Consider the following 72089-nt stretch of genomic DNA (forward strand, 5'->3'; position numbering starts at 1 on the left):
AAGAGGTAACATCAGCAACAACAACAGTAACAGCAAAAGGCAGTCCCAGCTATCCAAAACTTCCCGAACTACATTGACCTGATTCCCTATTAGCCAGGGATATGTAGGAAACCGTCGAAGCAAAGGTTCGGTTAAATCTTTCAAAAAATGCTTCACACGGAGTACTCGGATGGGCAAAAATCGCTCGTATCTGCTCACTTCATCTTTGCACGAAAACCCTTCATGTTTTCGGACAAAGAGGGGCAGCTGTGAGCACGTGATTTTTTCCCTATGTGAGAATTACTCCCAAAAATTCAAAATAAAATAATTTTCCTTTGTGTGCAATTTTGAGAATTTTCGTGGCATTTTTGGATAATTATTTGTATTTGTCCGTGCATGTTTATTTGTTAAATTAATAAAAAATACAAAAATATGTCGCATTTGCATTTAGGATTTAATTTTACAACTAGGAGCAATTAAGTTTGTTTTACAAGAACAAAAAATCATAAAAATAATGTACGTTGCATTTTTAGCATTTAATGTCCAAATTGTGTGATTTTATCGTAATTGCTATTTAATTGTGTGTTAATTGTTATTAAGAGTTAATTAGCATTTTTATAAATTAATTTAGTTTTATAGGCTAATTTAGGATTTTTAGAATTTTAGTTTTATTTAAAGAAAAATAAAAGAAGAAAAAGAAGCAATGGAAATAAGAAGAAAATCGGACTGGGCCACCTTTTAAATTAAATCAACCAGGCCCAAACCAAATAACCCCTTATCCAACCCAAAAACCCCACCGGGTCGACCCGACCCGGTCCGCCCCATAACCCCAAACAAACACCCCCCTTCTTCCATTTTTCATTTTTCTAAACCCCTAACCTAAAAAAACCCTAAACACCCTCCCCCCTTCTTCTCCTTCTCCAAACGACCACCCCTCTCACGGCTGCCCTTCTCCTCTCCATCTACCCCGAACGACCCCTCCAGATCCAGCTTCAAACGACCCCCCCCCATGGCTGCCCTCTCCTCGTCGCCAACCTACAGCCCCATGGCAGCCCTCTAGTCGCAAGCTCCAGCTCCCATGCCCATGGCTGCCCTCCTCCTCTCACCAATGAGCGTCCACAGCACGTCGACCTCCCAACCACCATCGCTTCTCCTTCTCCTTCTTCAAGCACACACGACGCAGCCATACACGAACGACCCAACTCACTGCCGTTGCGTCGTCTTCTTCAACACCCCAGCAGCCTCCACGTCCAGCAGCCACCGCCACTGTCACGTCCAGCTCCAAGCTCTCGTCGTTCACCTCCAGCCAAACCCAGAAACGTCGCACACACTCACGTCCACATTCATAAGATAGAGGAGGAACGGACTGAGAAAGCAACGAAAACAGCCACGAAATATATAGAGTTCGGTGTTTGTTGTTCTTTCAAAACGTTAACTTTAAGTCATTTCTAAGAAATAATCGAAATGGAGTAGCTCAAGCGTTTGGGTTCGATGCGAAGTTTTTTTTGGTGTCTAGTCGAAAATCGAGGTTGCCATTCGAACCCGGACTTCAAACTAGTAGGTTTTCGTTCTCTTTTCTTTTAGTTTTTCATTCAGCGAATTCATCTTCCGCTCCTTTTCTTCTTTCTATGATTGTGTTTGTGTTCCGATGGGTTGGTTTGAATTCGAACCCAGGTCTTTATTTGTATTAGAGATAATTCGTGTTCATTTTTGTTGGAAGTTCGTTAGTTTTTCATCAAGTGATTTAATGTCGAGTGTTTATGTGCTGGTCCTTAGTTTTTGATTTAGTTTGAATCATTCATCTTTGTTATGATGTTGTTTGATTTAGTTTGAGGTCAACTGATGATTGAGTTTAGTGATATGAATCTGACTATGATAAACAGAATTGGGAGTTAGTTTCATGTGTTTAATTTGTCAATTGTCAGGCTTGATTTGGTTATAGATGTTGTAGTTTGGTTAATTGATTAGAGGAATTGGTTATAGCTGATATGGTTTTGGTACAGGTTGAAAGGGGATGGGGGCAGAATGATAATTTCAGTAGTTTCAGGGGTAATATGGGAAATGAGCCTTAAAAATGATTAATTTGAGTGCTCCGTCCACTAGGCACTAATAATATTAAAATAAGACGTAGTGGGGGACAAGACATGATGGTGAGAATTAATACATTATTTAGTGCATAATGGGGGACAAGACATATGGTGGTGGGAATTAATGTATTTGTTTAATATAGTGGGAGACAAAGCATGCAGTAGTGGGGAACAAGGCATGCAAGTGTGGGGAGAATATTTCGGATTAGTTTAAGTCTTTCAAGGCAAGAGTTTTGTTATAAATAGAGTCATTTTAGGACAGAGGAGAGGGTTTTGGGAGGGAGGATAAGAGGATGGCTGATTTTTGACATCAGAAATTCAGAGTTTAAGAGTGAAATACAAGTTGAGTTTTTACGAAAAAGAGTTCAATAGGTTGAGACCTAAATACTGAAAAGTGAGGTCTTCTTTACTACTGAAAATCAAAATTAGTTTGTTTCCGTTTAATTGAGGTTTTCAAGTGGTTTCTTGAGTTGTTATTCCTGGTCTGCACTGGTTTGTGTTGATACTGTTTCATTGAGTGTGCTGGAATCGTGTTGGTTTTCAAATCTGTCACTGGGTGTTCCGTTTGCTGGTTGTTACTGGTTATTGTTGCTATTGCTGTGTTACATACTACTTTGCTGACCTTCCTCTTCTTGTATTGGCAATACCAGGTACACAACTGTAACTTTGGCATTTGTAAGCTGAAAACATGAAGTTTGAATATACGTGAAGAGTTGAAATTCTGCTTTGGTTTCAATATGACTTGTGTATTTAAATTCTTCAGTCGTTGATGATAGGTAGATCCCTGTTAGTATGTAGTAAGTGGACTGAAACGGAATTGTATAAGAGATTTTTTTTTATTAATACATGTTAGCATCTGGTAACTGATTCCTGTAGTTAAAAATGAGCTTGTTGGACTGTTAAATTAATCTGGACCGGGACTGTTTGGATCTTGGAATATGATTATGTAATAGTCGTATTAGTTTAGTTTTGTTTCGTAGTATAATTTGTGAGATTAGAGGCCAGCTGCAAGCTGAAACAGGAAAGTGTTTTGGAATTCTTGAATTTCACTTGTATTAAATAAATTGAGCTGAAATTAGTAAGGTGTGTCTAAAATTGGTAAAGAGTAATTAGTTTCGTTTTTTGATATTATTGTTCGTTAATTCTGTATTTCTATTTATAATTTCAATTTTTTTTGGTAATATTCACTTATAGAATAAGATACGAAATAATCTCCCTTTGTACAAGCTCGATTACAATTTCCCATTTGCCTTTGTCTTAGACTAATAACTAATAAGTCACGTCCTTATTTTAAGCATGTAATTAATTTGGAGATTTTCTTTTAGAGACAAACTTAATAAAAATGTAGTCACTTTAGGATTGTCCTTTTAAAATAAATGAGATGAGTCTCGCCTAACAAAACGCACAGATTGCGGGGCCCTCACAAATGTACGTATTAATTACTTAGAACTCGGGATCGGCCGTTTAGCGAACTTCACGGCCTTTTCCCAAAACAACCGCGCGTTAGTCTCTTTAGGCGCGTACTTTAATAATTTACCTCCTTAAACTCGGGTGCACATTTATGTGACCCAAATCAAAATCTCAACGGAGTCGAGATGTGTCAACAACCACGGGTGCATTGATGTGACGTGGTTCGAGATGTGTTTTCACGACGTTGCCATTCTCGTTAGAAAATAACAATAATAAAAGCGGTAAAAAGTTTAAATTTGCACATAGGTTCAATATGAATTAAAATCAGATAAATAAGCCGAATATGACAGTTGAGCGACCGTGCTAGAACCACGGAACTCGGGAATGCCTAACACCTTCTCCCGGGTTAACAGAATTCCTTATCCAGATTTCTAGTTCGCAGTCTGTAATACAAAGTCATTCTTTTCCTCGATTCGGGATTAAACTGGTGACTTGGGACACCATAAATCTCTCAAGTGGCGACTCTGAATTAAATAACAAATCTCGTTTCGATTGTACTTTAATTGGAAAAACTCCCTCTACGCCCCTCTGCGGGGCGCGGGTGAAAAAGGAGGTATGACAACCCCCAGCGTATCTTTAGTATCTCCCACCATTAACGTCTCTTTTCACTCTTCTTTCAAAAATTCCTCTACAGTTAAAATCTCTTCTTCAAAATTCCTCTCTATTTTTACATATTCCAGCCCTAAATACTCTACCAAAATTGTAATTGCTTAATTTTCAATGAAGAAGAAAACATTGTTGAAGATTAACCCAAAAAAATGTAAAGTAGGTGATATGCCTACTTTTGATTTGGGTGTTTCCTCACAGAATTCACCCAAAAAAGTTACAATATCGGCACATGCAAAAGCAGAGACCAAGCCCAGGCTTTCCCCTCGTGAAGCTAGGGCAGAAGCTAGAAAAAAAATAGAAGCATGATAGGGATGCTGGTGAAGCCTCGAGGTCTGTTAAATATGTTAAACGGAAGGGCAAAGAAATTGCTTCCGATGATAATTTTGTCGAAGAAGAAGAAATTGCTTCAGATGATGATTTTGTCGAAGAAGAAGAACTTTCTTCAGATGATGATTTTGTCGAAGAAGAAGTTATCACCAAAGTTATAAAAAGAAGCAGAGTTTCTCCTAATGTTAAACCTTTAAAAAGGAAGAAGGTTCAAAAATCAGCTAAAACTGTACCCCAACAGTCATTGGAGAAGGTACAATTTTAGTATTTTCATTTTTTTTTTTGTTTTTTGTAAAGCTAAAAAACTTGTTCTCCTTCTCGTGAACATACATAATTTTTATGTTTTTGTATTTGTAGATATTTTGTCTACATTGTGTAGATATGTTGTAGGTTAACAAATTTTCTTCATGTCACTATAAATTATTGTCTCTTGTGTATATTTTGTAGTATAAATGTAGTTATATTATTATCTAGTTTTGAAACAAGTTTATTAACTTGATGTTTCTTTTGCTGCAGAATCGAAAGTTTTTTGCACCATATAATTTTGATTATGGCATCACCAAGTTCCAGACATTATGTGACCCTACTATTCTTGGCCAAATCAAGGCATTACTTTCTGAAAAAGGGTTGAAGTTGTTCAAGAAGACATGTTTTGGGTATTTTCTTTCCTTGCCAAAAATATGTATCCAAAATTAAGCAATTCACCTTCTTATGAAGTATGAATTGAATGCATCTGGTTTCGACTTTTTTACAACAGAGATAAAGGGTGAGAGGTTGAATTTTGGGTTGAGAGAGTTTGCCCTGATTAGTGGCCGTAGATGTTTTACAAAAGTGACGAACTTTGGTTACACAACTACGTATGACAGTAAAATAATAAGGAGCTATTTCCCGAAAAAGAAAAAAGTTAAGAGGTCATACTTGAAACAAATTGTAACCAGCCGTAGTTGGGTGAACGATGAGGATGCAGTCAAGCTGTGTATTTTTTATCTCATCAAATTCTTCATATGTCCTTCAGACAAAGAGAATTTAGGTTTGATAGACGATTTTAGGTTCTACTTGGTGGACTCGAGGCAGTATTCGAATTACGCATGAGGTATCCAATCTTATACACATTTGCTTGAGTCCGTTAGGCACAAGCTTAACCCTTCTGTGCATTTTTATCTCATTCGAGGTTTTGCACTAGTTATGCAAATATAGTTGTATGAGTGTTGCTCTATGGTCAACACGGATATAGCTACAAGATTTGCTAATTCGATCCCCCGCGTACTTAACTAGACAGCTAGTAAGGACAAGATATAGTTATCTGCATTGGAAGATAGAATGATCAAACAATCATGGATCAAGGTAAATGTTTTTCACTTTTGTGCACACAATTTACAACAAATCATCTACAGAATTAATACATATTATGAGTAGGTCTCTCACATTTTTTTCCACTCAGTTCTCCAACATAACTGAAGCACCAAAAGAGCTTTCAAGAATGAATTTGCTAGATAAAGTTGAATACATCCTTGTAGAAGATGAAAAAAAGTCCGAACATCCGACAGATTCTCCATCTCCATCCGGTCATAAGAAGACAATTGGAAAAGATGACAAGAAAGACATTCTGAAAGAAATTAAAAAAAGATGTTGATAAGGTAACATCTATATATAATCCTAGATGGTTTTTTGTTTTTATGTTATGCAGATTATTTCCTTTAACTCTTTTTATTTTAATATGTAGGTTAGTTCAGACCTTGGAACTTTCAAGAAAGATGTTTTTAAAGAACTAGGTGGCATTCGACTGCTACTCAAAGATTCAATCAAGGCTATTGTAGAGGCGATAATCACTCAGAAGGATAATATTGATGCTAAGGTTTCATTCGAAATATAGTCATTTTAGACAATAATTTTTACAATTTCTAAGTATTTATTATCATTCATAAAAGTATATAGTCTAATAAATTATGCTTGCAGTTTACTGGGAGTTCTATGAAAAATGATGAGCATTGCAAAGAAAAGAACAATCAACACATTTCGGACAGTAGTGCTAAACCAGTGGTGGCCAGCTGTAGTAAAAAAGGTATCTACATTATTTCTACATTAAATCTACATATATCCCAACTTACTAACAACTAATCTACATTATATTTCCAATAATTTTCTTAGATACAGAATACCTGAATGACATTCAAATTGAGAAGAATGTTCTTGTAGGTGTTGATTTGTCTTCGAAATTTGAAGGAACATTTGATGAAGAAAATGCAGGTATGATTTAGTACATGTTATCATCATATTTGTTTTTCATATCAAATGCAGGACAACATTTCTACAAATTTACTATACTTTCACTATAATTTATCCACATTTTTGTTAATGCTTCCTACAAATTAATTAAGTTGCACACATTTATTGTAACAGAGAAGGAAACCATGCATGTGGACTCTCCAAAACAGGAAGCTAATATTGGCATTCCAGGAGAGCATTTAAATAAGGAGAAGGAGACAACAAAAATTCAATCTCCCATTCAACAAGAAAATGTTATACCACCAGTAGACGATTGCTGTGAATATTTCAGTGGTATTACATGTTACATTACAGTTATAGGGAAAAAAAGGTTTGACAATTTGTTTCAATTTTTGTTGAAGAACTGATGCAAGATTTCTTCTTATTCTTTTGTTTTAAATTTTGAAGGTGAACCAACTGAGTACATTAATGTAGGTAATTCAGATGACTGCAGATCTGAAAAAAAAAGGAAGTAACACTTGATGATTTTGAGCTTCCAGAGAACTTCTCTCAGATTGTTAAGTTTGGCGAGTCTATCCAAGATGACACAACCCCTGCTTTACAAGCAAGAACAAGGCAGCCTGGAAAGCATGCCAGATCCCCCTTTCTCCCTTTTTACAGTTCTGGGGGAGCACTTCAGAAGGACCTCCAATTTTCCTCATCAAGCATCCATTTACTGAGGTAATTGGCGACGATGTTGATCCTGACTTGTTGGAAGAATTCAATAACTGGTTATACTCTAGTGCCGATACGGGGTCAAAGAGGTTATATTATACAAGTTTTGATATTATAGAGTTCATATAATTTTTTGATTTCCAGTTGAATCTACATATTTATTGTAATTTCTATATTTTTATATAGGAAGAAGGTGCCTTATTCTATAAAAGATAACCATCTTAAGCCGTGGTATGAACTTGGAGTGGAGAAAGTTGATAAAAAAAGAGCAATTTTACACTTTAGCACATCCAGGACAAGTTCTCAACAACACGGTAAACACATACCCTAGCAGAATGAAATGACTAGCTGTAGTATTCTATTATTGGAGAATATTGTAGTTTTTTTTGTTTAAAAAGTGTAGTTAATTTGTTTGAAGCATTAAGAAATAATGAACTTTGTTTTTTTTTTGCAGCACATTGATGTTATTTTATACTATTTGAGGAAGAGAGGAAAGTATGGTCCTGTGAACAAAACACGATTTACAACCATTGACTGTATTTTCAAGACTAGAATTGAACAAATTTATGAAAAATACATTAATGCTCCTGACGATAAGAAGTTTGTTGTTGTCAAATCCCAGGACGTCATAGCAAAATACATATTGGGGTACAGACTACTTGCAAATGTTGCATGTGATCAAGTTGATTTTTTGATTATGCCCACAAACATTGTAGAAAAATTTCATTGGTTGTTGGCTATTTTTGACATTACCGAAAGGGTTCTATATATTTATGATTTTATGGTCTCTTCACACAATCACATCATTATTGAATCTGTTGTCAACAAATTTTCAACAATGATCCCCCTATACTTGTCATCCACTGGATTTTATGGCAAGCGTCCAAACATCAACTACAAGAACACAAAGGCATACATTGAAAAAGGTGTTACTGACCCTCTTGATATTCAGTGGTTGATCGGTGAGATACCCCAGCAAAAAGAGGGACCACTGTATGAAAAAGCTGCTTTTCCTTCTATTTATTTAACAGATTTTATTCAACCTCTGAACGCTAAATCTTTTCCCTTAATTTCTGTTTGCAGTGACTGTGGTGTATAAGTTGCGGCATTTGTTGAATATGTCAGCATTGGAGAGCTATTGATTTCAAAAGAAGACTTTTCTAATATTGATTAACATCGTAGACGCTATGGAGCTCTACTTTGAGATTATGCTAGGAAAAAGCAAGAGATTGGTGCAATTAGTGAGAGTGAGGTGACTGGAAGATTAGCAAGAAGAAAAGGTCCACCAGCTACAAATGAGAGAACAGAAGTCCGGAAGAAGAAGAAGAATTAGTTTCCCTAGAAAAATTGTAGTTAAAATGTGTAGGTGTAGTGGGCTTGTAGTAAAGTTGTAAACAAATTTTTAACTTAGAACAAGTCAGTTGAAACATATTTGTAGCAGATTTGTGCTAAAATTGTTTTACCTTTAGTTTTGTTATTTTTGTCCAGGAAATTACTACTTTAAATCGAAAACACTGTGAAGATCCTTTTTTGGTTCAAAATTGTTAGTACACTATGAAGTACTTTTTGTGTTGGTACCCTTTGTTTCATTATTTTTAACATATAATTTCTTTACAACTTAAATACATTTATAATGTTTCACTATGTATTAAGTCAGTAGGCTGGGGAGATATTGATGTCCCTAGGATGCGGATTTGCAGATGTTCCTTATCTGATTAGTCTGTCTAAGAGTGCTGCAACACTTGCTGATTTTATAGTTGAGTTTTGTGAAACTGGGAATTTCGTTCCCATTCTCTTACTGTTGATGTGATGAATCCACCCTAAGGATGTTGGCTCAAGAAATGTAGTTCAACAAAAAAAATAACAAACCAATTGCATTAAGAGTTGAAAACATTTCATTATAGGAGATGGTCTATATTCAATTTATCAACAAAATTGCAACTCAACTATAATTCTCCAGAACACCTCAATACAATCTATCAAAAAATTGTAGTTACTTAATCAATTTTTATTTCCTTTTGGGTGCATTCTTACAAGATCTTTTGTTATGCCCTTTTAGCCCACAGTTTTCACATGAAACCTTGTACTTCTTTGCTTTTACTTCATCAAATGGTTATATCTTTGTTTCTGAGGTCTCCCTGGCTTTCTTTTCCCAATTGGTAGCTTTACAACTTCTTCGGCTACATGTTATGGCACATTCCATTTGCTTTCGTCAGGCAGCGGGTCTACTGGTGTTTCATAAGTCTTCAAAAGACTCTCCCTCGTGTAATACGGAGAACAATAGTTTTCATAAGACTCATCCCTGTGCCTCAAGGCCGCCAAAGCATGTGGACAAGAAAGTTCGTCAAGCTGGAACTATCCACAACAACATCTCTTGTTTTGAAGGCAAACAATAAAGCGCTTCGCACCATCTAGCACTGTATGGATGTGGTCTGTTGAAGCCCTCACCTACAAATTCATTACAAGCACACAACTAATTGTCAGCAATATATACAAAATAACAACAATTTTACTACAAGTTATCTACAATTAGATCTGATGTTACTGGATATAGCTTACTCTCATCTTCTGCGATAATGTCCTGTTGTCCTCCAACTCTTTGTTGTATTTTTCCCCAAGGTATGTGAATGTACCCTTTGCTTTCAATAACTTTTCATTATTCCAACTTTCAAGAAAAGTCCTCATGTACTCTAATAGATCTAATATGGGCAGCTCTCTTGCATCTCTTGTTACCGCATTCAATGACTCTGCAATGTTTGACGTCATCGTCCATGTTCTGTTCACCGTAGCATGTACCCAAGACCATCTGTGGTAACCAATATCGTATAGGTATGCTTTAACGCGCACGTCGATCTCTTCAATCTTTGACATTCTTTCATTAAATTCATCAATTGTGTATGATCGTGTCGTGGCAAAATACAATTCGCTTAATTTTAGATGATCCTTCTTAAACTTTGACCTTATATTTGTCCAAATGTGCCACATGCAAGCATAATGTGGCATTCTGGTATAAACAATAGATGTTGCCTTCAAGATACTCTCATTCCTATCCGAAACAACACACATATTAGGTTTTTTACCATACGCATCTTTAAATTGCTCAAAAAGCGAATTCCATGCTGCGTCATCTTCTGAACCAACAACAACGTATGCTAGTGGTAATATGCTACCTATCACACATGTGGCAAAAAGAAAATCAATTTCTGTAAAAAAATTTGATAGTATAAAAACTAGATACTGAAAACAACTTTACAACAATATTTCTACAAAGAATCTACAATACCTGTTGCATCCATTGTGCTGACTGTTAACATTATTCCCCTGTATGCTCGAACACAGCGGATACATTCCTAAGCTTCTGTTTTCCTTTTTGGTTTCCATGTATACTCGAACTCCTATATCGTTCCTAATTTCCATTGGAGGACAACGTTCATTGACAATGTATTTGATTTTGATGATTTTCTCAGAAGTATTGATCATTAGATGCTCTGCAATTGCATAATTCAATTGATTGTAATTTGAATCCTCGCTGACTACAATTCCATCAACATTAAAATCGTTGTACCTACCAACACTATCCCAATGACCATTTAGTTGAAGCAAAATAGCTAAATTTGTCATTATATTGCCGAATTCAATACTATTGAAGACAATTGTTTGCAATTTTTTTTCGCCGATCTTCGTTTCTGATTTTGAAACCAGAGGAGATAGAGAAAATCAGAATATTGAACTTGATTGTGCGACGTTGATGAGAAAAAATTAAAGTATTGAGCTTTGATTGCGCGACGTTGATAAGAGTAAATCGACGTAATTAAATTGCGGAAATTGCGTCAGTAAATTCTCCGAAGAATCCTCTGTGATCCCAATTTTCCGCGTCTAAAATTGGAAGGCTAATGTAGAAAGGATTCTACTTTACAAAAATGTATATATTTTGTAGTCTAAACATGGGTAGGTCGGGTAATTAAGTAAACATAAATACTTTTAGTAATAAAATTTCTAATTCTAGGTATGAAAAAATGCCCATAAGTAAAAAGCCCAAATCAAAATGTTACATGGCCCATCTAAGCCCATGTTCATTTTCACTCTGTTACTCTTTTTCCACCGTTAGTTAGGAAGACGAAGAGATCTGTAACTCCGATCAGTTCACTTGAAGAGCTTCTGTCTCTATACATATACATACAAATTAATATATCTATAGCTTATCACCGGCAGCGGAAATCGACGGTGGTCGGCGATGGCATTGGCACCGGGGCTATCACGGAAGCTGAAGAAAGTGCTGGAAACTCGAACAGACACGCCGGATCTGCTCGCATCGCTGAATACTCTCTCCACATTCTACACCGAAAACACACCTCATTCTCGCCGTAACCTCCGATCCACTATTGAGAAGCGTTCTCTATCTATAAATGAAGAGTTCCTTCTTTCCTCCACTGCTGCTCAGAAGGTACCCTTTTTTGGATTTAATTATTCGAATAAGAACTTCTAGAGTTGAATTGAGTTTCCTTTTTTATTAGGCGTTGGATCGAGTTGAAGAAGAAGTCAATTCGATCGTTGAATGCTGTGACAAGTAAGCAATTGCTAAGTATTATACAACTTTTGGTCTTCTGATTAATATGTTTGGATTGAGTTTAACTTTAATGCTATCTGGTCACCTGTGATCAGTGGAACTAGTTACTTGGAAAATAAGGAGGAGAACATGCTACAGCTAGTTAAATTACCTTGTTTACACTGTCATTCAGTATTAAGTCTCCTTGCTGTTACATCAATTAAAGAAAAGTTGTTCTGACATGTGTTCTTGTAATGCCTGAATTTTCAGAATTGCACTGGCTTTAAGCAGTTGCAATGCCACGACAGGTGATATTATTAGTACCACAGAACGGCTGAAACAGGAATTTGAAAGTACTACACAGAGGCAAGAAATTGTATCATGCTTTCTTCGTGATTATCAGCTATCCCCAGAAGAGGTTTTAGTCATTCCTTTTGAGTTCGATCCTATTTCAGTAACAGATTATTTGTTTTAGTTGTGTTTGATTTGCAGCTTTTCGTTGATGTAGATAAATGCTCTTAGGGAAGAAGACCTTGATGAGAATTTTTTTAAGGCGCTTGCTCATGTTCAAGAAATTCATGCCAACTGCAAAGTGCTTCTCAGGACACACCACCAAGTAAACTTCTCTCTCTGTCTCTTTATACAGTGTATGAATATATCCCTAAATTTATCTCTGACCTTCTCAAATCACTAGCCAGCAAAGAAAAGGAGGTGGGGCAGGGAACATAGAAAGCAAACTTTAAGACTCGCCTTGACACAAATGCAACTGTTCAAGGTTTTTTGTTTTAAAAAGGAAATTTGACATATGACCTTTCTTCTATAGCAAACAAATAAATGCACATTTCGTTGTGGAATAGCTTCTTTTCACATTGCTTTTTGAGAATAACTCACTATGTTCAGCAGTTCTTTATTCCATTTGGTTGTGCATGAAAGGATATTTTGATTCAGGGAGGTTAAGATAATTATATTTTATGATTGAAGCCTCTAAATTTGAATGACATGTGCAGTGCGTATCTCCTTCCCTATCAATTGAACATAGCTTGTGACATTATCTGATCCAGACTACATGTCTCATCCAGCTTTTGGAATGGTGAATGGAAGATCCTCATCTTGATTGATGGATTTTATTTCCTCATGGAATAATGGGACTCGATGCTGGACATATTTTGATGTTCTTTTTAATTTTCTTATCCCACTAATTATAACAGATTAACCAATTGCAACAACAATAATTAGTCCTCAGTCCCAAACAAGTTAGAGTCGGGTATATTCATGTTTCCCCATTTAAATTCATCTCAGTCCAGATTAACCAACTTCACCGACCCCCAAAAAAAGTAGACAAATTAACCAGTTGCTTCTGAAATATCTGTTCATCAGTTGTAGAAACTTTTGTCATCTAATGTTTCGAATTACTTAAAGTTTATTTTTATCTAATGTTGTGTTAATCTGATAAAAATTATGTCCAACTTAGATATATGTGATCACTTTTTTGGAAAAAAAATTAGGTATGAAAATTTTGCGGACAAAAAGGGATGGACCTGTGTCCAAGAGCTATAGATCATTGAAATCTGAAAGTTAAAGTTCATATTAATAAATCACTGCCAATTGTCTATACAAGTGGCTACATGAGTGATCCAGGGATATCCAGGAAACTTCTGGAAAAAGAGTTATATTTCCTTCAAGAGCCCTTGTGTGATTGGTAATTGATAAGAGTTCAATCATCTAGTTTCAATTATATTTTCCTAATGATAGACTATATGACTCAAGTAGGGTTACACGCACATCTTGTACTTTGCAACACCTAGTTGGTGTTTATTAATGAAAATCTTTGACTTATATAAAAAGCAGAGGGTCTATCAGAAACAGCCTCTCTGCCCCATCGGGGTAGGGGTAAGGTCTGCGTACACACTACCCTCCACAGACCCCACCGTGTGAGATTTTACTGGGTCGTTGTTGTTGTTGTTTGACTTGTATAAAAAAGATCACAGCCTAAATTTTTTCCAGAGATTAAAATTCGATACAGGGCCAGGACAAACTTTATTTATTTTTGCTTAATTGACTCAAATACTCTTGGCAGCGCGCTGGTTTGGAGCTCATGGATATGATGGCCATGTATCAAGAAGGAGCATATGAACGCCTTTGCAGGTTACTCTTCTCTGGCTCAATGGACTCTTGAACATCGGACATTTCGTATGTCATACTCCATAGTCACAATATCCTCTCATTTAAGTGCCTACCGAAAAGATTTACCTTTTGTGCTGATGTCTGGAATGTCAAAACACTATAGCTATCTGGTAAAATGTATATTGTGTGGCACGGTATTCAGACACCTATCATTTGATGAACAATTTGTTTCTTGTATAATCTACTTTTGTCAATCTGCTCCTTGTACCATCTATTCTATGCCTCTTGCAACAATACCCATGCATGGTTACAAATTCAGTTTTCTGTAAATTTGTGCTCTATTTTGTTTGTGTGCCTCTGTGTTGTCAGTGATTGATGTCTGGTTTTCTTGAATTATTTCAAATTGGTCATTCTTTCTACTATTAGTAGGTCATAATCATATGATCTGTCTAATTTCTTATATGGATACTACCTTATCAAAGAGAATTTCTTATATGGATACTTAAAATTTAGAAGTGTTAACCAATAAACAGTCATCTGAGCCTTCCACTATGTTGACATTCTGCTGGTTTTCTTGCTAGGTGGGTTCAGACAGAGTGTAGGAGACTTGGTGATGTTGATAACCCTGAAGTCGGAGAACTTCTGAAAACAGCAGTCAGGTGTCTCAAGGAAAGACCAGTACTTTTTAAATATTGTGCGGAAGAGGTAACTTATCTTAACTAAGAGCTACAATGATTATTTAACAACTTTGCAATGTTGTCTACATTTCATATTCATGAAATCCTGAAATATTAGGTGGCAAACATGAGGCACAATGCGTTGTTTAGGAGATTTATAAGTGCTCTCACACGTGGAGGACCTGGTGGACTTCCCAGGCCAATTGAAGTGCATGCTCACGATCCTTTAAGATACGTCGGTGACATGCTGGGATGGTTGCATCAGGTGATAGATTTATCATAATGTTTAAGTTTTTCCTGTTATGAAACAAAAAAGGGTCTTCTGCGCATTGACTTGCTGCATCTGATCTCGTACATGTTTTTGCTTCATGACAGGCATTGGCGTCTGAAAGAGAGCTTGTCCTTGCATTGCTTGACCCTGATGCATCAGATACTAGATCAACTAGTCATAAATACCCCAAAGGCGTAGATAGTGAGTATGGAAAGACAGAAACCGACTTGACTTTTGTTCTAGACAGGATTTTTGAAGGAGTTTGCCGCCCTTTTAAAGTTAGAGTGGAACAAGTTTTGCACTCTCAACCTAATCTTATAATTTCTTACAAGCTTAGTAATACACTGGAGTTCTATTTATACACAGTGAGTAGAAATCTTTTGCTAGCGATCCAATCTTCTTGCACCCTCCTTTTTAAGTTATCCTTGCACTCAACTCTTTTTCCAATGCAGATATCGGATTTGCTGGGGGAAGAAACATCTCTATGTAATACCTTACTGGTGCTCAAGGACGCGGCCCAAAAAACTTTTTTTGACATACTAAAGAGTCGGGGCGAGAAGCTTTTGAGGTATCCTCCATTGGTCGCTGTTGATCTTTCTCCACCACCAGCTTTAAGGGAAGGAGTTTCAGTGCTGCTTGAAATTATTCAAACACATGATAGCATGATGTTCCCTGCATCTGGAAAGAAGCCTGACTTTGATCCAGCTATATCTGCTCTGCTAGATCCTATTATTCAGGTCAGTGTCCATCAAGTTACTTTAAATAAATGATTGCTACTTATGTATTAGTTCCTGATTTTTTGTGTTACAACAACATCTGCGCCTCAGTCCCAAACAAGTCGGGATCGGCTATATGAATCCTCACTGACCATGTTACTCCACTTAAGCTCATCTCATGCCAGTATTATGTAAATACAAATAAAAAAATATTAGAAGCTCTATATTTTGTAAACATATAAAATCTCTGAAAAGGCTAAACCATCCTAGAAATCATAGGACCTATGGCAAAAGTGCTAACATCTAGAACCATATTCTCAACTAATATGTATCGTCTATATAGATCTGCTTGTTCCGTTCTGCCCTATCTTTTGCTAAGTCTGCATGGATCCACATATGTAGTTCTTTCGAAACAACTTCCTTCCATGTGATTTTAAGTCTACCTCGTCCTCTTTTAACACCTTCATTCACCGTGGTTTCACACCTACAGACCGGTGCATCTGGAGGTCGATGCTGGACATGACTAAACCATCTCTAGCTACCTTCTCTAATTTAATCGTCGATGTGTACTACTTGAACCTTCTTGCAAATGTGACATTTCTTATCTTGTAAATTCTTATGTCACCACATATCTTTGCATCCGTTGTGTTAAATAAGTAAATATTGCATGACCCTCTTAATTCGGTTGGTGCACTTAATAGGAAAGACATGGAAGGATTCTGCTATCCAAGCTCACACTTTAGCCCTAATCTGGAATTTCCTATGTGCTTTCTTTAAGTGTTACTCGTTTAGGATTTTTCATTATACAATGTTGAATGCAAGTCTCAACTTCTCTCAAGAAATGCTTGGTCCTTCCGAAAAGATAATAATATATTGTTAATTACATATTTATCTTTGAATGAGCAAAGGTTGTTATTCATCAAATTCTATTATATATGCTTAAGCCTTAAGCACCTAGACACATGTTGATTATACATCTTGGTCTTGTTCAAACAAATTTTTAGCATTTTTCTAATGGAAGACCTTAGAGTTATACAGGCCAACTATCTGACCTTGGGGGATTGCTAGAGTACCGGAGAATCAGCTTTGCTTGAATTCGGTAGCATTAGTTTGTGCTTACCCCTGTTTCCAGTCTCTGAGTAGATTAGTCAAAACATGGTTGGCAAGTAGTTCTGTCTGACCCAAAAGAAATCCTATTTTGTTGTGTGCAGTAGAGCAGAGAACCCATGAAAAAGATTCATAAATATCTAGAAACAGGAATTTAACTCTAACAATTTGTTGTTGAATAATTAGCATGAATCATCTAGATTCTATTAATCTAACGCCAACTGTGCAGGACTAGTTTATTGCAACATGAGGTTCAAATGTCCTAAGATACTTATAGGTACCTGTGAAATATAAAGCAGTGTTAAAAATAGCGTGAAGCGAGGAAAAACGACAACCCCCATTTCGCTTAAAGCGAGAAGCGAAGCGCTCGCTTTTTTGAAGTGAAGCGGAATTTAAAAAAATATATATTAAAATAAATACTGCATCGACAACACATGTAACTGTAAGCAATGTTCAATACTTCAATGTATAAACTAAAGTGTAGCATCAATTAAAGCACAAAATGAGCATCCTATTCTTCTACAAGATTGTCAAGCGAGATGCGACAGTTGGATCACCATCGATTAGATGCGCTTTTTGACGATAGATTCCCCCATTTGAAATCTTGTCACAAAAAAGACGTCTAATTGTCATCTTGTTGGTCTCGCTAACTCTTGTAGAGTAATCCCAAGCAGGGTCTTTCCTATCTTCTTTTGGTTCCATTAAAAGAACAACTACATAACACATAAGAAAAGGCAGTAAAAACTAAGAAACTGTTCTTCTTTTGGTTCCATTAAAAGAACAACTACACAACACATAAGAAAAGGCAATAAAAACTAAGAAACTGTGAAAGAAGAACTGAAGGTAAAAAAAATTCTGTTGCTGGATTCTGGGAAAGAACTGAAGGTAAAAAAAAATTCGCCAGCAATTCGCTACTATTTGGACGTTGAAACAGTGAAAGAGGAGAAGAAGAAGAAGTCAGAAGAAAAAAAAGAAGAAGAAGAAGAAGAGAAGAAGTCAGAAGAAGAAGAGAAGAAATCAGAAGAAGAGAAAATCATCACATACCTGTTGCTGGAATCTCTGTTGAAGAACCCTAGTCGCAGAGACTCTCAGATGCTCTGCTGGTTGTGTTTGATAAAAGAACACTGAAAACCCTTCTTTTTTAATTAAATAGGCTGGCAGCTGTTTAAAACAAAGAAGCGCTCGCTTAGGTCGCTTCGCTTCCCTTGGTCGCTTCTCGCTTTTTAGTGGGAAGCGGTCGCTTTTTCCTACCTGAGTTGCTTCACATGGCAGAAGCGAGGAAGGGGTCGCTTCGCTTCTCGCTTTAAGCGAGGAAGCGACCGCTTTTTCTAACACTGATATAAAGTACCAGTTAAAATGACTATGATGTGAGTCGTGACTTCTAACAATTGACATCGGCTGTTTATGATTTCTTTTTATTTTATGGGAAGGATATTGTACTGTTATTACTTGCCATCAATACCCCCTTTAGTTTGCTATCACCATATATCTTGCATTGTTATTACTTGCTATCAGTACTTCTTTCATCTTCTCTTTTGCTATTTTGGGTTTTGTTTTCTAAATATCTTGTATTGTTATTACTTGCTATCAGTGCTTCTTCCATCTTTTATTTAGCTGGGGGTCTATCAGGAACCAATCTCTCTGCCCTTCCAGGGTAGGGGTAAGGCTGCGTACATCTTACCCTCCCCAGACCCCACTTATGTAAATACACTGGTCTGCTGTTGTTGTTATGGGAATGACATTGATTTTTTAAAAATAAAAATAAATAATTGTTAACAAAAATTTGGCGAAACAAAGAAAACTTATTCACATGTGATGGACTTGCCTTTCCATTAGAGTAAATACCAAATATAAAGTCATGTTAAATGCATGTCAACATCGTCTGATGTTGAAAGAAAAAAAATGAACATGTTCTCTTATTAGGACTATTCTTGTTTTTCTTGTGCAGTCTATCTGTTTCTCTTGAACTTTGTAACGCGGGGGTACTGGTTTGTTCCGAAATTGCAAGACCATATTACTAGTACAGATTATCTCTGGTTGTTAGCTGTGTTTAAAGTAAAAAGGAATAGGTCTGGGAAATTTAATTTGTTTGTTTATATGGAAAACTAGAGTACATCAACTATTTAGATCGTATAAAGTAGAATGCATTGTTGATTCCATTCTCCTGTTTGAGTGACATTTCAGAATTTTAAGATTGTTTGATTTGAGCTTCTTGACGTGAGAATGAGATAGGCTGAAAATGGCATCATTGCTGATTTTACTGCAGTATTGCCAAATCGGTTTTATTATGCTTCTCTATGTTTACTATCTTATCTTCCATGCAGATGTGTGAGCAAGCAGCAGAGGCGCACAAGTCAAAGGGTGCCATACACTCCTCCAGAAGGAATAGAATTACTTCTGATCCAAGTCAACACCGCAGGTCATCTATGGATGCTCTTTTGGATGGCAACAGTTCAGCATCTCTACCACAGGTATTTATGGTCTTGTTTCCCCTTGAATTCCAAAGTCCAATTAGGCCTTTTGTGTTGCAACCTTGGCTTGTGAAATTTCGTGCCCCTTCCCTCTCCCCCAATAAAAGGTAAGAAAGCAAGAAGAGAAACTACAAGAAATGGAAGAATCCTACCGACACTTTCCAAGCTGTGTTTGGTTGGATTTGGGACATTTTACTCAAACAATACTATTTTTCAGAGAGATTTGCTGGACCACCTTATACTAGGTGCATAGATCACCATGGATATATGTATTAGATAATTGACCGAAATGTTGATTTTGTGTTTATTCCATGTTCGCGATCATGAGTAAACTATTGATTGATATGTCGTTATAATATAGTGAAATTATATGAGATGGTGCATGTTATAATATAGTGATATTATATGAGATGGTGCAGTTATCTACTATCACTAGCGTTAACCTACTGTTTTGTTTTTGCAGACCAGTGAAACTCCGGCCAAAATTTTCCTCATCAACTGCTTATGTGCCATTCAGCAACCACTTTTAGGACATGAAGTTGCAAGTGGCTATGTGAAGAAGCTCGGAGTGATGATAGACAATCACATAAATGCTCTTGTGGAAAAAGAAGTCGATGCTATTCTAAGAAGATGTGGTTTATTGAATAAGATGTCACACTTCCGCAAGTCATTAGAAATTAATGAATCTGGTAACTCCATAGCTAGGCAAGCGTTAGCAGAAGAAGAGGATACAGCTCCGGTGTCTGTTGCTGAGAGTTTGAAGGCTTTCTTTGGGCTCATTTTGGGCAGTGAAACCGCCATTCCTGAATTTGAGCAGATGCAAGTTCCAAGATTGCGATCAGAAACTAGTGTTCAGGTAGCTAGGTCACTTGCTGAAGCCTACGAGCTTATTTACAGGGCTATCATGGACCCTGATAGTGGCTACCCAGATCCAAAATCACTGGCTAGACATCCACCTGATCAGATAAGAACAATTTTGGGAATTTGATATTGCAATGAGTGAGTCAAAAGTGTAATATGTAATACATCATTTTTGTATCAAAGGTACATCTAGTATTTGTATTTTTGACACTCTTTTTTCCAATTTTTGATTCATATTCTTCATTACTTCTTTTATTGTTAGGAAACACTACTTGCTAAATTTGTTATCTTTGTGTCAGCAAAAACTCGACTTTGAGTTTCACAGTGTAATTGATTCTCAGCCAGATAAAGGAGGAGAGTTATTGTAGGCTGACATACATCGTACTTATCGTTTGGTGAGATGAATATGATCGTTTCATGCTTAATCTCCTCGGGTTTGAGTTTTGAATTTGATAGGGAGTGCTATTTCTTTTAGTGAATTTGAGCTATTTCTTTTGGTGAATTTTATGCTATGCGAATTTGAACTAATCAGAACCCAATACGGGTACTAGATTAAAAAAACAAAAACAATGATATGACTCATACTAATGCAGTAGAAGTGATGCGTTTTAGAAATTTCTGAAGGATTAGAAAAAGTAACTCTAAACTCCATCAATTAATTTGCCATTTTTAGCCTTTTTACTTTCAGAAAAGGAGAAGACACAGACTGTTTATGTGGGAAAAGCTTAAACATCAAATTCGTCAGAAAGATCAACTCCAAAATACTGTCCAAAGCTTTCTCAGTTTCTTGTGACCGAAAAACCAAGAAAACACAAAAAACGTGAGGTTCCTGAAACAAAGTTAACTCCTTTTCTCATATATATTTTTTTAATCTCTATAATAATAATCAAGAATCACCTACTCCCCCATTATTACTCTTTATTGACTCTATTCATATAAGGGGTGGGTAGGTGTAGTGTGGATGAAATGAACAAGATGACAGTAGGAAATGGAGGTGAGATACGGAAAGCCCATGCTGCAATGGCTTTGGTACAGCTCGTCTATGGTGGATAAGACTTAAATATAATGAAGAACTCGTCGAAGATTCTTTTTAGGTAGACAATTAAATTGTTTGATGTACATATAAAACATGAGAATTCACAACATATATAGACCATTTCGCATAATTTATGGGTAAATTTGGCCATTTTTTCCGTTATTAAATTTGGACACGTGACAACAAATTGTACTAATCAATTCTGTTAGTCAATAAAGGCAAATATAATGCACTTTTGTAATGACAAGGGCACGATTAACTCCACTATTAATGGAGTACACATATACACCATATTGCATAGTCCAGGATAAATTTATCCTTTTATCCTTTCAAATCTAATACCAAAATCATATAAAACCAAAAGAAAATTTGATTTATCAAATAAGTTTGGTTCGATTTTCTATTTGGTGTGATTTTTCAGTATGAAACACCCGAGCCGTGGTTTGTATTGCTTGTTCTCCCAACAAGAAGAAAAATATGGCTTATCCCATATAGTTCTGGACCCATGCTAGACAAGTGACACATAAGGAGAAAACACACACATATGTGTATGTGAGAAAGCTTAAACCTCAAATTGGTTGAAAGATATTCCAAAAATTTGGTCCATAAGCTTCCTCAGTGTTTTGTGACCAAAAGACAAACTCAGTAGAACAACGTGAAGTTCCTGCAACAAGTTCTCTCCTTTTGTCCTATTGCCGTATTCTTTTAGTCTTTATAGTTAAGATACACCTACCCCATCACCACCTACCCAATATTACGTTTTGGTGACTAAATATATGGGGGGTGGGGGTGGGTGACTGTGGAGTGGATGAGAGGAACAAAATGGCAGCAGTTGCAGTAGGAAATGGGGCTGAGATATGGAAAGCCCATGGTACAATGGCTATGGTACAACTGTTCAATGCTGGGTACCATGTGATTACAAAGGTGGCTCTAAATGTGGGCATGAATGAAATTGTCTTCTGTTTGTATCGGGACCTTCTTGCTATTTCTCTTCTTGCCCCATTCGCCTATTTCCGTGAAAAGTTAGTTCCTTTTATCTCTTTCCCTATGTCCCCTTTTCATTGTTTCTCTTAATTCTGCCATCCAAGTAGTGTACTCTCTCTTGTTTGCAAACAGTAAGCATAGATCTAGTTACATTCAGCCTCTTTGTAGATAAATAATTGAACTGATGTAAATATAATGCATGGATTTTTGTGAATTGTGAGCGAATTACTGGCTCAAGCCCGTTTGGGTTAGCTTGTTGTAAATAGCTGATGAGTATTAAATGTTGATAAGCACTTTTAGCAGTTGGGGTATTTGGATAGGAATACTAAAACTGATAACAAACAATTGATATGTTTGGTAAAAAAGGTGCTGATAAGCTATTCTTTTGTTAAAATTGCTCAAATACCCTTCAACGTCTCAAAAAAATTATAAATTTGGTAGATCTTTGTGAAAAAGAGGAATGATGTATGTGGATTGGGGAGGCAGTTAAGGATTTTGTTTTGGGTATTTGAGAATTAAAAGGAATATCAAGGATAAAGCAGTAAAATCTTGATTAAACTAACGTTTACCAAATGCTTAGATAAGCCAAATGATGCTTATAAGCTTACCCAAAACACAACTCGGAAAATATTCGATAGTGATAACTTAATTGCTCCTCTGTGTAGGATTCTTTTTTTTTTTTAAGTCTTTTTTTTTGGGTGGTCAAACAACATGAAATAGGCACCCTCTAGCATACAATGTCAGGGAGAATACCAACATTAACACAAACCCCTACTTTCATGACATTCGAACCTGTCTCAGCACCACCATCAGAATCAATTTGCCAAGTCTTCATTGGCTTCTTTTTGGAATCCAATGTGGAAGTAGTTTACCTTGGCTTACTGTTGGATGCTTCCGATAAAGACCAAGCAACATGGAAAGTAGCTGGTTGGTAGAACATATACTTTTCAAAAGGTGGAAGGAAGTGTTAATTAAAAGCACACTTTTTAGCACTCTCACATACTCTTTTAATACCAGGGGCACCAGCTAGCTTACTGGAGAATTGGAAAGACTCCATTGGAAGTTCATATGGGACTCAACAAATGGGGATAGGAAGTTCCATTTAGTAAGTTGGGAGATCATCACGCCCCCCAAAGAGATGGGGAGGCCTTGGGGTGAAAATTTGCCTTGTTTCCACCATGCTTTATTAGGAAAGTGGATATGGAGGTTCGGGATTAAGGAGCACACTTTTCTGGATGGAGGTAATAACAGAAAAATATGGGACTGAGGAAGAGGGTTGGAGGTCTAAAAACACATTACGATTCCATTTTAAGTGCGATGCTGCAATAGTCTGGACCTGATGAAACTACTTGATGCTGCAATATCGGCTATTGTGTGTTTATGAGATAGTTATGAACTGCCCCCTGCAAGTTCCACCCAAAATAATGCCACACAGCATCTTGAAGATTTGTGGTAAGAGCTATTTTTTTTATTGGACAATAACTATTTTTTTGCTGTTGAAGTTTGGTTAGTCAACCTTGGCTAAAGTGGTGATGAACATATAGAGGCCATGTTTTCTACAATAATGGAGGCTTGTTGGGCTCATGAAGGTGCCAATGGATTTAGAGAATTGGGCCATGAATTTAAAATGCTTACACTAATTAGCCTTAGTCCAATTGAGGCCCAAGAATTTCAAGAAATTGAAGAAGTCTAAGAATCCAATCAAGATTAGGATTTCTTTTCCTTAAAGATTGGAATTTCTTATTTCTTGTTTCCTAGGAATTTAATTTTTGTTTTAGTAGGGTTATATTTGTAGTTCTAGTCAAACTAGGATTGTTAGTTGGTATCCCATTCCTACTAGAATTCTTTTTCCTATTTTAGTTAGGATAGGTTTTCTTAGCCTTATTCTTATTCTAGTCTAATTAGGATTAGTTTTCCTTAACCTTACCAATTTTACTCATTGTAAGGCCTATTTAAAGGGCTTAATATGCTGAAAATAAACATTGGTGATTAGTTTTTCTAAGCTATTGCTTCAAAAACGTGATTTATTTTATATTTCATTGTTCTTCTTTTATTCAATTCTTCTTGCAATCTTGCGGGATTGGAGAACGTGTGGGTGAGGTTTCTTTCCATCTTACATTCTTCTAACGTGAGTTTGAAGAACGCTTTCGCTAGTTTTGTGAAAAACTTTAGCGGGGTGCTTTTGTTTTTCTCTCTTCTTTGTACTTGAGAGGTGCAAAACCTTGAAAGTACATCAATTTGGTATCAGAGCTCAAGTTCCAAGTCCGAATTTTTAAATTGTTATCTTGTTCATCATGTCGCTAGACAAGCAAATAACAAGCTCGGGATCCTCTTCACTTGATGAACAACTTGAGAATGAAAGATCAAGAATTACAGCCCTTGAACGAGACAACGAAGAAATTAAAGTGCAACTAGATGACTTAAGGAAATCAATGCAGAATTTGACTAGATTGGTTAAAGGTTTAGCGGTTCAAAATCAGCCACCAAATCTTCCACAACGCCTACAACCTCCACCGCCACCAAGACACAACATACCAGTGCTACCGCGACGTCTTCCACTTCGAGATCCACCAATTCAACCGCGGAGAGCAGGACATATTGAGCAAGCGGAAGAAGTTATAGCTGACCAAGGCATGAAAATACTGAGGCGCCATGCTCACTATGATAAAAACTCAGATTTGGAATATTCCGATAATCAAGGTAGTGAAGAGTACGACTTTGATGAAGTTCAGTATCAACATGATAGAAGGAGATTTCAGAGAAGGCCACACAATAATAATCGAGAGAGGTATCAACGTGATGATATTAAGCTTGAGATTCCGGAGTATGATGGCAAATCTCAAGGCGATGAATTTATTGATTGGCTTATAACTATTGAGCGTGTTTTTGATTCTAAAGAATACTCTGATGAGAAGAAGGTCAAACTTGTTGCTATAAAACTTAGAGGTTATGCATCGCTATGGTGGGAAAACCTCAAAAAAGAGCGAGAGCTTGAAGGAAAAACACGAATTCGCACTTGGGAGAGAATGAAACGAGAATTGCACAAACAATTCTTGCAAGAGACATATGAAGAAGATTCTTACTTGAAGTTTCATTCTTTTAGACAAGGAGCTTTATCCGTGGACGAGTACACAAGAGAATTTGAATATCTTAGGCTCAAGAGCGACATTAAAGAAAAACCAGCCCGCCTAATTGCTCGATATTTGGCTGGATTAAATAAGCCTATTGCGAATGTGATACGATTACAGCCCCATTGGACCTTTGGAGATGTTGTCAAACTAGCCAAGGTCGTAGAGACACAACAGAAGGAAGCCAAAGCCACGTTTTCATCAACTACCATAAAAAGGCCTAACATTTTCAACCATGGGAGTGCTAGTTTGAGCTCTACAAAGCCACAATCGTCTACAACGAAACCATGTGTCCAGAAAGTTGAAGGGAAGCCAATGACTTCAGAAGCAATTTTTAAAAAAAGATGCCATAAATGTGGAGGACTTGGGCATATACTAGCTGATTGTCCTAACAAAAAGGCATTCTCCATCCTTGAAGGAGCAACTGATGAAGAAGGTTATAATGAAGAGCAACATGATGAAAACTTGGAAGAAGTAGCTGAATATGGAGATGATGGAGAATACCTTATGATCCAACGCGTTCTTCATTCAGATTCTAGCAAGGAAGAACCATGGTTGCGACACAATATTTTTCATACACGTTGTACATCTAAGGGAAAGGTTTGTACACTCATCATTGATCCAGGAAGTTGCACTAATGTAGTTTCACTAATGTAGTTTCTGAAGAAATGGTTAACAAATTGGGGTTTGAGACAGCCATTGCAGAAGCCATACCGCATGAGGTGGTTGGATGAAGGAAGGAATGCACAAGTTAATAAACGATGCCTTATTCCTTTCTCTATTGGCAAGAATTATCAAGATAAGGTCTGGTGTGATGTAATGCCTATGGATGCTTGCCACTTACTGCTTGGGAGACCATGGGAATATGGCAGAAGGGCAATTCATGATGGCTTCAAGAACACTTACTCTTTCGTCAAGGATGGAAAGAAGATCAAATTGCTCCCAATGAACCCTGAAGATTTAAAGTCAAATCCTAAAATGAAGGAGACATACATTACAAGAGCTAAGGTAGAAGAACACTTGAAGGAAGGAGAGGAAGTGCTTATTGTAGTACCTAAGGAGGTGGAATCTATCACCAAGAAAGAGTCATTAGAAGTCAATGACCCACGACTTCAAGCAATATTGGATGAGTTTCATGATATTGTTTCTGATACTACACCTTCTTCCTTACCACCAATGAGGTCAATACAACATCAAATTGATTTAATTCCAGGTGCACCACTTCCTAATAAATCAGCATATCGAATGAATCCAACACAGCAAGAGGCACTTCAACGACAAGTCGAGGAACTACTAGATTGTGGACTAATAAGGGAAAGTTTAAGTCCTTGTGCTGTACCTGCCTTGCTTGTTCCTAAGAAAGATGGATCTTGGCGCATGTGTGTTGATAGTCGTGCTATTAACAAGATCACCATCAAATATAGATTTCCTATTCCTAGGCTTGATGATCTTTTTGATCAATTACATGGGGCCAAGATATTTTCTAAAATTGATTTGAAGAGCGGTTACCACCAAATTCGAATGAAAGAGGGTGATGAATGGAAGACTGCATTCAAGACTGGCAAGGGGTTGTATGAATGGCTCGTTATGCCATTTGGTCTATCTAACGCTCCTAGCACATTTATGAGGCTCATGACCCAAATTTTTCAGTCATACATGGGAAAATTTGTTGTTGTTTATTTTGATGATATACTTATTTATAGCAAGGATGATCAACAACATTTGAAGCACTTGAGGACGATTTTTGAAGTTTTAAGAGAGCAAACACTTTATGCCAACCTGAAGAAGTGCAAGTTCTTTTCCGAGCAAATCTCTTTTCTCGGTTATATTGTCTCTAGTGAAGGAATTCATGCCGACTCGGGAAAGATTGAAGCTATTGCTAACTGGCCTATTCCAAAAAGCTTAACTGAGATTCGCAGCTTTCATGGTATGGTTTCTTTCTATCGACGTTTTATAAAGAATTTTAGCTCTCTTGTTGCTCCTATTACCGAGTGTTTGAAGGGAAACTCGTTTAAATGGACGGATGCTGCTCAAAAGAGTTTTGAAATGATTAAGACAAAGATGACTCAAGCACCTGTGCTTGCTTTGCCCAACTTCGATGTAATCTTTGAAGTTGAATGTGATGCTTCCGGAGTTGGGATTGGAGCTGTTCTTGGTCAAGAAGGTAGACCTATTGCTTATTTTAGTGAGAAGCTGAATGATGCAAGTTAAAGTATTCTACTTATGACAAGGAGTTCTACGCCATCGTCAGAGCTCTATCTCATTGGAATCACTATCTTTTACCTCGAGAATTTGTGCTTTATTCTGATCATGAGGCCTTGAAGTATGTGAATAGCCAACAAAAACTCAACATTAGGCATGCTAAGTGGGTAGAATTTTTGCAAGCATTTCACTTTGTTATTAAACACAAGGCTGGGAAGGTCAATCAAGTAGCTGATGCATTAAGTCGCGAGCCTTGTTTTGTTTCCGCCATGCAAAACACTATTACGGATTTCGAACACATAAAGGAATTATATGCAACAGATCCAGACTTTGGAGCTATTTGGGGTCAATGCTGGGAGGGTCCTCAGCGTATGTTTGTGCTTAGGGATAGCTATCTTTATCATGGTAAGCAGCTTTGTGTTCCACAAGGAAGTTTGCGTGAATTTATAATCCGTGAGTCCCATGAGGGAGGGTTAGCTGGCCACTTTGGGCAAGCAAAGACTCTACGTCTAGTTCAAGAAAACTTCTATTGGCCTAAGATGGTTCGGGATGTCAATAAGCTACCACGTTCAAATTACTGGCATTATTATTACTGATCGATAAAATTCGATAAAATCCATATCTGTAAAATAAAGAAAGGGGAAATTCTTTTATGGTAAAAAATTCTGTCATTTCAGTTATTTCTCAAGAAGAAAAGAGAGGATCTGTTGAATTTCAAGTATTCAATTTCACCAATAAGATACGGAGACTTACTTCACATTTAGAATTGCACAAAAAAGACTATTTATCTCAGAGAGGTTTGAAGAAAATTTTGGGAAAACGTCAACGACTCCTAGCTTATTTGTCAAAAAAAATAGAGTACGTTATAAAGAATTGGTTGCAAGATATGAAACTTGCATAAAGGCAAAAATGCACAAAAGCAATTCGGGTCTTTACACTCCTTTGCCAATTCCTACTCAACCTTGGGAAGATATTAGCATGGACTTTGTGTTGGGCCTTCCGAGGACTCAAAGAGGTAAGGATTCCATCTTCGTGGTTGTCGATCGATTATCGAAGATGGCTCACTTTATTCCTTGCAATAAGACTTCGGATGCAACAAATATTGCCGATCTCTTCTTTGATCATATTGTAAAATTGCACGGAATTCCCAGAACTATTGTTTCAGATAGGGATTCGAAGTTCCTAGGCCATTTTTGGAGGACTTTATGGGCTAAACTTGGTACTAAGCTAACACCTAGCACTTCTCATCATCCCCAAACTGATGGGCAAACCGAAGTTGTCAATCGAAGTTTAGGTGCTTTGCTTCGTGGGTTAATAAAGAAGAATCTCAAAGAGTGGGAATCGTTACTTCCTACTGCTGAATTTGCCTTCAACAAGTCAACCAACCGCACTACGGGAAGGAGTCCATTCGAAGTTGTTTATGGTAAGAATCCTCTTGGACCGCTTGATCTTTCCCCTCTTCTGGTTACTCATTCTTTTAGTGGAGATGCTGCTAATCGAGTAAAGCAACTTAAGAAACTACATGAGAAAGTTTGGGCACATATCGAGAAGCAAAATGCTAAATATAAAGAAAAGGCTGATACACGTAGGAAACATGTGGTGTTCAAGGAAGGCGACCTAGTTTGGGTTCATTTGAGCAATGAGAGATTTCCCAACCGCAAGTTTTCGAAATTACAGAAGCGAGCTGATGGACCTTTTAAGGTACTGCAAAAGATTGGTAATAATGCTTATCGCTTGGAGCTTCCCAATGACTTTGAAATATCACCTATCTTTAATGTAGCAGATCTTGCTCCCTACTTTTCTGATGACTCGAGTGGATGGGACATGTGGGTAGTTCTGATGAACATATAGAGGCCATGTTTTCTACAACAATGGAGGCTTGTTGGGCTCATGAAGGTGCCAATGGATTTAGAGAATTGGGCCATGAATTTAAAATGCTTACACTAATTAGCCTTAGTCCAATTGAGGCCCAAGAATTTCAAGAAATTGAAGAAGTCTAAGAATCCATTCAAGATTAGGATTTCTTTTCCTTAAAGATTGGGATTTCTTATTTCTTGTTTCCTAGGAATTTAATTTTTGTTTTAGTAGGGTTATATTTGTAGTTCTAGTCAAACTAGGATTGTTAGTTGGTATCCCATTCCTACTAGAATTCTTTTTCCTATTTTAGTTAGGATAGGTTTTCTTAGCCTTATTCTTATTCTAGTCTAATTAGGATTAGTTTTCCTTAACCTTACCAATTTTACTCATTGTAAGGCCTATTTAAAGGGCTTAATATGCTGAAAATAAACATTGGTGATTAGTTTTTCTAAGCTATTGCTTCAAAAACGTGATTTATTTTATATTTCATTGTTCTTCCTTTATTCAATTCTTCTTGCAATCTTGCGGGATTGGGGAACGTGTGGGTGAGGTTTCTTTCCATCTTACATTCTTCTAACGTGAGTTTGAAGAACGCTTTCGCTAGTTTTGTGAAAAACTTTAGCGGGGTGCTTTTGTTTTTCTCTCTTCTTTGTACTTGAGAGGTGCAAAACCTTGAAAGTACATCAAGTGGTTACTGTTAATTTGTTTTCTGCCCTTCTATGCTACTTTTCACCCTATATACAATTAAGCACGATCCAAGTAAGTTTGAAAGGAGATGGCATCAATTGCTCAATACAAATCGCAAGGGTTAGAAAATTCTGTGGTGCATATTGTATCCTTATAGAGGTTTGGAACTTTGAAGAGGTTGGAGCAATATGACTGATCAAACTATTCAATATTATGAAGGATTGAGAGGATGCCTACACAAGCACATACATATACACACATAGATTATATTCAAAGTTGTTCGAAGTATCATGGTATTAAACTTATGAGTAATGTAATGGAACATTGGAAAAAGATGTTAGATCATAGACTTAGTGACTATATAACAATTAACAGAACCAGTTGAATTTATGCTTATTGGATCTAATTAATAGAAACTATTTCTTTCCTGAAGAGATGAATGAAGTATAGGGAGAGGAAGAAGGATCTCCTCATGACATTTATTGACCTAGAGAAAATATATGATAGATTACTAAGAAAAGTCCTTAGTGGGTTCCCTTTACTTTGTTAAAAGAACATCCTTGGTGGATACTTGTGAAGAAAGGAAAGGACTGCATATCAAATATATAAATCCACAATGGACATGTACGAGGGACGAGGGAGTAGTCACAAGTGTAAATAGTAGGAGATACTAATAACTCTTCCTATAAGGCCATAACTATGGGTTACATCGGGGATTTGCATTGATGTCCTACTTGCTAACCTAGTTGAGTTACCAATTATATCCAAGATGAAGTTTCATGATATGTACTATCTGCAGATGATATTTTGTTAATTGACGAATTTAATACGAGTCAACCAAAAGTTATTAAGTCAAGGAGAAGCACTCTAGGGAATAAGAGTTTTAGGATTTAGTAATAGTAAGGCATAATATGACTGTAGATTTAACACTCCGGGAAGAATGAAGTGAAGTAAGATTCGATGGCATTAGGGTGTCTAAATGCAGACAATTTATATAAGAAGGTTTAGTTTCTCAAGAGAATGACATGATAGATGAAGATGTGATGCATAAAATTGAAGTACGAGGGTGGAAATGGAGGAGTTTTAGAAGAATGTTATGCGATAGCAAGGGGCTGAATAATGTAAAATGCAAGTTTGAATCTCTAAGGCCTAAATATCCATGATTTATGTGGCAGAAATATAGATGTTGAGATATAAGTGTGGTCATATAAATTGGACAAGATTAGAAATGACCACATTAGACAAAGTTTGAAAGTAGCTACATCTTGAGAGAAGGTTTTCTTGACCATAGACCTCGAAAGTCGAAACATACTAGTAGGTGCAACACTCATGCTATAATAATTGAATGTTCTAAAATGGGACAATGTAGACCTAAAGCACACGAAATTACCGTAAAGAATAGACATTTTCGTGGAATCAATGGAATTTTACTAAGGATAGAACATAATAGGTGAAACCAACTATTTGAAATCAAGGCTTAGCTATTGCTGTTACCGTAAAGAATAGACATTTTAGTGGAATCAATGGAATGTTTGCCAAGAATTCTTTTGGTTTGTTAATTATTTTATGTTACTGTCAATATAGGAATAAATAGGACATTTAGAGAACCTGTAGTTTTAGAGAATCCTTATTTCCTTTTTGAAGAATCAAATTGTTTTCCAGTATTGGAAGGAAATGGGCTCGAATAGAGTGAAATGGACACAGAGGGTTCATATAGACGACCCCAATTGTTTTATGAGTAGGTGGTTGATTGAAATATTTGTTTTATTAACTACTTGTTAGTCCACAATAATTGAAGCAAAGACCAAAAATTATTTTTTTTTTATGTTCTCCAATTGGAGATTTGAGTGTGAAACCTCGTAACAGACTAATAGTTAGGCTAATTAGATACCATTAGAATCGAATGTCTAGCGTTCTAATGATGATGTGTGGGTTGGGTTTGCCCAAAAAATGAAAGAGCATTACTATTGACAAGCGGGTATAGTAGTTCAAACTGAGGGTCCTGCTTTTTATAGTATGTTATATGTTTTCAGTCTGTTACTACATCACTGTATGGCAGTTCGCTTGACAAACATAACAAATTTTTCCTCTCATTCTTTCATCAGATATCCTTTGTGTTATATACATAGACACACACACACATGTTCTTTTGTATAAGCTCTTTCAAAAGGTTAGTTATGATATCTGCAATTATAATAGCATCACTAACAAATTTACGTGTTATGTTTCTCTATGTATAGGAGGTCGAGGCCTCCTCTGAATAAATGGCTTCTACTGTCATTCTTCATTCTAGGTTTAACTGGGTAAGTTTTGATGTGCTAAGCGTGTATATTTGGATTTGTTTTGTTAATTTCCTTAGTTTTGTTACACTCAATTAAAGCCTATTCCTGAAGAAGCCCTTTTTCTCTTTTGGCACTGAGACAGTATTTTTGGTAACCAACTTTTGTTCCTTGTTGGTCTTGGCTACACGAATCCGACTTATGCTGCTGCTTTGCAACCTGCAATACCAGTCTTTACGTTCATATTTGCTGTGCTCATGGGGTCAGTAGACATCAACCTTCCTTCATCTCTCTATTTTGTTTCTTTGTTTCCATCACTCAGAATTCTTGCATGTCCTAGGTGTTGAGGGAATCTTGTGTTGCTTAAACCTTTTTTGATAAGTTATGTTGTGTTTCTTAACTTTGTGAGATGTGAAAGATCATAGTGCTATCAAGTATCAGATGTTGTATTCTTTTTTTTTTGATGAAGTAAGATAATATCATTGAAAGGACATCTGGAAGATGCCAAATTACAAGAACAGAAATTATGTTAGCTCCCGTACAAAAGACAAAAAACATTGTAAGCTCAAGAGTGCCTATGCTAGAACCAGGGAGCTAACAAAATCCCAAAAAGTGTCAACGCTATTAACAGGGGAAAGAAAGTTCCAACTGAACAAACTAACTAAACATCTAGCTTTTAGGGAATGTGTTGGAGTTGATATTCCATCAAAACATCTGCCATTTCTTTCCTTCCAAACAATCCAAAATATGACTGCTGGGATCATTCTCCATATTCTTTTGATGGCTTTGTCAACTCTCCAAAAAATCCAGCTAATATAGGCTTCCTTGATGGTCCAGATGTTGTATTCTTAATACCAAAATTGTTTTGTTGCTTTAAATTGGAGGCTTGGAGCAATCACAATTCACAAGTACTTTATTTTTGTGCATAGAATGAGAATAATTACAGTCAATTCGAGAATCTTTATCCTCCAAATTGATACATGCAACACCGAGATAAATCTCAGTCACTATCTTGGAGAGTTGGACCTTCTAAGTAAATTGCAGAAACACTCCTGCCGAGAGGATAAAAAATGGCACAATATAGATGAGACATAGAGAAGTGATAGCTTGAAGCAAACACAGACACAAGATAAAAATAGATAGGAGTAGAAGAAGATTTGAATTAGAGACAAACTTGATTTTAATATGTCATATGGTAAAAGGAACCAAATACGTTCAATTATGGAATCAAAGAAAGCATCTAATTTACTAAAGAGGATTGAATCCTCAAGCAAGCTCCATTGGAGTAATGGTCAGCAAAGGCATAGCCCCAAAACGACATCGTTCTGCTCCATTCATTGCTTGATTATATCACAAATATATGGCGATGAAGTTAAATGTCTTATAGTTCAGGAGCATTTTGATTATGTATAAATGTTTAGTGAGGATTGGATGTTAGAGACTTCAGAATCTCCGATAGGGAATGGTCTAGATAATTTTGTTGAAAGGGAATGCTGAACCCTACTGCCTTAGCTGCTTTAAAAACAAAGAAGCTAGCTCTGTATAAATTAATTACGTTCTCCTTGAAGAAACTTAAATAAGCAACTACTTATCATTTTGGGGTACTATGAGAAGAACAACTATGCATCAGTGGCTTTTACATTTCATATGTCATAGGAGGGTGCTAATGAAGTAACCTTCTGTATTTCTATTGGTGCTATTTACTTGGAACATTGATCTTTCTATTATCTAAAACAGCAAGTTCCCAAATGGAAGCCATAAAGCCTTGGCTGGTGGTAGTGGGTTCGTTCCTTTTCTAGTCTCAGTTTCTTGTCCATATAATGGCTTCCTTTCTTTACCTGTTATTTGTCTTCAATTCGTGCATTTCTGGTATTGTCACATAACTTATCTGTTGCAGCTGTTGACCTGCTCAACATTATTTGTATGTGTTATTTATGCAGTACAGAAACAGTGAAGCTTCTTACTGTCGAAGGTCAGGGAAAGGTTGGAGGTACCATTGTTTGTGTTTCTGGGGCGATTTTAATGGCTGTATTCCGTGGTCCAGTGGTATTTGGAGATGGCACATCAGACTTCACAGCCCACATTGAGATAAGTGCTAAGGGTCAACCCGAGCCTGCTGGATGGCCAATGTCTAGTTTTCTGGAGCTGGGATTTGATAATTGGCACCTCGGCGTCTTATGCTTAATAGGAAACTGTATGTGCATGGCAGCATACTTAGCTATTCAGGTAACTAGATAATCATTTCAATTGCTAATTCAGATCTACTTGATTGGAATAAATAGCAGAGGCCGTTCCCAATGATTAAACTGAAAGGCTATGCACATATATAAAATATGTGTCTCTAGGCATCGGTTGAAAAAGTTAACCCCCAATCTTCCATTGTATATAGGATCTTTCACGATGGACCTCCTTCTCTAATAACATGCTAATGAAGGTGATTTTGGCATGCTTTGGTTGAGTGGCCTGTGATGCATTAGCATTTGCAGGGGGTCTTTGAAAAATTTTTTTAAATTGGTGAATGTTTACAATTGATTAAAGCCTGATAAAAAAGTTTAATGTACAGTCTTTGAAAAAAAAAATATTGCTACGTAAAAGTTATCACTTTACCATTTCCATGTTAAAAGTTATCACTTTCAGATTCATGATATCTTTCTCGTAGTTGTTTTCTTCTCTTGTGAACTTTTATCTATCAATTGCTATTCATCTGAAGTAGATTAATTTGCATCCATCTGGCTTATGTTGGACACCTTTTATAATTGATTTAGAAAGATGACTTTATTGAACAATAGCCAGATACCAATTCCAGTTAACAGAATCAATGTTTTAAAAGACTGATTAAACAACAACAACAACAACCCAGTAACATCTTGGGCTAGCTTGAAACGTTCTGGAAAATCCTTGAGTTTGTCGGTGTATGTGTTTGTACTGCTATGAAATGTATGCAGAGTTGAGTGGCTTATGAAATTTTTGCAGGCTCCACTTTTGGCAAAATACCCTGCAGGCTTATCATTGACAGCATATTCATACTTTTTTGGCGTTCTATTGATGATAGGGACATCATTCTTTATGACCAATGGATCAACAGACTGGTATTTGACAAAATCTGAAGTTTTCGCTGTGTGCTATGCTGTAAGATTCTCTTTAGTATCCTCTTCATGTCTGACTTGCAGTGCTTCTTTTTATAAGATACGAAATATGCTAATTATGGGAGTACGGAAGACCCTTTTATACACTTTCTGTTTAAATGGAACTTCTTATTATGAGCATATTTTTTTGATAACCGAAGTGTCCGGGCCAGCTTGCACGCACCTCGACTAATTCTACGGGATACCTGCTACCTCCTACCAGCAACAAGTACTAGGTAACTCTGTCCAACAAGGCTTGGACAGATGTGAATAAATTACTACCTAGTGTTTTTTGCCTCCAGTGGGATTTGAACTTGAGACCTCAAGGTTCTTAACCCACTTCGTTGATCTTCCTTTCACATTCACAGTAAAATGGGGCGCCTTGAGGTATTCTAGCCAGTATCATTGGAAGTCATCGCTTTGTCACTTAAAAGCGATGAGTGACGCGAAACGAGGATTTATCGCTTCAGGGGTGAAGCCATACGCTTTAGAGAAATTTGTGCTTCAAATAATAGTGCACAAAGTGACTCCAACAAGGATCAGTCCCTTCTTTGAATCTCAACTTTGAGTCCTTAATTAATATCAGGATTATTGTATGTTGGATACTAAATTTGATATTTTAATTGCAATTTAGTTTTCATTTTATTAAATTCATAGATGTTTGATATTTTGAAATTTCTCGTAAATTATGCGCTTCACTTCTCACTTTTTGCTTCAAGCCCCATGGACCTTGTTGCTTATTTGCTTTTTTTCACTTTTAAAAACACTGTTTCTAGCCGATCACCAGTACCAAGATGATTTAACATGTACCTAAGCAGTTGACACATCAATGCTCTTCATACTTCCTTCCCCTGCGTTGCTCTTTCATTTTGCAATCGTCAATGCATCATTTATTAAATATAATTTTTAATGTTGCATAGTGGATTCTCATTCATCTGTCTATAGCATCTCATGCCATATGGTTAATATGTAGACCGACAATGTTTCTAGTTGGGTGAAATGAAAATAGTATCTTCACAATGGTTAGTGTTTTTCAGGGAATTGTTGCATCAGCCCTGAACTATGGACTTATGACATGGTGCAATAAGATTCTTGGCCCTGCTTTAGTTGCTTTATACAATCCGCTTCAACCTGCTGCTTCAGCAATTCTATCTAGCATTTTTCTCGGGAGCCCTATTTATCTGGGAAGGTTAGTGCTCTGATATATTGAATATCCACTTTTATATCTGTCTTATGTTCTCATTTCTTTGTTTTATAGTCGTTTTGGCACAATGAGGACCAAAATGGTGTGAGGGTGCTGCGAAATTCTCCTGCTGGAAAATTGCCATGTTTCCTTTATTGACTTGCTTTTTTTTGGGAGATTTTTTCTTGTGAAACTATGCAATATTCCACTTGCTGAACATTTGTGCCGCTCGTATGATCTTTTCCTTATAGTCCATTTCTAGTTGTTCGTCGTTAGCCTCAAGTCTGAAGATATACCCCCCCGCTTTGTGATTGCAGCATTTTAGGAGGACTTCTCATTATAGCTGGGCTTTATTTAGTAACTTGGGCATCTTACAGAGAGAGGCAGCCAGCGATGGGAACTGTTCCTCACACTCCTCGGATGACGGATCCCCTAATTCCATATCAGATAGGACACATTTTCTCTGTTCCTTCTTCCTCAATATCAAAGACCACTGATTAGATAGTGCTAAGATATCATTTGTATGTCCTTTTCTTATCTCCTTCATGATAACTTGTAGTGCAGTTCACTGCTTAAAAAAATGATAATATGTAGTGCTTTATCAAGTTTTTTTTCCCTTTAATTTCCACAAAAAAACTCTTCCTGCAGAAGTAAAAAATCTACATATTCTTCTCAGCTTTCGGTCGTATTTCTTTGCCAACAATTTTAGTTTATTTTTACTTTCTACTCAAATCACCAAATTCTACTAAAACATCTTTGAGTTTTATTTTTCTACAAATTTTTGTCGTGAATCAATGCAATACACAGGCCATACTTAATATCTTCAATGGGACTAGGAAGTATGGAAGCCAACATCATGTAAGAGGTGATTATTGTTCCGCTGGAACTTTACGCACCAAAACATGATAGTTTCACATATCAATCTGAGTTAGGCCTTCTCATTGGTCTGAAAAGATATCTTCCTGAAATTAAACAAAACAAATAAGTAAAACATATAGTTGCTGGCTGTGATAGGCTGTTGCATAGTAAAATAGACTCAAAATATCAATCTAAGGGGGTGTTTGGCATGAAGGAACATGTTTTTGTGTTTGGCATGAAGGAACATGTTTTCTATGGAAAATATTTTCCTGGAAAATAAGTGATCTTCTAGTATCTGACTAGTAAGCAAAAAATATTATTCCAAGAGCAAATACTATGGTTGACGGGGTGGGTAGGTGCATGGTCGGGAGCCGAGGGTGGAGAGGTCGAAGGGTCGGGGTCAGTCATGTGTCGAGGGTCAGGGTCGAACCGAGGTCGGAGTCGAGGGAGGAAATGGGAAGGTCGGGGTTTGATGTTGGAGTTGGTATGTGGGTTTGGGTCGATGTGGTTGGGGGTGGGGATCGGGGAAGGTGTGACATTTGGGTGATAGGGGGTAAGGATGGTGGCCGAGGTTGAGGAGTGGTGGATGGGGTGGTGGTGTGTGGGGGTAGGGTGGGATGTTGGATTTGCCGGAAGGTAGGGCGGCAGAGGGTTGGTCCAGTTTGTGGAGGTGGCAAGGTGGGTGGGGTGAGGGAATGAGGACGTGGGAGGGTTGAAAACATGGTTGGGGAGTTTCGAACTTTGTTTTCCCTATTTTTGCCAGGGAAGTCATTTTTCCTCTAAAATAATTTCCTCTATACCAAATACACCCTAAGTCACTGATAATTTGATCCACTGACATTCATAAATATTCAACACTTTTTGCTAACTGTTTAGTTGTGTAAGTTATATTTTGATGATTAACAAACCAGAGCAGAGAACCAAGTTTCGTGTTCTAGGTTGCTACTAAGCTTGGATGCAGATGAGAGATGAAGCAGGTTCGTAGCAGACCAAAAGCAGAATGCTATTCAGACCCGAATGTCAGAATGTTTGCACAAGTTGGATTCCTCTGAAAGTCCTACCTGTTCCCTAAAAGGAATATGTAAACTGAAGGAGTTCGTGGTCTAAAAGATTTTGTAATTAAGGAAAAAACTTGCGTGGAAAGAGAAGGTTGTAGAGTTGGAAGCAAATAAGGAAACCAAATCTAAATAGGAGAGGTTTTCCTTAACCGAAATATTCTAGGTTTTGGAGCATAATTGAAGAAGAGTTTCAGCCAACTTTGTAAATATAAAAGGAGACTTTTTGCAGCGGTTCAAGACTACTGCTATTGAGAGAAATCACATAGAATTACTTCTGACAATAGCAATTACAACAAGAAGATACATCTGGAGACTCAAGCTGATCGACCGAAGAACCAGTTCTTGAATAGCTGTTCAAGTTCTTTAATTGTTAGGTTGAGTCAAGGTGTTTTAAAATGTAACCTATTTACTTTTGGGAAGTGTAATCAATAGGCTAATACAGAAACCTTGAGTTTTTGTTAGCTTCCTACACTAGAGTTAGTTTGGGAAGGGGTTGCTAAAATTGAGTTGATTGTAGGGGTTTGGGTACTTGAGTTAGTTCCTTTGGTTATAGAGTTGTAACCTAAAACTATTCTTTGAAGTTTAGTTGAGTTATGAGGAAAATCATACTAGGTAGATCATGGTTTTTTTTCCCTTGAGCAAGAAGGTTTTCCACGTAAAAATCTCTGTGTTGGTTAAATTTTCGCAATTATTTCTATTTGTGTCTATTTGCATATTTCAAAGAACCAGGTTCTTCGAAATCGTGAAAATTGGGTAAGACACAATTCAACCATCCTTCTTGTATCTAGGTGTATCATAAAATAACAATTGGTAGCAGAACAAGTTCTTTCATAAGAGGCTAATACCTTGAAAGAATCTACAATGGCTGCACCACCAGATGCTCAAGAAGGATAATCAATTGTCAAGCCAGCACTGTTTCATAAAAAATATTACTGTTGGTGGAAGGAAATGAAGCGTGATTTCTTGGAAGAGAAGACCTGGAGCTTTGGGATATTTTTGAAAATGGACCAAATATTCCTATGCTTGTTAATGACAAAGGTATTCCCATTAGACCAAAGCCAGGAGAAAAATATTTAGAAGAGGATGTCAAAGGAGTTCAAGAGAATGTTAAAGCCAAGAAGATTCTGATATGTGGTATTGGTCCAAATGAATACAACAGGATCTCAGCATGCAGAGATGCAAAATCTATATGGGATACCCTCTAGTATGCTCATGAAGGTTCGTCTCAAGTGAAGCAATCAAAGATTGATATGCTAACTGTGAGCACGTGATTTTTGCCCTATATGAATTATTCCCATAAATTCAAACAAAGTAAATTTTTTTTCCATTGTTTGCGATTTCGTGGATTTTGTAGCATTTTTTTGTTAATTGTTTGCATTTATCTATGCATGTTTATTTTATTTAAATCATGAAAAATACCAAAATATCATGCATTGCATTTAGAATGTGTTTTTACATTTTTAGAATTAACCGGTAATTATTTGTTTTATAGAAATTCGAAAATCACAAAAAATACCTCATTTTTACATTTTTGTCTTTTAATTTTTAGCTTATTGATTTATCTCTTTTAATTTAGAATTAAGTGTTGTTTATAATTTTTATAATTAGCTAATTACGTTAATTTCACACTTTTGGATAATTTAGGATTTTTAATTTTAGGACTTTAATTAATTGGATTTTAAAATCAAAAAAAAAAAAACAAAGAAAGGCAAAAGGGCCATTTTGTAGCTCAAAATCGGACTTGGCCAGCTTGGAACATCCCATTTGATTTAAATCCCTAGTCCATTTTAAAGGCCCAGAACATTGACTCATTAACCCTTTCCCCTCTTTATACCCTAAATTAGGACTGTATTCTGGGCCGGGACCGGGCCTTCGTGGGCCAAACAGGTCGGGCTTCGTGGGCCTTGGCTCTGGCGGTCCCGGGCTTCGTGGGCTCAACGGGTGGAACCGGCCCATGATGGGCCTAAGCCCATATGGTCCTGGGCTAAACGGGCCAAGCTCGTGGGTTTCGCGGGCCTAGCGGTTTTTTTAAGGCAATTTCTTGTAGTATCATGGCTATATTAAAAATATATATGTAGTATATATGTAGAAATCTAATTATTAAAGTGCTTGACGAAAAAGAAAAATAACAAAACAATAGTAAAACACTAAATTGTCATGCATAATAAATTAATAACAAAGTACAACATGAAGCATAAATACGTCTAATAATTTTGAAATAACACAAATTGTTGAAAAAACCTTAAAGACGAATTCTTGGATAAATACCCTCAACACAATGCTTTATATGCCTCCTTAAAGTGTCTGTGGTTTGAACAGTACTAAAATTTAAGACTCTTCCACAGTTCTTGCACTTTAATTTTTGGCCTTCTTCATTTTCTTCAACCACTTCATAGTACTACGAAATAAATAAGCGCACTCTTTCCGAACGAGGCATGATGCAACTTGAAAATTAAGATTGAGACTTGAAGTCTTGAAAATTGGAGATTGAGAGATTGAGAGAAATTTAGAATGAGAAATGAGTATTGAGTATTGAAATGAAGAAGAGGGAGGGGGGGGGGTATTTATAGTGGTAGAGAAGGTTAGTTTTGTAAATTGAAAAAAAAACTTGTTTGAATTTTGATTTTTGAATTTTGAATTTTGAATTTTGAAAAATCTTGTTTTGTAGTATATATAGAATTTGGGGGTAGGTTGTGATACAATATCATTGGTTGTGATACAATACAATATATATATAGTATACTAGTATAGAATGTTATGTATATATATTTCATTGTATATTGTCTTGTAGTATATATTGTATGTTATGTATATATATATTCCCTTATATATTTTCTTGTAGTATATATTGTATGTTATGTATATATATTCTCTTATATATTTTCTTGTAGTATATATATATTGTATCTTATGTATATATATTATAGCTTATTACTTATATATTTTCTTGTAGTATATATTGTATGTTATGTATATATATTCTCTTATATATTTTCTTGTAGTATATATATTGTATCTTATGTATATATATTATAACTTATTACTTATATATTTTCTTGTAGTATATATTGTATGTTATGTATATATATTCTCTTATATATTTTTTTGTAGTATATATTGTATCTTATGTATATATATTAATACTTATATATTTTCTTGTAGTATATATTGTATGTTATATATATATTGTAGCTTATAAATAATTCCACGTAAAGACAAAGAAATATTGCGAAAAGATATTCAAGGGTATGTCTTATAATTTTTATTACCAAAAATAACATATCTTTCTTAGTCTTCCTTCCCCCAATGGAATGAGCACAACAAGGTACTAATACCACCATTAGAAGGAAAAAAAAACTAAGGAAGATGTGCCAAAATACAAGTTACATATTAGTCTATGTATTATCTCTAACAAATCTCATAAATCCTTCAAGGTTCGGAGGAGGTTGCGTTGGTGGTGGTGGAAAAAAAGCTTGTTCATCACCACTTCCGGGCGAAGCCGAATCCTCCGCGAGTTCCGCTATCATTTCTTCATAAGCTTCATCTATCGCCGGTTGTGATTTTGCAATTCCAAAGTTTCTTCTTTCCGAGCGGATCCAATCTCTAAACAGTACTGATTTTTCCAAGCTATCCCTCATAGACGCTCTATGATCACCTATTTGCAGTCTTGCTTGACTGAAAGCGCTCTCTGATGCAACAGTTGAAGCTTGAATTGATAAAATATTCCGAGCCATCCTTGCAAGAATCGGAAAATGTTTTTCCCTTGCCTTCCACCATTCCAAAAGATCAAAGAGCCGTCTGGATTCTCCTTTTCAAGTCCCTGAGACAAATAAACTTGAAGCTCATTTAGATGTGAAGTTTTATCATAATTATCACCTTGAGAACCCCTGAACTCCGTCCAAGATTTAAGAGCTTTTAAGCCCACAGCTCTTTTAGACGATTGTGAGCTAGGCGAAGTAGGGGTTGGAATAGTTGGCCTAACATGCTCTAAGGCAAGTTGATAAACATTATAAACTGTTTGAGCATTAATTTTAATTGAGGCTTTTGCATCTGCAAGTGTAGCAACTTCCTCATTTGAAAGATCTAAAGCCTTATAAATATTTGAATACCAAAAATGAGGACCTCCCAATTTTATTGTAGGATTTAACATTGCAGCAACACCATAAATAGGAGGGATAAGAAAAAAATATTTTTTAAACTTTTGTTTCATTTCATTTATAGCAAGTTCATAAATGTCCCCACCCTCACCAAATTCAACAAACAAATCAGATAGTGCTGCAATATAGACTAAACAGTTTGAAATAGTAGGATAATATTGCCCAGAAAATGCATTTGTAGCAATTTGAAAATGTTCTAAAAAATCTAAAAGAATTTTAACATTCGTCCAATCTTGAGTAGTAAGCATTTCATCATCATCCTCACCACCTACCCGAGAATTAAACGTTGCATTAATTGGGTTTCTATATTCATATGCAACTACTAAACTTTCGTACATACAATTCCATCTAGTCGGGCAAGGTTTAGGAACCTTTCTTTCTCTAAGGCCATATTCATCACATTTTTTAAAATACTTTCTAAGTCTACTTCTACGGTTTGAATAAAAAAGCCAATTAAGAGCCATTCTAACCTTTTTTTTCTATGTTTAAAATTCGCATACCATCACCGACAATTAAATGATAAATATGACAAATACATCTAACATGGAAAATATTAGTAAATGCAGGATTTAGTGTTGTTGTAAGCATGCCTATAGCACTAGTGTTACTAGAAGCATTATCCATAGAAATTGCCATTATTTTATCGCTAAAGCAAAAATATCTACAAATATCTGCAACAGTGTTAGCTATAAACTTACCTGTGTGACGTGAATTAATTATTCTATACGCAATTATGCGTTTTTGCATTGTCCATTCCTCATCTATCCAATGACTTGTAACAGTTAGATAATCACAATCATTACCACTTCTACCAATATCAGTAGTAATAGAAATCCGATTAGGTATATGAGTAAATAAATACAACAAATATTGTTCATATTCATGTTTGAATTTATAAATATCACTCTTAACTGTTGCGCGAGGCCAACCTTTATAAGTAGGATTAAAAACTCTTCTAATATAATGAACCCAATTAGGATTAGAAGCAAAAGTATAAGGTAAGCACATAACAGTAATCATCTTTGCTAATTCTTCACGATCTCTATTTGGATCGTAATATAAAATACCTCCGGTGACAGTGTTAATTCCTGGTTGAACTAGATTTGAACCTGTACTAGGGTTAACCGCAGAATCTACACTTGTCCCCTCTAGCTGCGCTTTCATTTGTAAAAATCTAGCCTTATCTCTAGGGTGTGTTTTTATGTGCCTAGTCAAACTACCCGTGCCGCTACGGTCTCCAGTATATTTATGCGCCATTAATTTCCCACAAGTTTTACACTTAGCCTTATTTTGTTCTCTTACTTGAGTAAAAAAATTCCAAACTAATGATGTTTCTAGGCGTTTAGCAGGTTCTCTATTAAAAGTAGGAGTTTCTACAGGTGGGTCGGCCGATGCATCAGTTGGGTTATTAAGAGGACTAGTAGGTGTATCATCTAAATCCGGTGCTTGGGTTTCATCATCATCCTCATTATTTTCTAAGATAGTTTCATTGGGATAAAGAACATTCATAATTTCATCATCTAATCTTTCACCTGGTGCAACATTATGGTAAAATTCACTATCGGTAAATTGAAAACAAAGGTGATCACTATCAAGAATTACAGAAGGAGGAGGACGTCTAGGTTGGCGACTACTTTCAACTTGCTTATCTTTTCTAGGTCGGGGAGCCGGGGGAAGGGTAGTTGGTTGGCCACTACTTTCACCGGTTTTATCTTTTCCTTTACCAAACATTTTTTTCAAAAAAAATGCCATATTAATTATAATTATGCAAACTAAACCACACAAAAATATATTCTTAAAACGTAAGAGTTGAAACGAGTTTACGGGATTGCCGAACAACTTCTTGAAAATTGAAAATCGTTGAATACTTGAAAACTTCAATTCAACAACTTCACAATTTTTTACGAAATTTCAACAATAAATTAAGTAATTGTAGTAGAGAGATTGAGAGATATTGATGAATTGGTGAATAAAAATGAAAGAATGAGGGGTATTTATAGTTGAGAAATGGGAAAAAGTGTAATTATATAAAGTTTGGGGGCCAAATGACCATTTTCTAAACTTAAAAAAGGTCAAATTGTCAGCCCAAACGGCTAGATTTTAAATATGGCCATTGGAGAATTTTAAAAATATATATATATATTTTTTTAAAATAGCCGTTGGACCCGTTAGGCCCGCCAGGACCTGCCCAGGCCCGACTGATGGTCCCGAGCTAAACGGTCCCGGACTAATATATGAAGACCGGCCCATCACGGACTTCTCAGGACCACCAGGATCGGCCCACCAGGCCCGTTAAGACCGTGGGTCCGGTTCAGACCCGGCCCACCAAGCAACATTACCCTAAATTCCTCACATTAAATACGGCTAAGACAAAAAATACCATCAGATCCTAAATCCCATCCCCTCCAAAGAAGAGACCCCTTCACAAAAAAAAGAGAGAACGTTGCAGCTCATTTTTTTTTCCAAAAGAGGGACAGCGACAGACCTCCCCCCTACACAAAAATGGAGCTAAGTCCCTAACTCCATAGCTGTTTTTCCTTCCACTTCAGCAAAAATCAGAGCCGCTGGTCAAAGAAAACAAAAAAAAAAAACAAAATTTTGTTTCAATCATCTTCTTTTATTTGGATTTTTATGCCTAAGCATGGAGTGAGTTGAACTCCGAATTCACGTGCGAGATTTGGGATTCTGCTGTGGTTTTTTGGGCGCATATTGTTGTTGTTTCTATAGGTTTTCGTTGTTTGCTTCAGTGAAGTAGAAATCCAATTAAGGTATTTTTTGTTTATTTTATTTTTGTTGCTCCTTTCCTCCATTTTGCTTCTGTGTTCAAGTGTTGCTGCTTCAAAATGCAGCTTTGAGATGTGGGATTTTGAGTTTTAAGGCTATATTTGTAAAAGTTTTCTTTATTTGGAAATGTTCTATTGGATTTTGGTGTTGCTTATTTTTTTGGTGATTAAATAGTGTTAGTTTTGTGATAAAGTTTTGTTTCCTTGCACACTGTTAAGCTCGTATAAGAATCGGACTTTTTTTTTTTGCGGATTAACCTTTTCCTTGCAATCGTTTGATAAACTTTAGTTTTCCTTTAAATCGTTTCCTATTTGTTGATCGATCATGTTTGGATTCATATTTTTGAATATTCTGAAGTGGGTTTCATGTGCTGATTAGAATTGATTTTGTCCCTATTTCTTATGGACTTTCTGTTGGTTTGAAATAATGAAATGATGGCGTGAATATTTATTTTTAATATGTAATTGGCTAGCCAAGGCCCTTTCTTATTAACTACTCTATAATTTACCAAATCAATGAACCTTCAAAAATCCTTAAATCTTAGTGTTCTGTTAAGAGGTTTTTTTTATATACCTTGGCACCTGTCCCATTTAATCTACAATTTAGTGTCAATTAGAACAAAGCAAGATACAAAGTTAGTAATTTATCACGCTGTAAATATTCTTAAGGTTAGGAAAATCTATAAAATCTTAACAAGTGAAGTCGTAATTCTCTGCCCCAATATTGTCTTATCCATAATTTTTTTTTTACTTTTACACTTCACCTCAAACTTAGGAGGATAACAACTTATGAACATTCTTAGTTTTTTGGAATAATTTAAGGCGTGCCATGTCAAATAAAATCTCAAAACTTATGGCCCTTGCTTAATTAATTTTAATCCTTAGAAATCGAGGTGCGCCATTTAGTTGAATTTTCCATGGCCCTCGCAAATCTGAAAGTGCGTAGTTGCTTTAGGTGCGCTATTAAAAAATTACTTTCCTAAACTCGGGTGTGCATTTTGTAAAGTGGCTTGTAATAGGGAGATTGCAAGTTAGTGAAGTTAAAAGCCTACAGGTGTAGATCGTGGTTTTTTGATCCCCTTGTGTGAGATTTTTTCACGTAAACATCCACGGCCTTAACAACTTTACTAGCATTCAGTGCATAACCCGATAAAGGTCCAGGTACTCTGCTATTTGGTGGACTCACACAAACTTAGCACTATACCAAACAGATATAGGACCAGATCCCTATACAGTTTGGTTCATCAGTACTTTCAGAGGAAACACATAGAGAACCCGGTTCTCTATACAGTCTGGTGGACGCACAGTCTCTAACAAGTGGTATCAGAACACGTTCTTCCTATCAGGCTAACACCTAGGAATGATCCTCATGGCTACTCCACCAACTCTTGAAAGGAGAAAACCAAAGAAGGAAAAGTACCGGGTACTTAAAACTGCTAATAATGATTCGAGTGAGGAAGATAGTTACATGGCTTACTTAACCAAAAGATTTCAGAAGATGGTTAGAAGAAATGGAGAAGTGCTAAAAAGGGATAGCTCTAACAGATCAAAGAACAATGATTTTTGCTACAAGTGCGGAAATGGTGGACACTTCATGAAAAATTGTCCTCTCTTGAAGCAAGAATTCTCCAAGAACTTCAAGAGAAGCGGATCTTCAAAATATGAGTCAATCTTTACACTCATGGACAAATCTGATGATGATGAGGACAAGGAGGAAGATGAGGTAAGTTTTCTTGATGTTCAAAGAAATTTGAAAACTTACTCTAAGAAAAAATTGATATCCTTAGCAAATGTGTTGATTGATGCCTTTCACAGCCTCATTAATGAGAAGAATTCTTTAATAGAAGAAATTGGTGGCATTGAACAAGAGAGGGATTATATGGGAGTTTCCATTGTAGACTTAGAGGAAACCATTGAGAGTATGAAGAAATAAAAAGAGGTTTTAACTGAGAGTAATGCTAACATTGAGCACGAGAGAGATGACCTATTGGCGGTAGTTGTAAACTTAAAGGGAACAATTGGGGATCTTAAATTGAAAAGTAGGCCTGAGAATTCTCAAAAGGGAGGAAGTTGCAAGTGAGACACACATTAAGCTTGAAAGTGAGTTGAATTCAGTGAAGTCTAGTCTGTGTGCCGAGCTTGAGAGAAACAAACAACTTCAGGAAGAACTAGGAAGACTGAAAAGTGATCTTGAAAAATCACATAAGTGGACCTGGTCCTCTGATGCTATCACTACCTTGTACACAAACAATGGGGGAAATAGGCAGGGAATCGGGTTCCAAAGGGAAAGGATTCCCTACAACCCTTATAGCAAGTATGTTACTATACCTGACAATTGGCTTTGCACTCATGTGGCAACACTGGACACTTTAAAGAAAATTATAAGGTTAGAATTCAGTCGTTGCAGAAAAATAAGGTTTTTGCTAAAAAAGTAACTGCTGCTACGGAACTTGGTCCTTCACGTAAAAAACGTATAATGCCTGCTTGAACCAAAAGAGCCCTCATTCACCCCTTTTCTCATTGCAAGGACTCCTGTAAAGTTAAAATTCAGTCGTTGCAGAACAATAAAGTTTTTATTGAAAAGAGGCATATTGATGAGGAACCTAGTTCCCAGAAAAGAAAATATGTGATGCCTGCATGGGCAAAAAGAAGTCTGATCCACTCGTTCTATCATTACAAGGGACCCAAACTCGTTTGGGTTCCTAAGTCTAACTCCTGATTTTCTTGTGTAGGGAACAATGAAAGGGAGCAGCCTACAATGGTACATGGATAGCGGCTGCTCAAAGCATATGATTGGAAGTACAAATGATCTCCTTTCACTTAAGGCCCTGCAAGGAGAGATGTACCCTTTGGAAATAGCTAAAAGGGGTACACTCAAGAAGTAGAAAGGATTGGGATGTCACTCACTTACTCAACTGAAAACGTGTACTCTATCAATGGCCTGAAGTAAAGTCTCTTGAGTGTTTCTCAGATATGTGACAAGGGAAATAAAGTGGAATTCTTGTCCAAGATATGCACAGTCACAAATCTTGTGACTAGTGAGGTGGTGTTTGTGGCCAAAAGATACAAGAATGTCTACACTGCTGAATTTAAGTCCCAGCATGGTGGTGATCTAACATGCCTAAGTGTCATTAATGATGATGCTGAATTATGGTGAAGATGACTAGGCATGTGATTTTCTACTTGTTGAACAAATTGGTTATGGAGGACCTGGTTCATGGGCTGAAGCAGTCAACACTGCTTGCTACTTGATTAACAAATGCATGATCAGGTCCCTCCTCAAGAAGTCTCTCTATGAACTGCTCAATGGGAGAAAAGCCAAGCTAACCTACCCGAGAGCCTTTGGATGCAAATGTTTTGTTCTCAACAATGTTGGAAAAAGGGTCACAAAACCAAGCAGATGAAGATGGAGAATTCACAAATACTCCTGGTAAAGCTATAGATATTGCAAATGGAAAGACTGATTTGATGTGTCAAGTCAAGCAGAAGGATGAAGGAGATGCAGTAGAATCTCCAAAATGGCACAGAGGAACCTGGTCCCTGGATGGTTGGCTATGTTAAGAAGGAAAGGTACAATGCTAAAAAGTATTTTTCGGCGATATCTAACTCAAATCTATACTGTTACAGGTATACACATATGGTAGCCTCAGGATAAAAACAAGTAAGAGTGACATTGCACTTCTAGGAGTCCTTGCTCAAAAATTTCAAAAAACAGTCACGGAACCTGGTTCCTGTGACTCAGGTTAGTAGTCTCTTCAATAGTTATATGCCTTTTTAAGCTACTGAAGTGTCATGTCATCAATTTATTTCTGCCTTTCTCCTGCCTCTCCTCCTAACTTTTGAAGTCCAAAATATTAAACCTTTTCTAAACTGACCCGTTGCCCCAAAAAGGAACTTCTCTATCTTACACCCAAACAAAATGGATTCTTTTCTTCAAAACCAGAATCAACCTTGTCTCAAAGTAATCCTTCTTTCCAAATATGCCAGAGCTGAATCCAACTCTCTCACTTTCCAAAAAAAAAAACCTAACTCCATTAGAATCATAACCCGAAGAAGTCTTTGGTAGATTTTGATGGAAGTGTAACTAAAAGGGAACAAGGTAGATCTAATATTCTAAATCGTGAGGATGAAGTTGTGGTTGGATTTGTAAAAGTCTTGAATGATGGAGAAATTGGCAAATGTGAGGACTGAATGAGGGACCTGATGCCTCAAGTCTTTCTCATGAAGTCAGTTTTAATGATGATCTTTTTCTCCTTGAGTTTTGTGTTTAAACGAACTTCCGATCCAATAAAGAGGATAGAGAATAGTAGGCTGATCGATGATGAAGTGGTGTGACCTGCTGATGTGGTGATTGTGGAAGAGAGAATGAAGTGAAAAAAAAATCTACATTTGTGAGAAAGAATTAAAAAAAAAAACAAAAAATAAAAAAAAAATGGAGAAAAGAAAGTTGGTTGAGAAAGATACAGCAGATGATAAGGGTAAAACAGATTCAGAAGAAGAAGAGGGAGACATGGTGCTCAGGGATAGAAAGGATAGTGTAAGTGAGGAATCTGATTCCTTACAAAAGCAAAAGGTTGAGCCATTAGGTTTGGAGGGAGAAAACGTTGAAGTCTCAAAAGGTGCTGTAAGGCAGAATGTTGACTCTGATATTGCTGAAAAATGGAGGAACCTCTCGACATTGTTGAGTTCTAAAAATTGGAATCACCTCTTTGTTCCTACAAGTCCTAATATTTCTGAAGAAGAAGTAAAAACTTCTATGTTTTATGTGATACTATGATGCTATATGTGCATGAGACTGAGTTTGTTCTTGATGAGACGAAGCTTGGGGAGATTCTTGGTGCGCTGATTGATGGCTCAACATACTCATATAGGTTGAGAACCTGGTCCTCAAGGACCCTCGGCAGGATAGAATGCTATGTTGAAGGGTGAGAATGAAAGATGAGGAAACAAGTGAAGGAACTGAGAAAACAGATGATCATTGATCAAAGGAGAGTAAATGAACAAATGGACAAGCTCATCAAAGCCTTAGCCCTTTACTTTTTTTCCTACCCAGTGATCCATGTCCTTCACTCCTTCCAAATTCCTTTGAATTCTTACCTTTTTTTTGATCCCTATATTTGATGACATTGGTACTTCAGTTGTTTAAATTGTCATATTATGTATTGTTGAAGCTACTATGCTTTTATCATAATTACTCCACTATGGGCAATCACTCTATTTTGTGCAATGACATTCACTTGTTGATCTTATTATTGTTTATGTTGTGTTGCCCAAGTGGCCTCAGTTAATGTTGCTGAACTTCTTTTTGGTGGTACTTCTTCTGTTATTCTTTTCGATGATGCCAAAAGGGGGAAGTAATATAGGTGTCCACATGGGGGAGGAACAAAATCGAATTGATATGTGTGCTGTGCATGAAAGATGGCTGTACTTCGCATCAGAAAGGTTGCTAATGGCTGTGCTTCGCAGGGGGAACATGCTGATAATATGTTGATTATAGGTCTGATCCGCAGGGAAACATGTGCTGGAATCTGGTTCTCAAGAGGAATAATAATTTTAGGTTTGTCATCATCAAAAAGGGGGAAATTGATATAAGTTATACTCTATGTCACGTTTTGATAATGACAAACGTTCTCAACATACTGGGTACGGACCGGATGTGATCAGTGCAGATAGGGAACCTAATTCTCAGGGGGAATAATTCCGGGTTTGTCATTCATCAAAAAGGGGGAATTGATAACCTATGGTACCTTGAGTTTTGATGATTTGCCAAACAGTCTTGAGGAACCAGTTGTGATCAGTTCCTTAGGTTCAGTTCTCATGAGGAATATGGCTGAATCGTAAGGGGAACAATGTGGAGATCTGGTTCTTAGGGGGAATATCAATTCTAAGTTTGTCGTCATCAAAAAGGGGGAAATTGATAGGTTTTCAATATCTTTGCCTTGTGTCGATGATCTAACAAACTTAATATCAAGAACCAGATAAGGAACCTGACTCACTTGGATTTCACTGCAACTAACGGATTCCAGCCAAATGTGAACTTGCTACAGCTTCAGGAAGTAGGAACCCAGACAAGGACCTAATACTCTTGTGGGTTCCTCACGGCAGTACAAAGTCAATTGGACACAACTGGAAATGAAGATTCTGCCGCACTGCACTGTTTCCACCGCCCACTCATTCTCTGATCAACTAAAATACAATGATTCAAGTTACTCAACTGAAGACAATCTGGGCAGTGTGCACAAGTACCAGATCAGGAACCTGATCCCTTGGTGCTCCCTTAACAGAAGTACAAGTCAACTATAAAGTGACTGTCCACAACTGTACAAAGAGGAACACAACAGGGACCTGATCCCTTAGGGTTCTCTAACAGAAGTACAAGTCAACTATACAGTTGGAACACAACTGAGTGACTGTCTGCAACTGTACAAAGAGGAACACAACAGGGACCTGGTCCCTTAGGGTTCTCTGACAGAAGTACAAAGTCAACTACAGCTGGAAAGCAACTGCAGAAAGTGACTGCCTGCAACAGTACAACAAACAGAGCAATAGACAGTGCAACAGTCACTTTCCATTAAGATTGGACATCACCATTGTGAATTAACATCACTAAGGTAATGTCTTGTGTATTATAAACCTCATGCAAGGCACAAGATTCTGGTTCAACACTTGCAAATACAGAAAACGAAATTCTCTCAAGTGCTCAAGAACCTCTCTCAAGAACAAAGCTGCTGCAACCTCAAGGACCTGATCCAAGATTGAAGATATCTTAAGTCCTTACGTTGTTAAGTCTTTGTTATGTGTTCTTCATTTTAATTCCTAGTTTGCTTTCTTAGAAGCGTTGTCTTAGGAAAAAACCAAAAATCCGTAAACTCCCTGAGTTTATGTTGTGGCTAGGTTAGTCATAAGCAAAAATCTTTGTGACCGTAGTGTGACAAAGTGGCTTGTGGTGGAAACATCACAAGTTAGTCAAAAGCCTTTGTAACTGTAGTGTGACAAAGTGGTTTGTGGTTGAAATACCACAAGTTAGTCAAATTCTTTGTAACTAGGATAGTTTAGAGTGGCTTGTGATGAGAGCATCACAAGTTAGTTGAAGTCTTTGCAATAGGGTTATTGTAAAGTGGCTTGTAATAAGGAGATTGCAAGTTAGTGAAGTTAAAAGCCTACAGGTGTAGATCGTGGTTTTTTGATCCCCTTGAGTGAGATTTGTCCACGTAAAAATCCACAGCCTTATTTACATTCAGCTTTACTAGCATTCATTGTAGAACCCGATAAATGACCAGGTACTCTGCTATTTGGTGGACTCACACAAACTTAGCACTATACCAAACTGATATAGGACCATATCCCTATACAGTTTGGTTCATTACTACATTTAGAGGAAACACATAGAGAACCCGGTTCTCTATACAGTCTGATGGACGCATAGTCTCTAACAAATTTAAAGTCTTGGTGGTGTGGGACCCACTTGCAAGATTTGGTGTCACATAATCCTCTTAAATGTGCTACCTTTCAATCTAATATAAGAGTCACTAGATGGGTATGGGGTGCTGCCATGTTAAGGCTTATCAAAGCCTTAATTAATCCCCACCAATTCTTTAATTAACTAGTTAATCTCCCATTAACCAATAATTAACCACATAATTAGGAATTGCCTCAAATTACTTAAAATACTACTCACTTTTAACAATTTTATACACCTTACTATCATGGTCATGTGGTACTTTGTATGTCACTAGTCCATAAATACCGAGTATTATAGCTCGGATCGTATTTTATCCCAAAATGATCTCACTTCCGAACTTATGTCAATTAACTTACGACGACACTTTAACGTACAAAAATGCGGAAGGTAACATCTCATTTCCGAGCTTATATCAATTTACTTTTGGCGTACTTCCACGTATGAAACATGGGGTGTAACATCATTCCCCCCTCTGGAACATTCGTCCTCGAATGTTGACTGATGTACTTATCATTTTCATAACTTATGTCTTTCGAATACTTTAGTACTCTCCTTACCATCTAGGCAACTGTTCTATGATTTATTCCAACAGCCAGGGCATTCCCCCCTTTAGGACTTTTTCTCACACCGCGACTTGTGGTCGGAATCTTTCCAATCTCGTAACTGTTGCTATTTTCTATCATGGATCATGTACGACTCTGACCTTGTAAATGCGCCTATGCGACTCTTCTCTCGTTTTCCCTCCAACTTTAAACCAATTTCTAGGCCTCACTTTGTAAACATATACAGAGCTTGACAAGATGTCCCTCTAGGCATCTATAGGTATACTGAATTTCTTCGCTCGATACTTTGTCAAACTTACGAATATTGTTATATCTTATTTCATAGACCTGGTTATTCATCCGTATGACTTTACTGCATCTATGTAGGTCATACTATACAATAACTCTCTTGCTTCTTATCATAAATGTATAATCCAAGTCCTTCAATGCTTCTTTATTATTGTTCATCTAAAGGATGGAATCCTTATCTCCTCTCATACGTTGGAACTTTATCCATCTATTATCAATTCACCTTAACATTGATCCATAATCTACCACTGATAACTTGACCTCTTATGTAACACTGCCGCTAGGGCCCACGTCTCATCGAGGACATCTAGAGTAATTAGAATGATCTACCTAGGGCAATACTATACTTCCATAACCGTATTTCATAGCATCCCAATGTGATTCACCTTATGTGCGCATCCTGTACAATTCATGAAATCCCTTTCTTTTTTTTTCTTCAAATCATAACTCAATCAAAGGCCCAAATGTCATCCTTTATCTATCACAATTATACCCTTATTCTACTATCGGAGTAGTATTTCATCTCTTCTAAATGCTACTTATGATGAATAACTCCTTTGAGTTCATTGACTGAGCTTTCTATAACTTAAAGATACCATCAGCTCTCTTGTTTTCATGGGCTTAATCTTGAGGACTTATCCATTCTCGTCACCTTCTCATTCGCCCTTTCTTTTCCTTACTCCTATCTTCCTAAAACCTTGCCTCTTTACCATACTTTAACTTGTGACCTACACATATCTATTTATACTGCTCGCAACCTTCCTTCAACTTGCTTGCACCATCGATTTTTTATGTTATTCTGGAACATCAAGTGAGACATCACATCGTCTCTAACTCTTCTTTATTCTCATGACTAGGCCTCTCGATACCTAGAAACCATAGGCTGGAAGATATGCCACTGACGCCGCCGCTATTATTCCTGGATACTGAATCCTCGCATTTTTAGCCTTCTATTCGAAGTATGGACTATTCACAACCTTCTGCATTTGAGAATCTCGTACTTTGTTCACCTTTACCTTGCTTACCTTAAAATCTCATATCACATATTCTACCTCTTTCATGACCTCCCTCCACATAGGTATAATTCACATCCACAACTTGAAACTCTAATATAATACTTGCACCTCTGGTGCATACACAACTCGGTAGGAGCTTCTTACTGGCTCCTTATGAGGCTGTTACTTTTCTAACTGGCTTTATCGTAGAGCCGTTATAGAATATGGCTATTGTACTATCTCTCTTGTACCTATGATATTTAAGAGTGATTTTGCAATTTTCTCAATCATGATTTCTATAATTTTCTTGGTCTAATAATCAGTCTCCTGATTTACTTAGTTGATGTAACTCTGTAGTTTCCTTTTCCCTTTGACCAGCCTTTATGTAGGCTTAAGCTATCTTCCAATCTGCGGCTCATAGTATTAGTTATTACTTTTGCCTTTCATGGAAGCTATAGAATATCCGTGATACCATAATTCAACCCTTTGTCTATGACCTGGATTCAATTCTTTCTTTTAACTTATACCAAAGTCTTCTACAACTGTATGATTGTCAACATATATACTGCATGGATAATACTCCAAAATCTTAAGTGCGTTCATAACGTAACTAACTCTGGATCATTGATCGAATAATTCCTTTCGTTCCTTCTCAACTTTCTTTAAATGTAAGTAATTACTTTTCCTGGTTGTTCTGCCACTTGTTGCATGAATACTTGGCTTATCTTAGTGCCCACACATATTGGAATTCCATACAACCCATATGATCTTGAATATCACCTTTTGATTTTTTTCCTTCTTCCCGTCCATTAGCCACGTTAGGTGCCACGTTCTTATGGAGTGCATACAATTTTTGTAGTAAGACTGTTTTTACAAGACCATTTTCTCTTTAGGTCACTGTGCTTAGGTTGGAGCCTTCTTCCTTATTTCCTCAGCTAGTCTTTCGTTGTAGTACTTAGGGAAGACTCTCTGACTCTTGTAAAGTTGCGAGCTTATTACATGGTATTCATGATAGAATTTTTGATGTCCTTCCTCGCTTATAATTATCTGTAGTTACTTACCTCCATGCCCTTGTGCTTGTAGGGTTGCTTCTGACTAATATTTTGACTGTCTTCCCAGTGGCACTCTCTTTTATTTCCGTAACACTTATACGACACCTTTAACTACCCCAACTCCTATCTGAATATTTCTCAAGGATCACGATGTCATATCTGCAAGACTGAATTCCCCATGTTGGGGTTCACTATATTTATCTTGCACGATCTGTTAGTTGTCTTTATCCTCGTCTAGCCATAACTAGGCTTTTCCTGAATCAACTACTAACTACTCGTTGGCCCATTCTCATATCAATATTCCGCGTAATCTTTCTTGGGTTATTTCCTTTGTCTTAACTTACGTCTCATACTGGCTCCTTATTTATCAATAACATCTTGAGTAGAAACCCTCACTTTCTCTCCTTGACGTCGTGTTTGCATAACGTTCTGGAATCATAACATATATATAGGATTTGGATAAGTGCAATCTCATTCCTTTTTCATTTTTAATGCCACATCACTCCATATTCCCCACTTTAGGGGAGTACTAAGAGTTGGAGCTACGACGATCTACGTATAGATATTTTACCTTTTCATCTTTGGTGTCCTTTCACATCATCGATGACCCTTACTCGCCTTGCGGTAATCCTTCTATACTAAGGATAACAAAATTCCTTCGCGAGGGTGACACTTAGTATAATTTGCACATACAGTCCCTTAAGCTTAACTTTGCTCACATTGCTTGCTTTAGGGAAACGTCTTCATGAATGACCATTCTTTGAATTTCTCATGAATCTTCTTCTGTTGTCCATTCTGTTATCTCTGGAACGAAACCTGAAATTCTCATGATGTCGACAATTATCAAATCATTCAGTCCTTAATTCATGTTTAGTTTATCTTATTCACCAGCCCATACTGATTTCTATTATTCTGGGGTCTAACTTTTCCTTCTGGTAGTCGCGTTGGAGTCACGAACTTATTTCTCGAAATGAGGATATGACTTTATGGCCTATACTCTTTTGTTGTCTCAAGGCCTGTCATCTCTCATCTTTTCCTTAACTTGACTATAGACTCTGTAATACTGTCATCTTTTTGATCTACCGTTGTCATTCATGTATCACATCTTACTCATAATGCTTCATTAAGTCTCTTCTTATTTCCAGCTAATATTTATGTCTATCACTTTATTCTAAAAACTCGAACAAGACATTCTTTTGCTTTTAGCTCCCCTTGCTCCATTTACTAGCTCTTCGGGTTGCCTAACATTCTTTCTCTACTAGGGGCGGGAGCCATACTAAGGTAATATTTATCCCTTCAAGGCTTCCATTGCCTATCTTCCAACATTCTAGTATTCATATCTAGCTGTACTATTCTAGAGTGAACCATTTGGGTGTCTCACAAGGATATCTATTAGCACATTGCAATATCCTTCAGAAATGTCAACTAACGCAAACAATCCATCCAACATTTTGGGTTACTTTAACCCCAACTGGATCCTGATATTTCGTCCTTCTCTTAACTATATCTGTTGGCTCCCATGGAGCATAACTGAGACGGGTGGGGCCAATTGTACATACCTCTGTTATAATTTAAGGTAACTCAAAATACTTATATTTCTTTGCTTGAATCATAAATACTGTTAATCTTCATTAACTGGGTACCTCGTACCCTTCTTACCTTGCTACTTTTACTTGTTGAAACTTGTATCTATCTTCTGAATCTCTTATTCCTTTTTATCGTAAGAGTGGATAGATATTTTTGCCTTAGGGATCCTTATCAAGAAGCTTGCATGTCTTAATATCCATATATTCTGCTGCAGACCTTACATTTATTCACCATGAGCATAATGCAAAATCAAGTTCCTTTGACTCAATTGTTCCACATCCATATTCAATCCCTTACCAACTGTCTTCCTAGATGTAGGCATCGTCGTATTACGAATAAGATAGAGTTTAGGAAGGTGAGTTCTTACAACTGAGCTCTACCACACGATCTAGAGTAAAAAGAAAGAGTGACGGTCCTAAATGCTCTGTAGCCTCCTGCTTATAAGTGTGGTGCACAACACACCCATAAACAAGACTCTACTAGATACGGCTTGTAGACTCCCTAGGATAGAACTGCTTTGATACCACTTTTGTCACCCGGTACCTTACTCAACCTAGTACCAATATAACGTATCTTTCGTATCATTCTATCCTAATGAACCGAAGTAAAGCATGAGGGAATACAAACTTATACACATGACATATTTGCCTATAAGACCAAAATGATCCCTCGTACACTGAACATAGACCGACAAGGCCGTACACTCTTTCACGTACACGACATATGTCTACAAGCCTCTAAGAGTACATAAATGTCTTAAAGGTTGGGATAGGGCCCCGCCATACCAATCAATACATGTACTAATTATACTGACCAAAGAAGCAACTCTGGAGCAAATGGAGCGTACCAACACCTTCCGCTGAGCTGATAGCCTACTCGGAGGACTCTAGGCCTGTCTATTGGGACCTACGGGCATGAAACACAGCGTCTCCATGAAAAAGGGACATTAGTGCAAATAATGTACCGAGTATGTAAGGAATGAAAATTAGTAAATAATAGATATGAGAGAAACATGGAGTAAAAGACTCGACATGTAAGTCTGAATAACACTGCAAATTATGAAATACTTATAGTGTCATGCATATGCGTATAAATGTCATGTTGTGCATAGGTACATATGCTCCTAACATCATCAAGCCTATGAGGGCATCCCATCATATCATCTCGGCCACTGTGGGCAAAATCATCAATGTATACCATCTAATCAGGTGGTGGTGCGTATATAACGCCATAACCTTTTTCCATATCCCATATACATATTTATACATATATATATATACGTACATAATGACATCTGGTCATAGGTCAATATACATGTATAAATGAATGCAATGCATGAGAAGTACGTCAATAAAATCTTTTGGAACGTCATAAGATCATTAAGCCTCTGATTAATATCATGAAATAGACTTTATAAACTTACATATTTTCTGAGACCCATGAATAGATGATAGAATAATATGACATATGGGGAATCAAGAACATAAGCATCTCTAGTATTTTTATGAATAGAGTCATTTATGGAAATTATGTATTTGCTCATTTTGTTTGTGTCGTGTAGATCATGTCAAAATAAAGAAGGGATAGCCTTAACATACCTGAACCGATTATCTTGACAATCTCTTTAACACCCGTTGATTGCGACAACACGTAACAGTGGATAGAAGTAGGGGAAAATCCGTATGATATTCTTGAGAAAGATTGCACCTACTCCCTTAGAATCACAAAATCCCGTTGCTTATGCTAAGAAGTCTCGTTTGAATGAAAGGTTGAAGCAACTCACGTTGCTAATGCAATCTTCATCTTTGCTGAAGCCTTTTACCTTAATTTAGATGTAAAATGTCTTCATTTGTGAATTAGAGAAGGAATTTAAAGTCTTGGTGGTGTGGGCCCCACTTGCTAGACTTGGTGTCACATAATCCTCTTAAATGTGCTACCTTTCAATCTAATATAAGAGTCACTAGATGGGTATGGGGTGCTTCCATATTAAGGCTTATCAAAGCCTTAATTAATCCCCACCAATTCTTTAATTAACTAGTTAATCTCCCATTAACCAATAATTAACCACATAATTAGGAATTATCTCAAATTACTTAAAATACTACTCACTTTTAACACACTTTATACACCTTACTATCATGTTCATGGGGTACTTTGTATGGCACTAGTCCATAAATATCGGGTATTATAGCTCAGACCGTATTTTATCCCAAAATGATCTCATTTCCGAACTTACGTCGATTAACTTACGACTACACTTTAATGTACAAAAATGCGGAAGGTAACATCTCATTTTCGAGTTTATATCAATTTATTTATGGCGTACTTCCACCTATGAAAACATAGGGTGTAACACCTACTCTAAAATGAAATTAATCTCCTTGTCTGGTATCTTGATTGATGCATATCAAAAGGTTTTTAATGAAAATGAACAGTTAATGAATGACTAAGCATCACTTTGATTTGAATACAACGATCTAAAAATAAGTAGAGAAAACCTTAAAGTCTTTATGGTTGATCTCAATGACCAAATCCTTGCTTTGGAAGATTAAAATGTTGCCTTAAAAATTGAGAACAAGAAATTTCTCAATGCTCCAAATAACGGTAAAAGACCTAGCCACAAATATTCAGGAGAAATTAGAAAGTAAATTGAATGAAGTTAATAAAAATCTTTTAGTTGAATCTAAAAAGGTTAGGATGCTTCAAGAAAATCCAGATAAGGCTAATTTTGAATTAGAAAAGAACATAAAATGGACCATGTCTTCCCAATAAGATTTAAAATGCATGAAAACCACAGTAGCAACAAAAAGGGTCTAGGACATACCAAGGTTAAAATTCCATTCAATCCTCATAGCAAATATGTTGACATTCCTGATAATCGCCTATGCACTCACCGTGTAATAATGGACACCTCAAAGAAACATCACATCTAGAATTCAAGCAGGCATGAAAATGTTTCATATGTTGAGAAAAGGAAACTGAAGAAACCTGATTCTTTACTGAAAAGTGAAAAACTACCAAAATGGGCTAAGAAGAACGCGATTCATATTTTTACTTAAAGAAAGGGACTCAAGCTTGTCTGGGTTCCTAAAGTTAACCCCTGAATGTTCTTGCAGGTTAAAGTGAGAGGAAGCAAGAATTGGTGGTATATGGACAGTGCTTGCTCCCGCCACATGATTGGAAACAAAGATAATTTTTTTCTCACTGAGAGCCTACCAAGGAGGACTGTGGGCTCTGGCAATGAAAAAAAAAGAAAGAACTATGTTATTATGTTAAAGGTTTACGAACAACCTGTTGAGTATTTCCCCAAGGTGTGACAAAGTGAACGAGGTCCTTTTTACTTCTAAAAATTGTATGGTTACAAATGAAAGCTCTGAAAACCTGGTTCTCAAGGGAAAAATGCACAAAATATTTATAAAGCCGACGTTATGTCTTCTCCTGAAAGTGAACTATCATGTCTTAATGCATTGGATAATGATTCCTTTCTATGACACAAAAGGCTGGGACATGCCAGCTTTTCTATGTTGAACAAACTGATCTCCAAGGACTTGGTGCTTTGTTAGCCCAAATCAAAATTCAAGGAAGATAAAGTATGTGATGTGTGCTAAAGGTAAACAAGTCAGATCATCCTTCAAATCAAAGAAAGTGGCAAGTACTTTTCGACCTCTGGAATTGCTTCACATGGACTTATATGACCAATGGGGGTTCAAAGTAGAGGTGAAAAGAGGTATGTATTTGTAATTATTGATGAGTATTCTAGGTTTACTTGGACTATATTTTGGGAAATTAAAGATGAAATATATGTTATGTTTGTGACTTTTATGAAGAAATTACAAAGAAAAATGGATAGTCATATAGCTAGCAGTAGATCTGACCATGGAACACTGCATGCTAGATTATCAATAGGTGCATGATGAGGCCAATAATTGATAAGACTCCATATGAGTAACTTAAGGGCAGAAAACCCAATGTGACTCACCTAAGAGCCTTTGGTAGTAAGTGTTTTGTGCATAATAATGGTAAAGAGGCAATCAAAAAGTTTGATGCTAAAAGTGAGGGTGTCGTTCTGGATTACTTACCACATAGTAAAGCTTATAAAATGTACAATAAAAGAACTAGCTATGAAGAACGTATACATGTGATTTTTTATGAATCGAACCATTTGGTTGAGAAAGATATACATGTTGCTGATGATGGAGAGTTTGGTCCGGTGAAAACCAATGAGGAACAATCAAACCAAAGACTTTCAGAGGTTGCTGATGAGCTAGGGCAAGAACTGGGTCCTCTCGAAGCGGAGCAAGATGTACCACAAAGAGGGGGGATAGATCAAGAAAATCAGGAAGAAAGTATTGCACTTAGTTCCACTACTGAGCATGAAGGAAACAATGTCACTCAAGGTCTATAAGCAAGGGCCTGGAAATATCAGAGTTCTCATCCAGTCACCAATGTGCTAACACAATTGACTCTAGGATGGTGACTAGATCAAAGTTTAAATATATGATTGCCTTCAAAACTTGTATATCTATTGGTTGATCTTGAACATTAAAGAAGCACTTGAAGATGCAAAATGGATAGTGACTATGCAGGACGAAGTCAATCAGATTGAAAGAAATAACGTTTGGCACCTGGTTCCTAGCCCAAAACAGAACAATCATTGGAACAAGGTGGGTCTTTAGGAACAAACTGAATGATTAAGAAAATATTAACAGAAACAAAGTATGATTTGTTGTCCAAGGCTACAATCAAGAAGAATACATTAACTATGATGAGACATTTGCTCCAGTTACAAGAATGGAGGCAATTTGAATTCTCATTGCTTTTGCCTTCTATATGAGTTTCAACTGTATCAAATTGATGTAAAGTGTGCCTTCTGAATGGGTATTTGAAAGAGGAAGTGTTTGTACGACAGCCCCCAGGATTTGAGAGTCATGAATTTCCAAATCTGGTGTACAAATTGGACAAGGCGCTGTATGGTTTAAAATAGGCTCCAAGGGCTTGGTATGAAAGACTGTCAACATTTCTCCTGGAGAACAAGTTCTTAAGAGAAAAAAATGAAAACACGTTGTTCTTGTTGAGGAGTGGCAAGAACCTGCTGATTGTTCAAATATATGTAGATGACATCATCTCTAGAGCCACAAACCAAGCCTTATGCAATGAATTTTCTAAACTAATAGGCAGTGGATTTAAAATGAGTATGATGGGAGAATTGAATTTCTTCCTTGGACTTCAAGTTAAGAAGACTGCAAAAACAACCATGATGCACAAACAAAAACACATCAAAGAAATACTTCAGAGGTTTGATATGGACAATGCAAAGATAATTGATACTCATACTGCTACAACAACTAGGTTGGATATGGATGAACCTGGTACTTCCGTTGATGAAAAGAAGTACATCGGCATGATTGGATCTCTGCTCTCCTTAACTTCCAGCATGCAAGATATTGTGTATAGTTTGAGGTTACATGCAAGATTTCAATCAAGTCCCAAAGAATCGCACTTGAAGTCTATTAAAAGAATCTTGAGGTTTTTAAAGGTACTTAAGACCTGGTTCTTTGGTATCTAACTGGAGACTCCTTTGATTTGATTGGGTACACATATGCTAACTATGCTGGATATTTGGAGGATAGGAAGAGCACATCAGAGATGGCTCATTTCCTTAGGTCAAGTTTGATCTCATGGGCATCAAATAAATAAAACTATGTGGCTCTATCAACTGTATATGTTGAGTATGTAGCAGCTACCTCATGCTATGATCAGGTATTATGGATTAAGCAATAACTGGAAGACTATGGAGTGATAGTTGAATGGGTTCCCATATTCTGTGATAATACAAGTGATATGAACATGGAGAAGAACGCGACGGTCCACCACAAGAGAAACAAACATATTGATGTGAGACACCATTTCTTAAGAGACAATATTGAGAATGGTCATATTTCTATGGAGTTCTGCAAGATAGAGGAGCAAATTGCAGATATATTCACCAAAACTTTGAGCAAGAATCACTTTGAAAGAAACTTCTTGGAGCTTGCTTGATCAGAATGGATTAGGACATTATTGACTTTCCTCAATGATTGGCTATATCTTGATAAACTATCTAGTGAGTCGATGTGCAAAATAATGTCTAACTCAGTCTTATACTATAACAGGTACGCACGCTTGACATTGATTCTACGGCATAGATGCTTGATATAATGACAAAAGCCTGGATCAGAAAAGGTTTCTATTAGCCAAGCTGGGAAAATTAGTCAAAGAGCCTGGTTGTGTGACACTCAGGGTATGCACCCCCTTTCCAATTGATAGTTGTGCTTCACTGTTAAATTGTCACGTCATTAAAACCAGGTTCCTAGTCACCTTATTTGTATCCTATGGCTTATTCCCTCTAACTCATGAAGTTAAAAAGGGATCAGGTTCCTAAACAAATACCATTAGTGCTAGGGCAATTATGACTATCTCCAGTCCGCGTGAAATCATGACCAGTTTTCTAAACTCCTTTGAATATGTCTTTTCCTCCTAATTAAATCCCCTAACTGCCTTTTTATATTTCAAAATCTGGCAGTTACCCTCTTTCCCTCTTAGAACCGGATTAGGAGCAATTGGGGTGACTAATTAAAGACAAAAAATTGTCAAATCAATCTCTATAAAATCCTCTCTCGCATATTCTCTTTCATTCGATTAGATTGCTCACCAAAACTCAAGAAAGAACTAAAACCCTAACTTTTCAATCCTTCAAAAAAACCTTGAATTCTCAATAATGTCGAACTCACCAAGTCAAGTCACCTCTGAAATTCCTGATCCAAACACTACACCTGACTCTACTGCACCTTCGACCATACCCACTTCAATCGAGTCTACCCAAGATCAATCCTCTTCACAAAAATCCCCAAAAGTCTCTTGTTGGCTTAGTTGACTATTCTGATGAAAAAGAAAGTGAAGGTTTTGATGGTAAAAACCTAGCAGTAAAGGATTCACAAATCGGGGGGGGGGGGAGGAGACGATGAACATGAGAAGAATGTTGGTACTGAACAAATAGAAATAAATGTTGGTATGGAGCCAGTGGTTCAAAGGAAAAAGAAGGTAATAGAAGAGGTGATAGGAGTTAGAGAGAGTGAGGTAGTGGAAGTTAAAACTCAGGTGGAGGTAGATGTAGTCAGTGAACAGTTAGAAGTAAAAGAGGGAGAGCAAACTGTTGGTGATATGAGTAGATGGACTGAAAATATAATGGCAGAACCTAGGGATGAAGCGACAGAAGGGAGTGGTAGTGTTGTAGTAGAAACATTAGAAGCCACTGGACAACAACCAAGTCCTTCTGTTGCTAGTGAGGGAGAAATGGGTGGAGTAGGAGATGTTGAAGTGACTGATGATAATGAAACTGATCAGGTTCAAGAACCTGGTTCTTGGAATGCTGATCCTAAAAAAATCAGAATCTCTTGACTGGACTGACACTGAGGAAGAAAGAGAAAAGGAAGGAGATATAAAAGTTAGGAAAGAAAGAAGTGATAGTGATGATGAAGCTCTGGAAAACGTGATAGCCTGAATGAGGCAAAAGAAACAAAGTGAGGCAAAGAACATTTCTAGGAGAGTGAAAGCTGTAGCAAAGAAGGAAGTTTTGCCTCAGGGATCTGTCACTCTTGGCGGTAGAACTCCAAACATTAGAGGGAAGACTAGGGCTGCACTTGAAAAGTCATTAGAAGAGAGTAAAAGAAAAACGAAAAAAGATAGAGAGGAGTTCAGGCTTGTGTCACGACCCAATTTCCCATCCGTTGGGTATCGACACCTAGTCTTAGGGACTAGGTAAGCCTAACATTTACTGAATAACAACAATAATAAAGAAAATCTAACAGTCTCGATATAGAAATCTTTATAAAAAAACTTACAATTTTCTAAAACCGGTAGTACAAGTCATAAGCTCTACAGAGTTTGCTAGAAAACCTATAAAATACAATTGTCTCGAAGTAAGAGTGAACAATGTAAATACATAATAAGAAGGTGACTCTGAAGCCTTTGAACGCAGCAGAAGGTTTACCTTGAGTCTCCACAGCAACGATCCGCACAGCTATTAGCGATCCAATACCTGGATTTGTACAAAAATGTACAGAAGTGTAGAATGAGCACACTACAGCGATGCCTAGTAAGTATCAAGACTAACCTCGGTGGAGTAGTGACGAGGAACAGTCAACACACCTACTGGTCTAATAACTTGAACAAGTATAAGTATGGGAACAACAGTGCATGATTTCTACATGAAAACTACGCAGTATGACTAACAATACAGTAATTACAATAAAAGAGGGAAAATGACAAGTATCAGTGGAATACCATAATAATGACACAGAAGATTGAGCAGAAACACAACGTAAATTCGAAACCACATATACAGCAAGAACAAATAATAACTCAGCAACTACGACAACTTTCACATTTGATTTTAGTCAACAACCTTCACAAAGTATCAAACCTCGGATAAATTACAACTCACATGTCTCAATACCTGAAACCCTAAACACATGGCATCCTGTGCCCTCATCACACCTCATAACCGCACTGACGACTCACGTGCCAAATAGAGCCATTCTCACATAGAAGGCAAGTAAACAAGGGTGTGCATCTAAACCCAACAATATCAAGAAAAACCTCTTATCCGATAAGGGTGCTTAGCTACGTGTATGCTTGTGCAAGTGTCCTAACATAGTTCATGCCAGTTAGTAAGCAACACGTAGAATGTTTGCAAGGGGATCTCCCGGAGTACAGTTCCGTAGTCCCAGAGTAAATATGCAGGGGAATCTCCCGGAATACCGTTCCGTAGTCCCAAAGTAAATATGCAGGACAGGGGATCTCCCGGAATACCGTTCCGTAGTCCTAAAATAAATATGCAGAACAGAGAGATCTCCAGAATACCATTCCGTAGTCGCAAAGTAAATATACAGAACAAGGGGATCTCTCGGAATATAATTCCGTAGTCCCAAAGTAAATATGCAGCGCAACCAACATAGATAACAACTACAACATGACAGAAACCTCGTGCATCACCATAACAAGTACAACAACAAAAATGACAATAATACAAAGTACGGCAAGTAAATCAACTCAAGAACTTTAAATCACAAAGAAACGGTAGAACCCATTCACAAGGAATAACCACAGTAAAGAATGCTAGGCGTAAAGAGAACAACTTAACAAGGGAAAAACTAAAATGTAGCAAAAACCCAACAATATACAATTCAACAACAAGGAAGCTAACACGAGTCAAATAATTCCAAATAATGCTATGTCAGCTGAAATATAGGATATCTAACTCCTTTTAAGGTTGAGCAATTACAAAGGTTATTCAACAATTCAATTAAGGATAAGCGGCGGAAAGATAATCGCAACCTCAATTAAGACTAAACAATTATAGGATGAGATAATAATAATTTTATATAAAGATAGGCAGTTATGAAAAGATAGCATGACAATAGGAGAGGTAAAAATTTTCACTTAAGTCAAAAGAGTCAAATAGGCAATAAGAGTGAATCATAAAGTAATTAATTCTCATTAAGCATGTAGAGGTGAAACTAATAAATAGGAAACTCAGTCATATCAAGTACAACTTCATACTCAGTGAATATAAGGACCTAAGAACCCTAAAAGGCCAACTTTCCACAACTAAGTCCGGGCATGCACTCGTCACCTCGCGTACACGAACTACAATTAACATAGAAGACTCAAATCCTAAGGGAAAATCTCCCACACAAGGTTAGACAAGATATTTACCTCAATTCGTCCAACTAAATACTAAATTTAGCTTTTCCTTTACCAATTCACCATCGCTCGGCCCAATGTAGCCAAAGAAGACTTAAATACATCAAACAATGTAAGAGAAAACAATTTCAATTAACAAAGCTATGATCCTTATACAATTTGTAAAAAGTCAATTCCCCGGGCCCGCACCTCGAACCCCAATAAAATTTACAAAACCTGAACACCATTCAATTACGAGTCCAACCATACTAGTTTCACTCAAATCCAACTCCGAATCGATATTCAAAATTCAAAAATTCACTTTATGAAATTTTAGACAAAACCCCCAAATTTTACTTTGAAATCATCAATCAAATACCTAAAACGAAGATGGATTTATGAAATATAACCAAAATAGAGTATAGAACACTTAACCCAATCCATATAGTGAAAATCACCTCCAAAAGTCATCCAAATCCGAGCTCCCCAACTCAAAATATGACCTCCCAGTCATATATGGTAAGGCAATGCTTTACCTTTACAAGAACTTCAAGGTGCTGGAGGATAGCACTCTAAGCTCTAAAGTAAAAGGGAGTGGACCTGATTCTTGATGTAAAATTGTTGGGGGAGATACTAAATGTACCAGTGGAGGGGTTTGACATCTATATGAGGCGTGAGTGGCTTGACCTAGGGGGGGGAAGGAAAATTCTATCTACTTGACTTCCAAGTACGCACGAGAAAGGGAAAAGCTGATTGCAAGAAAGGTAGGAAATGGAGAGATGAAAATCATTCACAAGCTCTTGTTCGAATTTGTAAACAAGTGCTTGCTGCCTCAATCAAAAAAAAGGGATGAAGTTACTTACCTGGACTTAGTAGTGACGAAAGTGTTAGATCAGAACATGCCAGTTAGTCTGCCCTTACTAATGCTTAAACACATGGCAAGGGCAACTGATCAAGAAAAAGGCACTCATGCTCAGCCATATGTATATTTACTTACTAGGATGTTTGAGCATTTTGAGGTTCCCTTGAGAGGTCCTAAGAAAGGAACTAAAAATAAAATGTTTGATGAGGATACCTTAAAGGAATGTGACCGTGTTACATGACCACCATGCACCAAAAGTAAAACCATGGTCACAAACATTTTGGAGGAGTTGGCTTCTGCCAATGAGAAAAAAAAGAATATGAAAAAGGAAGATAGGGGGCTGAAGGAGGAGATGAAGAAAGGGCAGGAAAGCTTCTACTGCTAGGTTTGATAGGCTTCTGGGGCTTATTCATTGTGGATCCTCTTCCAGCAAAGAACATGTTCCTATGTCCTCTTAGGTTTTCTAGTGTGTCCTTGGTTAATCCCTAGTCCAGTCCCTTCTGTGACAAGTTTATGAATTTTTTTGTGTTTTGATATTGTTAACAGTTTGACGGGTTTGTTCAATCGTCTTTTAATTTGGACCATTTGGGTTTAATATGGTATAATGACTAATGAAAATAATTTCCTTATTTTAGGGTTGAATGTTTTGCCTGGCCAATTTTATTGGATTAACTATCTATATTCCTGATAATATGTACATGTTGGTGTAGCCCTAGTGGCCATGAGTTTTACAATGCTATATCTCTCATTGACTCTACTGACTGTCATGCCCCAACCTCGGGAGGCGCGACCGGCGCTCAATCGAGTGAACTCGACTGAGAAAGCCTTTTGGATACTTCCTACCCAGCTCATTATGATTAAGAAACCATGCTTTCATTTAATTAGACAATAGTAAAGATCGTACATATAACATTCCTAGTCCATTTTATATTACAACCCTTAAACCATAGTTAGATTCCCATAATTTCATACGGTTACAGTTTAGAAGAACAAGAGTTCAGAATTACAACACATTCCAGTGACCCATCCAACACCCATTCTTAACCCATACAAACGTCTACGGAGCCTCTAAAGATACAAAAGAGAGTTATGATAATGCCAGCAATAAGGCCCCGGCTATACCTCAAAATGTGGTAATTTATAACAAAAGATATACTGCATGACCCCTGGAAGAAAATGGGCTCACCAAGACTGCTGAGAGGAGGATGCTCCACTATCTGTGATCGACACTGTCTGCTATGGAACCACCTACATCCATTCAAAGATGTAGCTCCACCGGCAAAAGAGACGTTAGTAACGTGGAATAGTACTAGTATGTATAACTAAATACCATCTCATTAGAAAGAATAACCATACAAGAATAAAGAAATCATAAGGATCAACAAAAGCCTTAAACAATCACCACATCATCAAATAAAGGGATCATATTTCTTTCAAATAATTTCCATAGCTTTAGGTTGGGACATTTAATACTGTTACATCATCATCCACAATACCACCGCTTTCTTGCGCGGAGTCCGATCATAACCCGATCGGCTAGGTTGCCTCATTTGAGACATGTATCTCAATCACAATTTCATTCTCACTTTCCGGTTTTAATATCAACACAGTACCACCATGTGTGCAACATGGCATCCAATCACGGCCTGCTCGGCTAAGCCGTCTTACCAAGACATTTTTTCATTTCCATCAATCATCTCATTTTAATTTTATTTCACATATATTAGTTCATCGACACTTGGGGACACAATTACCACATCATACTTGGCACTAGGCCGCATTTCATAACTCAAACTCTTTTCCCCATATTTCACATCATTTCCACTTTCAACATTAAACCTTTCAATTCAAGACAATATGCACATAGGAGAGCAATTATAAGTCGTAAGCATAAAGAGGATCACACATTTCGGCATAACAATCTCAATTTAAACTTGACTTAAAATCTAGGCATTTTAGCACATGGTTCACATTCTTCACACATCCTTAATTTACCAAAAATAACATATTAAAAACATTGAGACACACCTTTCACATATATTCTTGCAACACCAATTTATTTGAAATAGAAAACACTACATTGATCAAATTTTAGAACTTACAACATTTGTATGGACACCAATGAAGCTCAATTTCTAAGAAGAGGGGGTTTTAGCCATACATACCTTAATTGAGCTTTCCTTAAATTCTTACAATAATTCCGGAACCCTTGGTGACTTCGATCTATTTCACGAGCATTACATGTTGAACCACAAATTAGAGAGATAATCAAAATTCTAGCTCATTTGAGCACATTATCAAGCACTAAGTGTGCATTATGATTTTAAAACCTTTTTGTGAAAGATTCTATCATCCTACATCCCCATTTGTTACATTTTTAGCTCACAATCTTCCCATACCCTATTATCATACATGCATGCAAGACAATCAATCCTTATACACATGAACCCACTTGTTAATTACTTATTTTAGTAGGAATTTCGAAGTCAAAGGTTAGGGCACAAGTTCTTACCTCTTAGGCTAAAGGCTTAGTAACTTTACTTGATAATCTTCAAAGATTTGGGCAAGGATTGAATAGTGACTTGATGAGGATCACTTTCTCCCTCTAGAACTCTTTCTCTCACTCTAAATGTAGTAGAAAATAGCACAATAGGGTCTAATAGGGTGTTTTTAACGGAATGGGGTCAGATTTTAAAGTTAGAAAATAGGAGCCCCGACTCAATCTGCGGTCGCATACGCGACCGCATAACTGATATGCAGCCCGCAAAAGGGACCGCAAAAGTAGCCCTCAAGGGCTTGAAAATTCTGCCCGGGTATGCGACCAATACACGGTCCGCATACCTATTCTGCGATCGCATAATGCACCGCAGAACTACCATTCGCAAAAAGCCCAAGAAGTTTATGCAACGACTATGCGGCCCGCATATCGATTATGCGATCGCATAATTGGCCGCATAGTTGTCCTCAAAATTATCCAACCTTCTGCCTCACTCTGCGGCAGCTATGCGGTCCGCATTGCTATTATGCGGCTGCATAATGGGCCGCATAAACACGCTCTTTTGAAAAATATTTTTCCTTAACTTTTCAAAGAACAGATCAATCCAAAAAGTCCTAACCGCGGCGAGCTTGCGCTTTTTATAAATTTCTAACACATATTCCTAACTTGGCACCACGGGATTTCAGGTTTTTGAGTAAAAATTTCACGAGGCCTTACACTGACCTTTGTTTTTTCGACAATATCAAAAGGGAGAAGTTAAGTATATGCATATTTGCTGATCAGTAAATCCAGTTCTTTCTTAAGCACTTAGACTAATAAAGGAGGATGTTGTTGAGTGTGTCCTTTTGCAAGTATTAATATTGAATTTTGCCTAGCCATCTTTAAGGTTGCGATGAATGGAAGGCAAGTCCCTTACACTTGTGCAAACATTGACAAATTGAAGAAGAGTGTTGTAAAGGAAACTGGTTCTTGTACTGAAGATTGATGAAAAATTGGGCAAGTTGTTGACCAATTTGCACACGGGTCTATCATCATCAAAAAAAGGGAATTTGTCGAGCTGAGTATGTCATTACATTTTGATAATTAACAAACCAGAACAGAGAACCATATTTCATGTTCCAGGTTAATGTGCTACTAAGCTAGGATGAAGACGAGAGATGCAAATGACAAATGAACCACGTACATAGTGGAGCAAGTGCAGAATGTTGACTAGACACGAAATGTGAGAATATTTGTGCAAGTTTAATTAATCTTAAAGTGCTGCCGTGTCACGACCCTAAAACGGACCCGGTTGTGATGACGCCTATCATAAAACTAGGCCAGCCGACACAAACCCCCAAACCAACTAAACAGTTATAATAAGTCATTTAAAGTCATTAATAAGCTAAAAATCCCAAAATATAGAGTAGAATTGAACAATGCGGAAACCAACACATCTCGACATCAGGGTGTCACCAGTCATGAGCATATAGAATCCGTCTAAGAGTATGAAAAGAAAACATAGTCTAATACAAGGCTAGTACAAAGTGAAATAAAGA

General features: G+C 37.0%; 2 protein-coding genes across 4 annotated transcripts; both read left to right on the forward strand.

Moving 5' to 3' along the window:
• The first annotated feature begins 11416 nt into the window (after positions 1-11416).
• LOC107812459 (conserved oligomeric Golgi complex subunit 6) lies at positions 11417-20560 on the forward strand. Its single transcript, XM_016637579.2, has 11 exons — positions 11417-11856; positions 11927-11979; positions 12229-12376; positions 12467-12574; positions 14036-14103; positions 14664-14787; positions 14878-15024; positions 15135-15395; positions 15483-15767; positions 19178-19324; positions 19788-20560. Exons 1-11 carry the CDS (start codon positions 11647-11649, stop codon positions 20310-20312), a joined length of 2076 nt encoding a protein of 691 aa, XP_016493065.2. The 5' UTR covers positions 11417-11646; the 3' UTR covers positions 20313-20560.
• Positions 20561-21500: 940 nt separating this feature from the next.
• Positions 21501-37352, forward strand: LOC107808173 (WAT1-related protein At4g19185). 3 transcript variants are annotated; one of them, XR_012709315.1, is made up of 8 exons: positions 21501-22243; positions 32320-32382; positions 32504-32620; positions 34299-34584; positions 35332-35487; positions 36521-36672; positions 36742-36897; positions 36984-37271. XR_012709315.1 is itself a non-coding variant. In XM_075252809.1 (7 exons), exons 1-7 carry the CDS (start codon positions 22044-22046, stop codon positions 37165-37167), a joined length of 1158 nt encoding a protein of 385 aa, XP_075108910.1. In that variant the 5' UTR covers positions 21501-22043; the 3' UTR covers positions 37168-37352. The 3 variants fall into 3 exon arrangements, 2 of the variants coding, with proteins under 2 accessions (XP_075108910.1, XP_075108913.1); XM_075252809.1 differs by lacking the exon at positions 36742-36897 and having other exon boundaries at positions 36984-37352; XM_075252812.1 differs by lacking the exons at positions 32320-32382; positions 32504-32620; positions 36742-36897 and having other exon boundaries at positions 21641-22243; positions 36984-37346.
• Positions 37353-72089: the final 34737 nt, after the last annotated feature.

The sequence above is a fragment of the Nicotiana tabacum genome, chromosome 1 (genome assembly GCF_000715075.1).
Source record: "Nicotiana tabacum cultivar K326 chromosome 1, ASM71507v2, whole genome shotgun sequence".
Classification (NCBI taxonomy): Eukaryota; Viridiplantae; Streptophyta; class Magnoliopsida; order Solanales; family Solanaceae; genus Nicotiana; species Nicotiana tabacum.

Excerpts from the sequence above, each read along its gene's own strand:
- LOC107808173 (XM_075252809.1), top strand. The coding sequence starts at position 22,044 with ATGGCAGCAGTTGCAGTAGGAAATGGGGCTGAGATATGGAAAGCCCAT. Across the intron at positions 22,244-32,319 it reads TTCGCCTATTTCCGTGAAAA|GAGGTCGAGGCCTCCTCTGA; the intron begins GTTAGTTCCTTT and ends CTCTATGTATAG. Across the intron at positions 36,673-36,983 it reads AGCCCTATTTATCTGGGAAG|CATTTTAGGAGGACTTCTCA; the intron begins GTTAGTGCTCTG and ends TTGTGATTGCAG.
- LOC107812459 (XM_016637579.2), top strand. The coding sequence starts at position 11,647 with ATGGCATTGGCACCGGGGCTATCACGGAAGCTGAAGAAAGTGCTGGAA. Across the intron at positions 15,025-15,134 it reads TGCTGGGATGGTTGCATCAG|GCATTGGCGTCTGAAAGAGA; the intron begins GTGATAGATTTA and ends GCTTCATGACAG. Across the intron at positions 15,768-19,177 it reads TGCTAGATCCTATTATTCAG|ATGTGTGAGCAAGCAGCAGA; the intron begins GTCAGTGTCCAT and ends TCTTCCATGCAG.